Source organism: Gossypium raimondii, chromosome 1 (assembly GCF_025698545.1).
Source record: "Gossypium raimondii isolate GPD5lz chromosome 1, ASM2569854v1, whole genome shotgun sequence".
Taxonomy (NCBI): Eukaryota; Viridiplantae; Streptophyta; class Magnoliopsida; order Malvales; family Malvaceae; genus Gossypium; species Gossypium raimondii.
The window spans coordinates 31,971,087-32,043,175 of NC_068565.1; the positions used below are offsets into that span (position 1 = coordinate 31,971,087).

At 32.8% G+C, this 72,089-nt stretch overlaps 2 protein-coding genes across 2 annotated transcripts; one reads left to right on the top strand and one right to left on the bottom strand.

Moving 5' to 3' along the window:
- Positions 1-13,361: 13,361 nt before the first annotated feature.
- LOC105785593 (protein indeterminate-domain 5, chloroplastic) lies at positions 13,362-17,588 on the bottom strand. The gene is made up of 4 exons (XM_012611703.2): positions 16,687-17,588; positions 16,046-16,442; positions 13,921-15,130; positions 13,362-13,549 (listed from the first exon to the last, which is right to left on the bottom strand). The coding sequence occupies exons 1-3, from the start codon at positions 16,826-16,828 to the stop codon at positions 13,975-13,977; spliced, it is 1,695 nt and encodes a 564-aa protein (XP_012467157.1). The 5' UTR covers positions 16,829-17,588; the 3' UTR covers positions 13,362-13,549; positions 13,921-13,974.
- Positions 17,589-33,774: 16,186 nt separating this feature from the next.
- Positions 33,775-44,573, top strand: LOC105785594 (protein ACCUMULATION AND REPLICATION OF CHLOROPLASTS 3, chloroplastic). The gene is made up of 16 exons (XM_012611705.2): positions 33,775-34,205; positions 34,923-34,981; positions 35,976-36,040; positions 36,550-36,684; positions 37,864-37,912; positions 38,466-38,578; positions 38,662-38,733; positions 39,009-39,119; positions 39,351-39,532; positions 40,876-41,133; positions 41,223-41,311; positions 41,456-41,853; positions 42,480-42,584; positions 42,691-42,828; positions 43,776-43,942; positions 44,363-44,573. Exons 1-16 carry the CDS (start codon positions 33,874-33,876, stop codon positions 44,430-44,432), a joined length of 2,343 nt encoding a protein of 780 aa, XP_012467159.1. The 5' UTR covers positions 33,775-33,873; the 3' UTR covers positions 44,433-44,573.
- Positions 44,574-72,089: the final 27,516 nt, after the last annotated feature.

Genomic DNA, 72,089 nt, shown 5'->3' on the forward strand with positions numbered 1-72,089 from the left:
TAATAATATTTTTTATTATATAAATTGAATTTGGGTTGGTCAGCCTCAGGTGCAAAAATCCTTATCCAAGCTTGTCCAAGCCCGATCCAAAGATTGAAAGGAAAAAAATGTAATTTCGTAACACCCCTCACTCATTCCTATGATTGGTATGGGAAATGCTACCGGAGCATGAACAAACAAAAACCTTGGAATAATTTAATAATTTAAATTTTAAAAATTTTTTTTATAAAATCACTAATCCATGTTTAGAACAACTTGGAAGCTTTAGAAATAATTAAAAATTATTTTGAAGTGGTTCGAATGTGATCAGGACCCAAAACGGGCTTCCTAAAAGTCAAAACAACTTGACACAATACAATGGCTTGGGCCACGCATTTTGGTTGCGACATAAATCTCCAGTTGTGCCAATACAAGTCCCTAGAATTGTAGCAATTTTCAGCCTCTGACTCACTTGTATCAATACTATTGAGTTTGGTATCAAAACTTTGAACCAACTGACTCAAAAACCAAGTTTAAAACACCCTAAAAACCTCCAATATGCCTCCAAACATGGTAACACAAAACGATCTTATAAACAAATCTAACACTTGTGAAAATCAACCTTAAAACATGTACATCCATTTATCACATTTATAAAATCATTGAAATAATATTAAAAGAACATATCAAGACTTAGTGGACTCATTCAAAACGAATTTAACATCCCAACATCAATTCCACATACTCATGGCTTAATATAGCAAATTTTAAACTTACAAAATAAGTATAGGAGATACGAAATAAACTCTAGTACATTCTCTTCAACTTGTGAAGGTGATGGAATCTTTCGAAGCAAATGTGGCACATAATTTACAATTACTCTATGCGTAAGAAACAACAGCTCGTTAAGCATAAATTCTTAGTAAGTAATCAAGGAAAATACTCAACTTACCTTGATGGCTTATAAGGGGTTACTTTACATTATAAATAAAATTATAATGAGCATAGTTCATGTAACGACTCGGTTTTCAGAGGTACCAAAAAATACGGTTTCGGAACCCCATTTTCATAAATCGAGTCCATAAATACTAAATATGAATATTTACGGGGATAATATAAATATATATTGAATATTGGTTTGGTAATTTTTCTGAATTAATAGCTAATTAAAGCCTAGGGATTAAATCGTAAAGTTCAATCGCTATAGATTTCTAATTGACAAAAGGCTTGGAGATTAAAATAGCAATTAGCCAAAGGTATAAAATGGTAAATAAATCATTTTTCAATAAGAATTAGTGGATGATGATGACATTTTCCACTAAGTTTAGTGATTAACTTAAGTAAATTAAGTTATGTTTAAGTTAATTAACCAAATTAATAAAATATTAATACTATTATATAAGTTAAATTAGTGGATGAAAAGTCATCTTCTTCATCTATTCTCCATTTTCGTCTAAAAAGGGGGAAGAAAACCTAAGAATTTCTAAAACATTCAGTCATTAATTGGTAAGCAAATTCAAGTTCTTTTCTTGTAATTTTTATGGATTTGAGGTCATGGGAGCTTGATTTAGCTAGCTCATGTATCAATTTGAAAAATTGTTCACGTTTTAAAAAGTTTCCACTATTAATTTCTTAAATAATTAGGTTTGAAATAGATAGATTTTAAGCTTAGATTATGAAAAAGGATTAGTTTGTAAAGTTAATTTAGTTTGTTTGTCAACTTTGTTATATTAGGGATCAAATTGAATAAGTGTAAAATTAATCATGAAATTTTGTTAGAAATAGGAAATATAGGGTCCCTAATGAGAAAGTATGGAATCAGATGCTAAACCGAAGCTAGGATCGAAAGTTACGTTTATCCAGAGTTTAGTGACTAACTTGAACAAAATGTAAAATTTGGGGAAAATCAAAAAGTAAATTTCTATAGGATCATACATATCATAGCATAGTGTGGAAAAATTTGGTATTAATTGGTGATATAAAATGATTGTATAGATCAAGAATTGGATCGAAGTGAAGTTCCTAAAGTATCCTCTCTTTTCACATTTTAGTCCCTAAAGTATCCTCTCTTTTCACATTTTGAATAAGTAAGTTTATATAGAACTTACTATTGTATTTTATGTTGAGTTTGATTTCTCATATATATATATATATGTTTAGATATAATTTGTAATACCCCTTACCCGAACCGGTCGCCGAGTTCGAGTTACGATATGCTACAACCGTTGCCGGAGCAACTACAACCACACATTCACTATATGATATTTTTAAGATTAGACCATATAAAAATCTTATGATTAGTCATCAAGCCATTGAAACAGCAATACATCAGACCATATTTTTTGTTGACCACATAATATGATAAATCTTATAATTAGCCACCAAGAACTAGCAATTAGCTACCCAAGTTCCACATTATAAGCATTTAGAAGATCTCAGAAGAAGGCTTGTGAGGGAAACTGAAAGTTTGCTTCCAATGCGTACAAAGGCAAATAGAACCTAGGCCTACCTCCACCATAATTTGGCCCAAACACAACACTTAAATGGTGTATCCTGCTCGGAGCACTAAAATCATATTTAGGATGACTTTGAAGGAGCCCCAAACACCTCAATTCCCTCTGTGTTTGTTTTCTCAATAGTAGTACATTCATATTTACCACAATAACTATTTTATCCTTTACGCTCTTATTTTCTGGGTTTCCTCCTTTCAAGCTTGGAGCAGTCGTGACTGGCCTATTTTTTAAGGTGGAAGACCTACCCTTCAATGGTTGGTCCCTCATATCCAGTCTTCATCTTATATATCTAGATCTCTGAGCTCTATCCATAGTTGATCCTTATTGTAAGGCCCAATATTTGCCCGGCCCGTTTTATTAAACCAAATAAAATAAAATAAAAAACATAGTGTCCATTTACACGGCCCAATTACAACAAAAACTAAACAAAATTACAAGCCCAGAATCAAGCCCGAATACCCCTAGCCCAAAACTGAAACGAACAGAAACCCTAGGGTTTCTGAGATACCAGGCGCCGCAGCCGAGCTCTCCGCACGTGACGAGCCTCCATGCGTGCGTGCCTTCACCTCCGTACGTGCCACGCTTGCGCCTCCGTATGCGCCACGTCACACCGCTACATTAGCACCGTACCTGCAACAAATAGAGGTATACAAAGCAACAAAAGACGGACAAAAAGAAGAGGCAGATATCGACAGCAAATCAGAGAAAATAGGAGTAAATAAGAAAATGTAAAAAAGGGATTCGGGGGGTTATTTTTCATTTTTCGGCTATAAGAACAAACAAGAGAGCCTTTTGTTGATACGGGCACTAAATGTAAAGAAAAACAACAAGAAAAAGAAATAATAAAAAAACATCAGTTTTCAGGTGATTCTAAAAAGTTTTACTTTTTTTCTCTTTTGATCTATTTTGCATTTCTTTTGATATACATATCCGAAAAGGAAGGAAAAAAAAAAGAGAGAAACAGAAACAATTTTTTTTTATTTCTTTCTTTTAGGTTTATTCATCGTTTTTATATATTTTGTACATAAGATAAAGAAAATGAGGGATCTTACCTTGTCGTCGGCGCCGATGAAGCCTTCTTCCCCTCCGCGTGAATTGGGGGTTGGATGGGTGGAGGTCTGGTTTCTGGAACGGCAGAGGAGGGGCTTTTTATTTCTTTTTTCTTAACTGCTGAAAGTCCCTGGGAGGCTGCCAATTAGGGTTTTGTTTTGGCCTTTGCATGATGTACGAAACGACAGCGTTTGGAGTCTGATCAGTGGCTCCAAAACGGTGCCGTATTGGCCCGAATCCGTGTGGTGACCCGACCCGGGGAGGATCCACGCATTCTGACTTATTGGTTTATTTGCGCTGAGGGTCCCTTTATGTTTTGCTCAGTTTTAATCGGATTTCTTTCTTTTTAAAATTTGTATCGCATATTTAACCTTATTTTCTTTTAAATCCATTGTAGGACGGCGCCGTTTCCGTGGACGGGATTTAAGCACACAAATTCGTGTGTTTATTTACTATTTTAGTCCCCTAATTTTGAATCGATTGCAATTTTAATCCTTCAAATGTTTTAATTTTGATTTAATCGTTTTTAGTTATGTTTACTATTATTTTTATTGTTCTTTTTAATTTTTTTCCTCATTTTTTTGCTACTATTCTTACATTTTTTATTTGTTTATACCTTTTATTTATTTATTTATTTATTTATTTATTTATTTATTTATTTATTATAATTTATGATTTTAAATCTTTTGTAAATAATGATATTCAATTTTGCTTATGTATTTTTATTTGTGAATTAAATTCATTGTTTTAGTATTTTAGATTTATTATCATATATTTGTTTTAAAATTTGTCATATATTATTTTTAAAATGTTGTCTTATTACGATACATTAGTATTTCATCATGCATTTTTATTATTTAATGTTATTTATATAATAATTTATTTTGTGTAATCGGTCAATGATTTCAAATTATATTCTTTTATACCAATTTCTATATATTCTACTTATGCAAAATATTCCAATGTATATTATTATATATTATTATTTACAATATGCTTATGAAATATTCATTCTAAATCCATGCTTGTATGTCTTATAATATTCACTTCCAAATTCATTCAAATAAAGTTATTTTATTTAACATCATTCTTAATTTTCTTTTAAATCTACTTCCAAACTCAAATGTATCGTTGCTTTTTCAAAATCATTGTTGAGATGATATATTCCTTACCTTAATGTGTCATTTGAAATTGATTATTGATTCTTTTAATTTTCAATTGTTAATGTTGGTATTTGCTTAATGTGCTTAAAATTATTATTGTTATTTTTATTTGAATTTACCTATTGCTTGCTTAATGTTTTTGTGTACGATTGGATTGCAAGTTATTCTATTACATTGTACATTTTTGTTCAATTGTATCATATTCGTGTTAAAAATAATGTTTCATTAAAGCATTAGAATCATTTTATTTCACAAATTTTCAAAAAAGGCTCTGTGTTCGCGATTCTCGAGATAATTGTGTCCTAACTTATTGGGCTTCGATTCTTCTCGTAGAACTCAAATAGCTAAGTGTTTTTTAAACCCTATAACTTCTAAACAAAGCTCTTTGGGGATTTCAAAATGTTGGATCCTAACTTATTGAATCTGATGTTTTGCTACCTCGAATCAAGGATTTTTAAAATAAAGGCAATATTCGATATATTTAGGAATTTTGTGAAATCAAACCCTAACTTATTGGGTCTTGATTTTCTCATTTGACCCAATTAATCAAATACCCTTCTTAAAATGCATAGGTTTTGAAAATCAAAAAATAGACTTAATTTTGAGGATTTAAAATGTTGCACTCTAACTTACTGAGTGCGGCAATTCATTTCTTTGAAATAAGTAAGTCTCATCATCCAATTTATTTCATTCAAATTTTCATTTCAAGGGATCGTATTTTAAAATCTTTTCAAAATTTCGACATTAAGACATTAAACAATCAGTTCGGTACCAATTTTGGGCGTCACGAGGGTGCTAACCCTTCCTCGTGCGTAACCGACTCCCGAACCTATTTTCTCAAATCTCGCAGACCTAAAATTTATTTTTAATGGTGAACCGATCACACCTTAATAAAAGATCGGTGGCGACTCCCATTTTTGTTTTCAAAGTCGACAGCTAAATTTTTATTAATAAAAAAATGGTTTCGACACTTATGATGAAAATGGAAAAAAAAACAAACATTTATAGAAATTCCATCAACAAATACAAGAAAACACTTAACTCTAGCAATTGAAGAGAAGCTTGCAGCGATTGAAGAAATACACAGGAAAACCCTTGGAAATCAGATGAAGTAAAAGTGACTTTAGGGACAATCAAATTTTGGATTTATAAGTTTTCTCAAAAATACTTTACAAATACACCATTTCAGTCTTGAAGACCACGACTAATAGTGTCTTGCCACATACACCATGTCAGACTATTGGATCTGGTGCCCTAAGTGTAGTATTTTCATCAATATACACTTGTAATTCATTGATTATATTAATATACTTTTATAATTCTCCTCACATGGTTTTTGCACGCAAAGAAAAATGGAAGCAAATATTGCTCATTAGTTGTCTAATGTTTAACTAATACTAAGCAATATTACATGGTCGGATTGTTGTATGGAAAGACAGCTTGTATTAATAGACGAACCTAAACATGTCCTTAGTCTAATCGGGAATGAGCAAACGGATTGAAAGACTAATATGTCGTCTATCAAGTCCAATTGGGGAGATGCCTTGTCTTGGGTTTCAGAGCAGATGACTCCCAGAAGATAGAGACATAGATGTGACTGATTAAATTGACAGTACATCAGATAAGACCCAATAAGAATAGATCCTGAATTATTTTATGGATTTATTCACTTGTGACATTCATAGTGTGACATATCTAAATCCTGAGTGGATGGTGGACTATGTATGCTTGACTCGTACACTTTGATGTAAGTAAAATTCTGAGTTCAAATAGATAATGAACCGAAATCTGGTGCATTGGGTGTATGACTTCTGTAGTATGTAGCGTCATTCACAACAGTGGAATTCATAGCCCAAAACATGGGTAAATGATATCCTCTCATTGGCATTACACGGTTGATGAAAAGTAAATGTGGCCACAGGTCGTCTGTCTTTGTGATGGATGACTTGATCACTAATTAATAGTGATTGACTTTCATGAAGAAAGATGTAATGGTTACCATAAGATAAAATAGGGTCATATTGGGAGAATAGATATTATCCCAAAGAGATTAAGGATATCATATGAGGGTAACACACTAATAACAAGCTCATTGGACGAGCACTGAGTAATTGTTTTCGTAATAGTATGTCGTTGGGGAAGTTAAGTCACGATACTATAGTGGAATGACTTCATGACTAAATGAGTTTATAATTAATAGGCAAAAATTTGAAACTTAATTGTAAATCATTTGAGCCTCAACTTCATATGTCCAATCGGTCCCTCCGCTAGCTCATTGAAACCAAAATGAATTGTGTGTTTGAATAGAAATGAATGGAATCAATAGAAAAAGAGAAATGGGGCACATTCAAGAATGATTATGGTTTTCTCCGAAATGGAGAAATAGAATCATTTGGAAATGAATGTAGGTTTCAAAAAATAGAAATGGAAATGAAAATGGAAACTTGCAATCTTATATAGGATTACTTAAAAAATGATGGAAGAATAAGTTTATGTTTTTGGACTTTTTTAAATCCCGAAAATGAAAATAAATTATTCGTTCATAATGAACATGTTGAGTTGTGAAATATTGAACTAATTTTCTCGAAATTTTATTGGGGGCAAAATTGTTAAAATTTTATCGGGGTAAAATTGTCAAAAATTTTACTAGGGTAAATTTGGGATGAGAAATTTATTTAATATATAAATATTAAAGTTTATTTTGGGAAATAGAAAAACTAAATCGAGTTGGATTACATTATAGAGTGCTAGGTCAAAAAAGGCCTAGGAAGTACTCATAATTGGACTCGATGTAAGAGAGGCCCAAAAACCCCTCATGGACATGAAGGGGATGACAACCCTAGTAGGAATACTAGGTAAAAATGTCCACCCTTCCCCTACTCTAATTAGGATATTGTTTTTCTACTTGAAATAAACCACTACAACTCAACAAGAGTTCTACCTTCTCTTCCTATAAGTAGATGGCACTAGTAGAGTTTTACACAACTTTTTAGAGATTGTTATTCTGCTGAAATATAGAGAGAATTTATTCTCAACTTTTAAATATATTTTTCCAGAATAAAAATTTTACTGGTTTCTATTAAAGAATAGATCATTTCCATTTTCACCTTAAAATGAGAAAAAAACTTCTTCTAATTCTGTGTTTCAATTCAATTGGTTCGAGCCCACACTCGAAGTAGTTCGTGGTACGAGAATAGTGAAGAAGATCGTTTGGTTGAAAGCCAAAAAAATCAAGGATTCGATTATCTGAAAACACAGGTACGATTTTGGTCTAAGGTTTATTGTTATAAATATCACAAATCGAGTCGGTTTTAAAAATTTTAATTTTTCGCTGTGGAAGAAACCTGTTTTCAAACTAGATTTTTTTCAACATAGACACCCTTAATCATTGTTGTTTCCCAGGTACAGTTGAATTAAACATTGCATTTATGGAAAATCTTCTAAAAAAATTACAACTTTTCATTTTCCCTAACAAGGAGAAACATTTTTTTCGTCCTTAAGAATTTAGGCAAAGTAATGTCTCACAGAAGGCCATTTTGTAACCTATTGCTCAACTTGGAGGGCTATTGTTATACCTCTCCCCAACTTGTACATGTGTCAGAATGATAGATGACGTTGACCACCCCTTTGACTTCACCTGAAAAGGTGCCTTGCTCGACCATCCATCCTAGCTAAAGAAGTATCAACCTTTCGTGTTTTGGACTACCTGTAAGATAGGCCTTTCTAACCAGACTTTTTGCTCTTTTGAAATGAGACAAGCACTTACTTTTTAGATGTAAACACACCTTTGAGGCAACAAAGACCCACTTGGGCGTAACAACCTCATATTGACTAAAGGCATAATATAATGGGCCCCACGATGCACGTCTCTCACATATTGCATGATGACAACCTTCTTCATAACAACCTACCACGTCACGTTGGTGGATAATAGGACATTTTCTATAAATACACTCACAACGATGAAGAAGGGATCGACATTTAAGCCATCAAAGTTACTCTGAGCGAATATCTTCTCCTTCAACAATCAGCCTATCCTCTTATTTCTTTCTAGCTCTCCGTCTCTTTAGGTGACCAGCCTCCACACCACCTACTCCTCATTACCTCCTCTTAACGCTCTTCCCTTGTTGTACATTGTATTAACACTAATATAATCACTCTATCATGCTATTGTAATAAAAAACTTACATAATAATTTTTAAACTTTTTTATATCATCATCCCTAAACGTTACTATAGTTACGTTATAGGTTTGCTTATCTTTTTTTTTCCTAGAGTTTTCCACTTCTAACTTCGAACTTGAAAAAACAAAAAAATAAGTGTAAGCAATTTATTCCATAAAATTTCACAAATACCCCAAAATAATTAAAATTTTAATAAATTCAAATTAAAAAATATAATGAGAAAATAAATTGCTTATTTTAAAACTTTAGGGTTAAATTGATAAGTGATTTAGAGTTTTTGGAAAATAATTTTGTTTCTTTAGGGTTAAATTGTAGTGAACATCACAACTTTTTTTAACACCTAGGTTTTTTTTTCCAAACAAGGGCCCTACAAATTTGCGGGGTTTTTTTTATGGAGAAGAATAGGTGGGATCGTCCGAGATTTACTTGCCTAGTCATGTCAGGATTAAGGGGGCAAAGAATCTCTATAGTCTTGGGGCCTCAAAGCCCCAAATCGCCATCTTGCTAGTCGATTTCAGGGCTCGAGATAGCAAAGATTTTTTGCTCCATTGTCCCCAACATGACTTGGCATTGGGTTCCCAAATCCCCATGTTGGCGCCTAATTTGTGTTCCTAATGTGTTGGATTCCTCTGCCATTAGTCAAATTCTGACAGGGAGCCTCGTTTTCACCCCAAATCGCCATTTGGGCCTACGATTTCGAATTCCTTAGACAAAATCCATATTATTTTGATAAAAAAAAAAGAGTATTATTTAGATAAACGATTATTTTTTTCTATGTTATTAGGGTAAAAAACCCTTTAACCTATTATTAACTACTGGAAAATTTTGAAGATAAAAACTGTGTGTGATCAGATATCTGAACAAGGATTGAAATAATGAATGATGAGTTTCTCATTGTCTCTGACAGATGATTTGCAGAGATGTGGTGGTATATATGTTTGCAGATGATGAGAGAATAATTGTCTTGGATGCTAACACCAAACAGCTAGCTGTGGCTGTGCATGTTAGTGGCAGCCCCACTTGCTTTGCTTCCCATTCTTTCTCACACACTTGGGAACTGATGCCAAATTTGAATTCTATCAAGCATCGTAGCTGGATATGGAATCTGCTTCACTTAAAATGACTATCAACTCCCCCATCCTTTTCTCCCTCTAACACAAAAGTTTTGACCCGTTCTTCAATTCATCATCGTTTTATCAGATATTTCCACTGCCCCTCAATTTCTATTATGCCTCTCTTTTTCTTTTATGTGTAAATATTGAGCATAAATATGAGATGCTAATAGTGTGTAAATGAAAAGGAAATACTTACATTAACTTCTTTTCCCCAAGTTTACTTATTATTAATTAATTATAGGTAATTATAATGTAGAAAAACTACAAGACAAGTTGAAAAAAGAGACTTGAAATGCCTTTTGCTAGATACAGCAAAATTTTCTATGGATTTTGTGTTTAATTTCAACTTTGACGGGTAGGCTACATATTCACTATATATGGATATAGATTCCTTTCCAATGACTATGCAAATTTTGTTTTTATACTTTCTTGTGAAGATGCGATTTAGGAAAATTACAATCAATACCATTAATTAAAAATCAAATGTATTTGCTTGAGTTACCTCTTATGAACAAAGTTAAATTGTTGTAGGGTGCATATAATTAAACTAAGTACCCGTTTTTCTTCTGCTTGTGATTACCCCCTTGGGGAAATATTAGGTCAACTATGCTTGCACTTCCATATTTCTCCATTACTTTTTTTAAATGGATCCATGGCTCTATGTAAGCAGGGAATAAGATGTATTTATTAGCCCATTCGGAAAAGTTTCTCACAATGCCATACTTTTACCGAATTTAAGAAAAAGTGATACATTAATTATATTTACTTTAATAAAATCGGTTACGTAACTGGTTCGATCCACATGTCTAGTTTGATTAAATAAATTATTAATTTTTTTTAAAAAAACCTGTTCAATCGCCTAATTCAAACAATTCGTACTGATTCCCGATCCGACTGGCTGATCCAATCCGATTCAAACAACATTTACTTTAACTAATACAATTAGACACTAATTATAAAAGAAAGTAAAACCTAAACCAACAACTATTGTGTATAGTGATAAGACACATTTTTGAAAGGGCAATCACGAACCCCGAGAGAACTAATCTTCATTGATTGTAAAGCAGATACATTGATCATAAAAAAAAAGAGTAAAATCCGCAATTTTATTATGGGTAAACTACACCTAATGTTACTAAACTATTAATAAGTTTATGTTTTGATCACTCAATTTCAGAAAGTTACAAAATGAACATTGAATTATTCAAAAGTTCTCATTTAAATTACTGGGCTATTAAAATCATTGTTGTATGACTTTCTCTATTGGTATTGCCTGCACCAATTGAAAACTCTTCTTCCCCTTCTCTTTACCAATTCATTTTTTTCATGAAATAGTTTTAAATGTCAACGAATTTGTAAAACAAAATCTAAACAGTTTTCTTCTTCAATCTCTAGTATTGATTATCAAATCGGCTTAGATTCAAGGTATATTTTTCTACTCGTCAATAGGTAGTAATCCATCGTACTAATCGTCACTTGGAGTTCACTAAAAGAATTAATAATCTAACGACTTAAATAAAAAGTTACAAATAAGTCAACAAGTTAAATGAAAACTTTTAAATAACCTAATGATATTTTATAATTTTTTAAAATTGAGTGATTGAAATGTAATAATTTAGTTGTGCCTGGGTAGCAGCGCCATACAATTTTTTTTTTCTAATTTCCCCGGATTCACGTGTTGTGAAGTTATGGTGACAGGAATTTGTTGTCATGTGATGTGAGTTTTAATTGTATAGTTTGTTTTGTTATTGGATTTGCCTTTGACATTCAGCAACTACTTTCATTTCTTCCTTCGGGTGGAAATGCCAAAGCATGCTTCCGCCAACTTACGGCGTTCCGGATGGTGGTACCAACCACAATAATAACAAATAAACTTAGTCAATTCTCTCTTTCAAATTTTGAAGATTTTTCTTTTGAATTTAAACTTTAGATTTTGGTTATACATTTTTTAGTTCAACTTTGGCAACCTTATTATTGTAAAAATGTTGATAATAGTATTTCATTATATTAAATTTCTTCATGTTTTTTCTAGCAATACATAAATAGAATAATAATCAAATTTACTTCCATTAATTTTTATTATTATTTTAAATATAATGATTTATTTGGTCCTCTAATTTAAAAATAATAATTTAATCTTCCATTTAATTTTTCACTTCTTTTAGCCTTTAAATTTATATTTTTTGTTAAATCATCCCAAAATAGATAGAAAAATCATAGACATGAATTGTACGTAGATAACATATCAACATTTATAATTTTAATTTTTAAAACTAGTTTTTATAAAATTTTAAAAATTAATTAAATGTTGACGTATATCTACATGTATGTCATTTTTCATTAATTTCGAGGTAATTTGACAAAAGAAATAAATTTAAAAATGAAAATTAAATAAAACCTTTTATAAAATTAAAATTTAAATAATTCATTATGCCTTTCTTTTATTCCATCTAGTAGTAAGAGAAGAGACATTATTGTTTCAATATATTTATTGATTTGACCATCTAATACCTAATCCCAACACTAATAGTACCAGTTTGTTAATTAATTAATACCCAAAATATTCTTATTCGCTCAACTTTACATCGCACTCTACTCCATTTATTTTCATCTTTCTGGAAGTACGGATATTCACCAAATATTTTCATCCATTACTGATTAATTAATTAATTAATTATTATTTTAAAATTAAGGGTAAAAGTCATCTATAACTTCTTTTATAACAAGTTGTTTATATTAATAATTATTGAGTGTAATAGTAAAATATGTTGATTTAATCTGGGAGACAAAGTCAAAAGTTTTTTTGTGGGACTGAAATTAAATTGTATATTTTTACAATAATAAAATGTAATCCCATCAGATCATATTTTTATAATTTTGAAAAGATTAAACTAAATTCGAGGGAGTAATCTATAAATTTTAGTTAATACATTTCCAACGGTTTTAAAGATGTAATTGGAGGGACTCTTACTGATCTATCATAAAATTTTATGTCATTGATTTCAAAATTGGAATCTGAAATTTTCCAAATTTTAACTATAAGCAGCAGCAAGGTATTTTAGGTAGGAATATGTGAAATTAGAGGTGAGTGATAGAATTGGGTCAGAAGATTTCAGTAAATCAGGTGGCATCCCTCCAGAATTATTGTTGGTTATGGTAATTATCGGGTTACTCATCTGCCCTTTTCCTCCCCATTCTTGTCTTTTGTTTCTCACTTTCTGGATTTTAATGAGTCCGTGACTGCCACAGTGTATCAACACTTTATTCCAAATGTGAATTTGAGGGAAGACTAAAATTTTATAATCGCTTGTTAAATAAAAATTTGGAGTTTAAATTTAATGGATAGAACAACGAGAAATTAATTTTAAAAAGATTAAAGATTTTAGAGAGCATTCAAAGTATATATGAAAAAAGATTAATGTAGGTGAGGAAACTCATTCCCAATTAACAGTTGAAGAGAAGAAGTAAAGAAACAGAATACAGAGTTTAATCATGTATCCCCCTCCCCCCGTAGCCTTTACGACTTGCCATGGAACATTACCTGCACTGCAAAGATAAAAAGAGTTCAACAGATCATAGTTTTCCCATGTGTTTGTAGAAAACATAATAAGAGTGTGGATGAGCAACACTCGTGACACTGCTGGCCCATAATTCTTTTTAGAAAAAAAAAAAAAAAACTAGTAGACAAGAAAAGAAACAAAAGACATAAGCACTGTTACTACTGTGAAACAACTCATGACTGCCTCATGCAAGAAAACATGTCAGAGAATTCAAAGAACACACACAAAAATAAAATAAAATACCTCCAAACTCCAAACTCCAAAAGGCAAAAACAGTAACCAAAGACACATTTACCTATGGAATTGAAAAAGTAATAAGCTTTTAATCATATAATACGTCACTAATAATATACGTACCTTTGTACTTTCTTCATATTCCTACCCCTTTTCTTGTTTTTTCTTCTTTGATCTTCACTGAAAATTCCCATTTCCTCCTAAACATTGGTGATTTGTCGGCGCAGTAATATTACTTCTCTCTGAACCCAAGGCGCTTAACCCCATCGCTTCTTGTTGTTGCTGTTGCTCCCTTTGTGAAACCCCTCCCATACTCATGCTTCTAACTATTTGCCCTACTCCAAGGAAGTCCCTGGTCAATCTATCTGACCCACCACCACCACTAACATTCAAAATTTGCGGCTGCTGCTCTACATGCTTTTCTTGTTCTACGCTGCTTCTATTTGCATATGGGTTTTCTTGTCCATGTCCAAAGCTAAATGTATTGGACCCACCTCCGGCTATGGAATTCATTAGTTCATGTAGGTTGTTCCCGGTGCTATCTCCCAATGTGCCGCCAAAGTTTGAGTTACCAAAGCTTCTCATAAGAGAGGCGTTTTTGTAGCTTGAAGTTGAACCCATTTGAGCAGCCTTTTGGAGCAATGCGGTAGCTGACATTTGGACTGCAATGTTATTGCTTTGAGCAAAGACAGAAGGGATGTTAGTGGTGATTTGGTTTCCCATTACAGTGTTTGAGAAGGGATCTGAGGCTTCGCTCGTCCCACCACCACCGCCTCCAGTTTCATTGTCGAAATGTTCAGGGGTCAGCAAACCTGATGATGTTAGATTGGCGTCCGGGTTGGTACCGTTTCCACAATTTGAAAGGAAGCTAAGATTGAAGAAACTGGGTGGTGAAGGAGTGTTGGTTGTGTTGTTTTGGATATCTTCTGGAAACTGCATCATTAGTCCCTGGTGGTACTGTTTGTTGTTTCCCAAAATCCCTTGTTGAGGATGATGCTCTTGATTAGACTCAGGCATGAAGAAAGCAGCTGAAGAAACCATGGATTGTTGGGGTCGAAAAGATGATGATCCCATTGATGGAGAGAGCAAAAGATGATCAAATTGGGTACTCCTGGCAACACCGCCAAGTTTAAAAATGTCACGGCCACCACTGTTATTACTAGTCTGGTCTTGTACTGATGACATTTGAGTTCCCACTTGAGATAACCCTAAGCTCATATTGCTAGTACTTCCATATAAATGGTTGCCAATGGAGTTGAAGGAAGGAGGTTGCCTTGCATTTTCCTGAGCCAGTGCATCACAAAATGCCCTATGTGTGATGAAACTGTCACGCCTGCAACAGTTATAATAGGAGGAATCAATTACATAACCAGCTGATATACAGATAGTACAAGATAAACAAAACAAAGGGCACGGGTTGAGATTGGAGTTCAATACAAAGTTTAAATAGCAACTCATGTCTGCTATGTCCAATACATCAAATTTTAAGATTTTGAAAGTTAGTTTGTGGAAAGGATCTTAGGCACATATGACTAGCTACCTAAATGGACACCTTAAGTTGTCAGGTAATTTGATTAATTACATTTCATTTTTCCCCCTATTATTTTCTGTTTGTCTCGTATTGCTGAGATATTATTCTACCCCAAAAAATGCAAGGATAAGAAAATGGAGATATGTAACGTTGAAAAGCTGCCGTTTGCTACATTGGACCAACAAAGCTTTTAAATGAAGTGTCATAAGTCATACTTTGCCTTTGAAGTATTAGGGTTCAAAAGAAAATGTGTAGTGAACCCTAAACAAGTCAAAAGAATGTCAACAAAACTTGGACGAACTACCAAGAGAATGTATTCAACCAAGTGAAAGACGATAAATCAAGATGCCAAATTCCTAAATCAATCAGGCCTCTAAAGCTCAAGTGTTTTTTTTTTTTAAGAGTTTAGAGGCTAAATTATCATGAAACCAAAAACCTCAACAAGTCTAGCTAACCCACAACATAACAAAAATGGTAACAACAACACTGTAAACTCTACACATGGCATGGCAGCACGTGAATAAGAGGGAGAAATAAAATGTAAAACAAAGAAAGGGCGGTGGTTCCTAGGAAAAACAAAAGATGAAACTGTTTTTTTTTTTTTCACAGAAGCTATCGATACTTTGTAATGAACACAACATGAGAAAATGGTGAATGGATGATGATATGTAATAGAACATAGATAGTAAGTATTTTTTTTCTGTATTATTAACTAACCTTGAGAAGAGAGTACCACAGTCACATCTGTACTCTCGAGTTCCACAGGTCTTTGAATGAGCTTTCCAGTCAGATTGCACGGCATACCTCTTAGAACACTTCTCGCACTTCCATTTCTTCTCACCATGTTTCCTCGAGTAATGCTTTTTGATGCCTGTAAGATCACCAAGTGCCCTAGACGGGTCATGGTGGACGCAAGTGGGTTCAGGGCAGAGGTAAACCTTCCTCTTCACTTCTTTTGTAGTCTTCTGTCTAAGCTTCCAAGGGAGATTATGTCCTCTTCTGTGAAGCTGTAAGTTTTGCTCCCTTTGGAACCCTTTGTTGCATACCTCACAAATAAACCTGTTTGTTGCCATTAGGCTCTTGGGAGACAGTGCTATCACTTCCACATCTGGATCTGTTATCATATTCAAATTTGATTAATTGCAATAAGGATGAAGAAAGTTTTTGGATGATAATTGGAGAATCTTAAAAGAAAAAAAGAAACACATTCACCCCTTGTCATTCCACTAAAAAAAACTCTTGGAATTTAGGGTTTCATGTCCATATAAGGAACTTTGATCCTTCACTTGAATTATTTGTATACATCTAGCTGGGTTTATTAGTAGAATCTAATTATATATAAAAATGGGGATACTTGCTTGGTAGGACTGGTTGGTTTCTCTTTTTCCTCTGAGGCGGCGGTGGAGCTGGCCCCATAGCTGAAGTTGGTGCTGCTGTAGAATGCTGATGTTGGTCCTCTTCTCTAATTCCAAAAGGTCCTAACGAGGAAGATGCAGCCATCTCTAAGCAAAACCCCTTTTTTTTTCTTTACTTCTTTTGCTTCAAGTAACTAGTCCTCTTTATTTTTCTCAGCTATAAATCATCTACTATCTCCTCTCTTGAAAACCCATAATCTAACAACAACCCCACACTGAAATCTTATCTGAAAAAGCTGAGAAAAGGGCTTATTGAGATTTTTGAGTAGAATTGATTGATGAAAGCCCTAAAAAGGAAAAAAATATCTAAAAGACAAACTAAAATCAAGGTGAGTTGAAGTTTGAGAAGGAGGAGAAAGAAAAAGTAAGAAAAAAACTAACTCAGCTACTGTTTCTTTCTCTTGCTTTTAAATGCCAGATTGTGAACAAAGGTGTTCTTCTCTGATTTGGTGTCATGTAGTTATACTAACACATATACATAAAACATCCCTCAGCAGATTTCCCTTGTTTTCTGTTTATTAATTTTTTTTTTCTCTCAACCCTTTTTCTTTTTACCTGATTTTGTACATTTTTCTTTCAGTTTACAAAATCAAATTAACTTAGAGAGAGGGAGAGAGAGAGAGAAGCTTGCAGACAAACTTGCTACCATCACCCTTTCCCCCATTGGGCACTCACTGTAAATAATAATAAATAAAAAGAAAACAGGAAGTTTCAGTCTGGAAACAGAAAACCTAAAATGGATTTCTTTTTCTTTTTTGAAAATGAAAAAAAAATCAAAATTCAAAGAGAGTGTTGTTGTTTTACGTAGTAGTAATATTTTTTTTCTTGGGTTTTTCTCGAACATGCAAAGGGCAGGAAGAAAAGTAAGAAAAAGGAACTTACTACGAACTCAGCGCATAATCAGGTTGGGTCAATATATTTGTACTGAAGTAGGGGCCTGGATGTCACGTCGTGGAATGAAAATGGGTACTTCTGTCATTCTGTTAAGAAACTTTTTAATTGGAAAAAAAAGGAAAGACAAAAATCTCAGAAAAATACGTAATCCAACCACTGGGGAAATGATAAACGAAAAAGAAAGGTAAACTGCATAAATAGTCCTTCAATTATTAAAAACTTTAATTTTAGACACTTAAAATAAAAAAGTTTATAATTTAAGTACGCATGTTACACAGTTTATTCATTTTGGTCACCCTGATTGCAAACTTTAACAGAAATCTTATATGGAATTTTTTTTGACATGTGGACCAATCATTAGATGCCACAGGGCACAATTTACATTATCATAAATATTGCATACCACTTTAAAGGACTAAAATATAATTTATTCTATACTAATTATTAATCAAAATAAAAGAAAAAATAATAGTTAAAAAAAACTCAGAAATCCAAACCTCATATTCTTCTTCAAATTTGATTTTCGTGAAGGTTGTATTGCTATGATTACTTCAGCAACGAGTTCGCCTACTTTGGGATTGGATTATTTCCCATTTGGTAATTCACTGATTCCAATTTAATGAAAATTTCATATTTGACAATAATGGGTTCTTCCGTCATGGATCATATAAGATTTGTTAGTGCCGTTTCATTGCATGCATTTTGAGAAAATTAAGACTTTTTTTTCTTTAACAAACAAGGGTTGGATAATTGGATTTTAAGGTCTTAGAATTCATGTAGATTTCTTGTTTTATAGAAAATGAAGACTACTTCTTTCCGGTGTCATAATGTTTTTAATTTTTTAAGTATATGAACTTGTTCATGAATCGGGTTATTCGTTCAAGTTCGAATGTCCGTTCCAAATTTGAAAAGATTTGGGCAAAAATATTAGGCCTAAAAAATGGGTTTTGCCAAAAAAAATTAAGCTCATTTAAAATATGGGCCGGACTCAAGCTTGAAACTCAATGCCCGAGCCCGACCTGACCCGTTTTAAAGTTTATAATACTTTATATTATGTTATTTTTATATATTATGTAATTTAGAATACATTAAAAAATAAACCTATACTAAATATATAATACTACTCTAATTTAAACATTAAAATAATGTTAAGATGACTATATAAAAACTTTCGATAAATAAAAAAATATTAAATATTTTAATAATATAATATAAATATATTTATTAAAATTTTAGAAATAATCTAAAGTTAAATTGGGTTAGTCTTTTGTAAATATGAGAGGGTTTGGACAAAATTTTAGGCTCATATTCGGGTCGGACATGGGCAAGTGTAAAGTATGTTAATATCATACTTTACCCATGAATACCTCTACTGACAATGGAGAAGCCATGGGCTGATAGGGGCCCAGTCCCATTTAAAATGAATTTTTTTTCATTTAGACTCTTTTATAATTTATAAAATTTTAAATAAATAATGGTAAAAATTTGATTTAATCATTTAAAAATTATAAAGATAAACTATTAAAATAGTAAAATTATATTTTTACTATCGTAAAAATGTACAATTTAATTTCGTTCCAAAAATTTTTCTAACTTCACCCTAGTCTTGAAGCATTAATTACACAAATACATTATAAAAATGTCTTCTAATTTTTTAAACTGAAAATTAATAGTGAGATTAAGGTAGTTAAATGTTAATCAACATCCGCTGTAGTATTGTTTTCTTATTTTTCAAATTCTAAATTAAAATTTGAGAAGAGGAGGTTTGAATTTCTGGGGTTTTTCATATTGTCAAAATGAAAGCATGTGAAAATAAAAAGAAAATGAGGTAATATAATGAATGAATTTAACCAACAAATTGGTGGTTGAATTGATCATACCATCAATTTATCGATTCAATTAATTTAATTAAAATTATTAAAATTAAAAACTCAATTTAATTTAATTAATATATTTATTAAACTCCATCGATAATATATATTAAATATTTTTGTTTGAAGGGATAATTTCTGTTTAATTATTTATTTATTTTTATTTGATTGGAGTGGCAGTTTTTATTCCATGCCAGCTGCAATTTGTTTATTTATTTGTCAAAAATGGAATGAAATTAGCACCAAACGCCACAATGACAGCTTAACCGTAATCACAAACCTCATTGTTGAGTTATTCCGAATTAATCTCAATTAAAAAAATTAATATATATCATATTTTAAATTATAATTATTAGATGATATTTTTATCTTTTATCTTTTTATATAATTATATTAAAAAGCACATATTTATGGATCATTTAATAAGATTTTATATAAAGTTTTTATCACTTTACTTAGAACAATTTTTAAAAGAAAATACTTGTTTCGTAAACAATTGGATAAAACTTAAGGTAAATTACACATAAAAGCATTATTTTTTTAAAATTTACCGAAATAGACCCGGTATTTTATTATTTACCGGAATTGGCCATTTTCCCCGAAATCGCGTCCACGTCAGTGCGATGTCAGGGGATGTGTCAGCAAATCGCGTCCACGCCAGCGCGATTACTTACGTGGCAACAAATCGCATCCACGTAAGCGCGATTTGCTGACATGGAAGCAATAATTCATGAACAGTTTATGTTTTTTAGCTTGGAAAACTTTGAAAGGCTATAACTTTTGGCTCGGTTGTCCGATTGAGACGATTTTTTTTATTTCGAATAACTTTTCAAGATCTACGCGCTGACAAACAGCCGAAGGTGGTTTGCCGTAGTTTTCGTCGAAAAAGATCCTTTTTTTCCCTTGAATTTTGATTTTTTCGGTTTAAAATTGAATTTTGAAACATTCAAATCATTATTTTTATTTATTTGAAGTAAACACCGGATTTTTTTTTACATAATTGTTGTATTATTTTTTCTGATTTGACACGTGTATGGAATAGGTCCGATAAATCGTTAGATCGTAAGTAATATAATTAAGATAATAACAGTATTTCTATAATATGTTAATTAATTAGTTTAGCTTTGTCTTGGTTAAGATGCTTGCTCTTTTCTCTTAGTACCTTAGTTCGAATCTTCTTGCTAATAAATTTGAATCTTTTTGTACTTGTTGCATTTATTTTTTAATCAATTAACTCTTCAATATTACATTAATATATATTATTAGTACAATAGTATAGACGGATTGACAATTTGAACTACAATATTATGAATATTAACTACAATACATAATTTGAGCTACATATTACAGTAATACATTAATATGTATTATTAGGGGCAAAATACTAAAAAAGGGGGCAAATTACACATAAAAAGGGGGTATTTATACTTTTTTTTGACAGTTGGGTATTGTTCAAGCGCGGGCCGAAATCGCGTCCACGTCAGCAACTCGCGCTGACGTGGACGCGATTTCGCGGAAAATGGACCATTCCGGTAAATAATTAAATAATTGGCCCATTTTGGTAATTTTTTTAAAAAAAGGGCTTTTATTGGAAAATTGCCCTAAAACTTATTGAGACCAAATATATTTAAATATAAAATGTATATTTTTTAATAAAAAATTTAAGTTCATTTGTCTATATGTTGTGCATTTATTGGCGTGTTTCACTGGCGGAACGAGTTAAGCTATTCGCTTGAACCGACTAATCTAATTAAGGGCGGGTTTGGATGGACGATAGGGTGCAGTACGATTCATTTAATTTACTTTTTGTCTCACACTACAGTATCGTTACAGTATCTAATCTCACCACCACCACCACTATTTTTACACTAACTGTAGATAAACACACCGCTATCCAAATTCACCCTAATACGGTTTGAGAATTATTATTATTATTATTATTATTATTATTATTATTATTATTATTTCTTTTATTAATTTTCAATATTATCATTAAAACGTGTAAAAGTCTTCTATGAATTGTGAATCATAACTAAAAGAATATGATTAAACTTATATTAAATTTAGGATATCAATTAATATCACTTGGGTAAAATAAAAATATTGAAGGGTTTTACAATAAATATAAATAAATTTTATTTTAAAATAAATATTAATTATAATCAATAAATATAAATAAAATACAAATTTGATATAAAAGTTAAATGAGGTTTTGATTGAAATGATAAAATTGAGATAGTAAAATTATGAAATCTCAGGGTTCCAATTTTATGATTTTCACCATGTGTATACATTTTTCTAGAAATATCTTCAAAATGATATTTATTGCTTTGTAAAAGAAATGACTTTTGATTATTTTACAACCAAATTGATGGAGGACACTAACTCAGTCAAAGGCTCAATATATAGTATAAATAATAATAGGGATAATGCTAAATTTAGCTGTAATACCCCATACCCGTATTCGTCGCCGAAATAGAGTATGAGGCATTACCAGATTTTACCGAATAAATTTTTCGCAATATCCCAAAATTTTTTTTTTGAACTCAATATAACCCTTTTATAAATATCTAATCTTCCTTGCAATTTTAAACCAAGACTAATCCAACACAACCAATCCATTTCAACATATTTTTAAGATAAATTTAACATATTCATAAGATAACCTCATCACATACCAAAACCAAAATTTGTTAGCCATACCAATGGCTACCATACATTCATTTCACATTAACATTTACTTTACTAGCTTATACATGCCATTGATTTCCAAAATAAAGTTTCTTTATATACCGAAATATTGAGGTTGATAGTGTGATGCGTCTCCGACCAAATCCAACCTCCGAGCTCTTAACACTACAACATAGGGGAAAATGAATCAGGGTAAGCACTTTGTGCTTAGTAAGCTCATGTAACAAGAATTATACTTACCTAATATTTTCAATACAATGCAATAAACATTCATACATCCATTCAATGCATTATTCCCTTAACATGCACAAACTCAACATTCAAGTTAGTTCAATAATTTCCATGTATCAATAATATATACCATGATTGATGAGCTCATCAATTTCATGATTTCCATTCCCTTGTTATTTTTCCATATTTATCCCGTTGAACTATTTAGAATTTCGATGGATTTTCAGGGGTACACCTAAGTGTACAGATCCCGGTTCGTCAATTCATATTCATGTGCGCACATTTCCATTTCAGAGAGCACACTCCCGCGAACCTCATCCTTACAGCGGGATTACCAGTCCAAGCTGAATCCCCTGTAATATAAACTCATTGAGTATTGTCGGGATTACCAGTCCAGGCTAAATCCCCTGCAATGACAATTACTTTAATGAGCTTGGATCTAAATTACCAGTCCAGGCTAAATTCAGACCCTAATTTGGATTACCCGTCCGGGCTAAATCCATTTTCCACATATTCTTTGAGAGGGCTATATCAGTATAGGATCACTCGTCCGGGCTAGATCCTTTTTACCGTCAATTCCTTTTCAAAGATCCATCGGATTTTCCTTCCATTCAACCGGGATTTCTTCCCCTTTTTATCAAATATATTAATGTTTCATCAATTTTCATACAATTAAATTTCAAATCATATTCACATCAATAACAAACATTTCAAGCATTTAAGAATATAATTCAAGTTACACGAACTTACCTCGATACTTGTTCGTAAACAAAAATCTACTAATCCCGAACTTTTTCTTTTCCTCGATCTAGCTTCATATTTGAATTTTTTGGATCTAAATAAATAAATTTAATCATTAATCTAATACATTTCATGTTCATATGTAACATTCTCTATAATTCCATTATTATTTATAGTGCATTCAAAGCTGTCTCATTGAGCCATAGTCACTAAATTATTTATATCTTGAGCTACAGAACTCCAAATTAAGATACGCTAATTTTCCCAAAAACTAGACTCACATGTCTTCTTACCATAAAATTTTTAGAATTTTTGGTTTAGCCAATAAGTACAGTTTATTCTTTAAATCTTCCCCTATTTTAATGTTCGACAGTCCCGACCCCTCTTCACTAAAAATTAACTATCTCATTGTACAGAATTCAGATGATGTTCTCGTTTGTTTCTTTTGAAAATAGACTCATTAAGGATTTTAAAATATTAATTTAAGCCCCTAATTATTTTTTTCCAATTTTTTATGATTTTCCAAAGTCAGAACAGGGGAACCCGAATTCATTCTGACCTTGTCTCATAAAATCTATTATATCTCATTATTTACAATTCCATTGCTTACACCGTTTCTTCTATAAGAAACTAGACTCAATAAGATTTAATTCCATATTTTTTCATTCTCTAATTCAATTTACACAATTTATGGTGATTTTTCAAAGTTAACCTACTGCTGCTGTCCAAACTGTTTTAGTGCATGATATTAATTACCATTTCCCCCCTAAGCTTTCAATAAATGATAATTTCATCCCTACTCAATTAACCTCTCAATTGAGCTGATTTTTCTAAATTAACACTTTATTCCATCACTTTAAACTACTTTATAACCTTTGGAAATTAAAATTTTAGCACTAGACTTTAATTCCAAACTTTTTCACAATTAGGTCCTACAAATCAATTTCTATTGAAATTACCTAATAAAATCATCTCATAAACAAATTAAAGCTTAAATTTCATGCTATTTCATCATAAAATTACAGCACTCAACCATGGTGACTTTCAATTTTATTCATGAAATCAAAAACTAATGAATTTAGTAATAGGACCTAGTTGTAAAAGTCTTAGAAACACAAAAATTACAAGAAAAAGCCAAGGATTAACTCACTTGGTGCAAAAATTATGAATTACCAGCTTGAATAAACCGATATAACGTTTTTTGGCTGATGATAATGAAGAAAATATGAAGAGAATTCTAGATATTCCAATTTGGTCCTATTTTTATGTTAGTAAAATTTGTTATTTTCCCATTTTACCCTTATTTCACCAATTCTCCTGATTTTTCTCAGCTTATGCCGCCCAAAATATCTCCTTTTGGGTTTATTTTCAATTTATGTCCCTCCTCATTTAACAATTGAGATATTTAATCATTCTAGCAACTTTTACACCTTTTTCAATTTAGTCATTTTCACTTAATTGACTACCCAAACATTAAAATTTTCTAACGAAATTTTAATACAATATTACTAACATTTCATAAATATTTATAAAAATATTTTTGACTCGGTTTTATGAGATCGAGGTCTCGATACCTTATTTTTACCCAATTTCTTCAATAATTTCTTTTTCTAACTAACCACTAAATCGGTAAAATTCTTCTATCTATATTTTCATACGACTTTCCTATCATATCATTATTCATACAAAAATATTAAAATAAATTTATCTTTAAATTAGATTTGTGGCTCTGAAACCACTGTTTCAATAACCTTGAATTTAAGCCATTACATTAGCCTTCAATGTTTACAGATTTTGTCAATTTGACAATTGTTATTTATATATATATAGCTAATTTTGGGGGTTTTTTACTCCAATATTACATTTTATTATATTAAATTCAGAAATGGGCTGGATGGGGGATTATTTACGAGAATGGTATGAATTGGTTGGTGGAGGGTGGTGCATAGGCAGCACCAACCCTAAATTCTGACAACCATTTTAAAAAATTATATATTTTAATAGGTCATTGCTTAGGCGGCACCAAAGAAATACAGGTTTACCGATTTAGTATATACCTGCTTAGATATAAGGGAATGGTATACGGGGGTGGTGCCATATTTGATAGGTGGCACCAATGACCTCTATCTGATAGGCGGCATCGGTGAAGCAAATTTGGGGGTCCTTTTAATGGTCCTCGGTGAAGAAGAGAAGTAGTTTAACAAAAAAAAAAGATAGTAGAAGAGAAGAAAGAAGAAAGGGAGAACAAAGAAAGGTGAAAAAAAAGTTTTTAGTAGAGAAGATAGTAGAGAAAGAAAGATAGAAAGCAAAAAGAAAGAATAAGCAAAAAACAAAGGATAGTAGAGAAGAGGTAGGTGAATGTCTCTATGTTTTTTTTTGTTTTTTTAATAGAAAGGATTATAAATGTAATTTTATTGTGAAGGTATTTTGTTACTAATTTACATATTGATATAATGTTCGTTGTTTTTACAGTTTATTTTTATTAAAGTAATTTTTTGTTGTTCAAATTGTATTGATAATTTTAATTTATTTCTTAACAAATTTAGTCTTGAAGATGGATAATCAATTTTTCGTATGCATTTATTTCAATAGAGTAATTTTGACAACAACAGTTGGATGTATATTTGAGTGTCGCCAACAAATAGCAATGAGATTTAATAGAAATGTCTCATTGGATGGTATAAAGGAAAGAATTAGTGCAAAAATTGTTAAACATTGTGGGAGAAGGATCTCAAAACTTTTCTACAAGTTTCCAGTTCGACAGATCCCATCAAATTCACTGAGATGGAACTTGTAGATGATGAAGACGTGGAGACAATGGTTGCTCTTTATTGTGGGAATCGGAGCGACCAAAATGCACCGATTTAGTTATTTACTGAGTTAGCTGATGTTAGGGGTGTGCAAAATTCGGTTAACCGACAGAATTCGGTTTATCGATCGATTTACCGAATTTTTTCGATTGGGGATCGGTTAATTATTTTTTAATTTTTCGATTAACGGTTAATTTGGTTCGAAACCGTCGGTTAACCGAAAAATTAATAAATAAAATTATAATATATAAATAGGCCCACTATTCACCTAAACCCAATTCAAACCCAAGTGTCCAACCCAACCTAATTACCCAACATAACTCAATCATAAAAATTACAAATAATTTAATAAATAAAAAAATTTTAAAACTAAAACTAAAGTCTAAAAATAAAAAACATATAATTCGGGCAATTCGGGTAATTCGGTTAAGTCGGTTAATTCGGGTAATTCGGTTAATTTTTAACCAAAAATAAAAAACATATAATTTTCGGTTAATTCGGTTAACCGATCGAATTAACCGAATAAATTTTGGTTCGGTTAATTTTTTGAAAAAATTTCGGTTCGATTAACGGTTAAAAATTTTGAAAGGTCGGTTAATTCGGTTAATGTTATTTCGGGTAGGTTAACCGGTCGATTAACCGACTGAACACCCCTAGCTGATGTGGAGACAACTGAAGAACCCACTCCATTAGGTGAAGAACATGGAGCTCAAGAGTCGTGTATGGTAGTTACGATATCATACGTTGATAGTCAATCAACTGTACGCAGGAGCGACATTGATCTTAATGCTGCACCCGAGACTGATGCGGTTGGTGATGATAGAAGCGGTAGTAGTGATTCTTCTGATCACGAGGTCGATAGTGATAGTGATCCCAATGTGGACGAGATACCGGATGATATTGACAACGAAGGCGTGAATGACGATGGAAATGTTAACGCGTCTTCAGTCAGGAGCCAGATTCGACGTATTGTGATACACAATAATCCCGGGGCACACATGTCGCTCATAGACCCCGATGCGACGCATGCAGTTGAGTTTCTAGAGTGCTCTGATATACTACCTACTCATCGGTTGGCCGTAAATTTCAATCCTGAAGAGTTGTTAGTGGGCCAAATATTCGAAAGTAAGGAAGGGTGCGTATTTGCCATTAAGTGGTATAGCATGAATGTGTCAGTGGACTACAAAGTCACGTGTCTAAACCAACATTATATATTGAAGAGTGTTGGAGATTGATGGAAGGCTGCAATTGGCAGGTACAAGCTACATTTATCCAGAAGTCACAGATGTGGGAGATACAAAAATTTGTTGGGCATCACACATGCACTTCAACACGTATAACAAAAGATCACTGAAAACTTGATTCTAAAACTATTTGTACGTGCATCATGCAAATAGTGAAAGACATGTTGACCATTAAAGTTTCGATACTGATTACCAAAATGCAGGCACGATTCTAGTATCGAGTATCATACCAGAAGGCATGGATAGCTAAACAGATGATAATAGAGTAATTGTACGGAGATTTCAATGCGTCGTACAATGACTAACAGATGTGGATGGCTATTATACGAGAGTACTTGCCGGAGACTGTAATTGAGTTACAGGCACGACCTTATTATGGCCCGGATGACCAACTGTAATCGGGAAAAAGAATTTTTTCAACGGATGTTCTAGACGTTTGATCTATGCGTACGCATATTTCTACACTACAAACCGTTTATGTAAGTATATAGGACCTGGCTATACGGTAAATATACACAGATCCTGCTTCTTATGGTTGCTCAAGACAGGGACAAGAATCTGCTCCCGATAGCGTTTGCCATTGTGGATTAGGAGAACATGGAATAATGAGAATTCTTCCTTATGAACCTGCGGAGGTATGTTATTAGTAACGATAATATTTGCATAATCTCCGATAGAGGGAAATGATTAATTGTTGCCATTATGCGTTTCAGTGTACCATGGAGATCCGTTTACTACATCTGACACATTGTGGCTAACTTTCACTGAGATTATAAGAATGCAGACTAACAGTGACAAGTTGTGAGAATAGGCAAAAGATGACCTTATCTTTTCAATATACGTAAAATTTTTAGGGCGATACTGTAACACCACCTTTCTTAATACATACACAGCGTATAAGCTAGAGCCACACATTTTCTGTCAAAGGATGACTCGACTTGAGAGTGACATGGAGGGTGAAACAAACACAGCTTTTCGATAGTGGTTGGGTACTATGGAGCCGTGGCAACGAGCTCAAAATTTCGACGAGGGCTTTCGCTATGGTCATATGACCACCAACATGGCGAAGAGGGTTAACTCTGTGTTGATAAAAACATGACATCTTCCGATTTCATCTGTGTTCTCGACTATGTTCTACAGGTTGACTACCTTGATGCCAATAATAGGGCAGCAACAGGTAAACCAGATAGAGGCGAGACACGTATTTGTCGAAGATGTTAAGGGTGCAATCTGGTTGTCCCACACTGCAACATATTGTTGATGCACAAACACCCAATTATTTTCATGTTTTCCCTTCTTGTTAATCCTGTGGATCTTCCCCAATTGCATTGGCAAAGCCTGAATATACTATATGCAACCAAACTGTCGGAGTATTCGATCCCTGTTATACCACTCCACTATTTGGAAATTGATAATGCGTGCGTTAATGCATCATAGGTGTGAGAGAATGTAGGCAGACGAGGGAATAACAACCACAATTTTCGGTCTCCAATAGGGCATCTAGATGAACTGCACAATTAATAACATGGTTAAATTCTAACACGGTTTGGGTAAGATATACAAAGTAATTATATGTCACAAATATTGGAATAGCTTACCCCTTCTCCAGCATGTTGTTCAATCATCAAACGATATATCAGAACAGTGTATGACCTCCCGATTCCTAGATTGGTACTCCATCTATGAAAACAAATAACTTGTTAGAATAATATCATTCGAAAAAATGTCAAATAATTGCTATAACCGGTAAAAATTTGTCACCTATTCACTAGTGGAAATACATATACTTGGTGACTAATCAATGCCAAAAATGGCATCCGGTAAAGAGCCCAAGACTACAACAATATGAAGCATCTGTTTATATCGACGGTAGAAGGCTTTGTTGTCCGACAAAGCTCGCTATACAACATAGCTAGTACTATGAAACCCCAACTATACGAGCAGACATTATGCAAATCAGTTAATAGGGGTAAGTACATCAAATGAACCTTGTTGTTGTTTGCACTCGGCATGAGTACACCCTCTATAATGTGCATAATGTAGGCTTGAGCAACACACATCATATCCCGCTCAATGACATTAATTGATAAATGCTCAAAATTGGCCTTCAGCCATGAAAATCTTAAACCCGTAAATTTCGACTCAGCATCACCGGGCGAGACTCCTAGTAGGTTATCACAAAGAATAGCCGGCTCAGAGATCGTACTTATCCCCATTACCGTACTCCTGTCAATTGGGAGCCCAAGTTGCACTGCAACATCCTCCAGAGTGATAGTGCACTCCCCACACGGCAAATGAAAAGTGTGGGTCTCTGGGCACTAACGCTTTACCAAAGTAGATATTAAGTCGTACCGCAAATCAAATGCCCGGATCAATGCTGTTCACCCGAATCTGGCTAACTCCAAGTATGACATCAGTCGTTCATCAGTCCTAAACCATTCACATGACCCCTCAATGCGCGGTACGAGCCCTAACAGTATTAAATTACATAAAATATTTATTATAACATAATTTAATTTCTTAAATGACATGGAACTTTTTATAAGGGAACCCGTGAATAACAAATAACAATTTATTACCATCTTATTAACTGTGTTTGATATGTGATCATCGTTATTAATCAAAGAACCCATTTTGATATTTGCAATTTTAAAACAATTTCGATAATTAATTTCTAAGTTTGTTTCATTTTAAATATTTGTCAAAATACATAAATGTGATACAATAAATATAGTACAAAATTTCATTACTAAAATACTAAGCAGTTTTTTCCACATCATATTTTTGCTATACTATTACAAAGATATAATTAACAAAATAAAACATCTCATAAATTCCAACTAAATGGTCCCATCTTTTACCTACATAAAAAACAAAAAAATTATGTTAAAATAATAAAATTATCAAAAACAAAATAAACTTAATTAGACTATATATTGTTATGTGCATCTAATATTAAACCTAAAAAATGCCAATAAAAAATATAATGAAACATAACATAAACTATCTCAACATAATAAATCTAATAAATACTGAATGTTGTTGTTGTTGTTGTTGTTATTATTATTATTATTATTGAAATAAACATATTGGGTTTTGCTTATCATTAATCCAAAACAAAAACCTTAAAGACAGACATAAGTCCAAAAATACCAAACAAAAACCCAAACAAATCTAAAACACACATGACAAATAAATTACATAAAAAAATAAAACATAGAGGATTTTACATAAATACGAATATTGTTATTTAAATGTTGTTGACACCATTTTTTAGATGAAAAACGGAGTCGACTTGGGTTTTGGAAAATGAAAACGAAAATAGGAGTCGCCACCAATCCTTTTTGATGAGGTGTGATCGGATCACCTTGCAAAGCGGTTGTTTTTAATAAACGATTTAATTTTATTAAAACAACGATTTTGGTCCACGAAATTCAGAAAAATGGGTTCGGGAGTCAGTTACGCACGAGGAAGGCCCTCGATACGCCCAAAATTGGTACCTAGTTGATTACTTAATGTCTTAGTGTCGAAAAACTGAAAACTTTAAAGAAATTTAAAATACGATCCTAAAAAAAACTCGAATGGCATGGATTAAAATTCAAAAGGATATTTGGTAATTTGGATAAACGAGGAATCGAAACCCAGCACCTTAGGGCACGTTCCTCGAATTTCCAAACGCAAAACATTGCCTTATTTTGAAATTTTTGAAGAATGATATTAAGCCATTTGGTTGAACGAGAAAAATCGACACCCAGCACCTTAGGGCAGATTTTCTCGAATTTCCCAAGCGCAAAACATTGCCTTATTCTTAAAAGTTTTAAAAGGATATTAAGCCATTTGGTTGGACGAGAAAAATCAACACCCAGCACCTTAGGGCATGTTTTCTCGAATTTCCCAAACGCGAAATATTGCCTTATTTTAAAACATTTTCCTTTTTTGAAATATGGCATTTATATGCATAATGGAATAATAAATGTGATACTACTAAAAATATTATGAGCAAAAACAAATAATAAATAAATAAAATGAACCAAATTCATCATGTACATATAATGACAAATAAATAAACTAACACATAAAATGGACATATAAATAAATAGACCAATGAACATTAAATAAAACAAAATAATAAAAGGGAAATTCATCCAGATTATAAAATATAAAAAAATCATGCGTATATAAGAAAAATATTTATATATATATATATGCTTATAAAACATGAAAACATACATATATTTATGTCTTAAAGTCATTAAATATATATAATAATAAAAACTCATATAGGTATATACATATATGTATGTATGTGTATATAAAGGACAAAAGAAGAGATATTAATATATGTGTATTCGTAAGGAAAATATATAGATCTATATGCATATATAAATTATAAAATATAAAATATATATATAAATGGGTACATGCGTATATATATAAAAAATATGTACATATGTATATAAAGTTAAAGGATATGGATACATAAACCGTAGTAAAAAATAATAATAATAACAAAGATAACCATAATAATAATAATAGTTAGTTTAATGATAATGAAAGTCATAATAAAAGAGGATTACATTAACAAATAAACAAAATAGTAGGATGAAATCGAGAGCAAAATGAAATTACAAGGTAAAAACTACAATAAAACAAACAAGAAAGATTAAAATGCGACGCCCCACACACGGCGCTCAGGTAAGTTCAATTTGTTACTTTTTTAAGTTATATTTTAAACGTGAAGTAAAAGAAAAGGAAAAAAATAGAACCGAATCGAAAAACTTAAAAAAAATCACCTTTGAAACTGTCTTTTTCTTATTTCTCCAATGTTTTTTTTTGTTTTTCCTCCGAAAACTTTACAAAGATTTTTGGTGGCTTTATAGCCGATTTACAAGAGTTTTTAGTCTATTTTTACTTGCTATTGTTTCCTTTCTGTCATTGCAGGTATGGGCGCACGTGGGCAGAGGTGACTGTGGCAGTTGATGGTGGTTGTTAGCAGAGCAGGTGCTAGGGCGGCGGCTAGGGTTATGGAGGCTAGGTTTTTGTTTTGTTTTTTTTTTCTGATTTGGTTTAGGGTGTTTTGGGCTAGGGTTAGGTTATTGGGCTTGTGGGTATTGGGTTAGTGTTAGGTTTTGGGTCTGCTGGAAATTGGTTGGGTATTGGGTTCTTTTGGTTTTGTTATTGTTTTATTTGTTGGGCCCAGGCAAAATTTGGGTCTTACAAATGTAATAAAAAACATAAAAAAAACTTAAGAATGAAAATATAAAATAGAAAATACCTTACCAAAATAAAACCTATAAATTTTTTTTCCTTTTTTACCGAAATAATACCTTACAAAAATAAAAAAAATTAAAATCCGAAATAAATAAAAAACAACAAAAAAATTAACATTTATAAAAAAAACCACTAAATTAAAAAATACCTTTTATGATTTTTTTAAACATTAAACCCTTATAACCCCTAAATACAACCCCTTATTTTTTTTTCAAACTCTAAACACAACCCCAAATTAAATCCCTTTTTCCTTCTCCTTCTCCTCTCTTACCTATTCTACTTGTCTTTTTTTTTTTCTTTTTTCCCTTCTTTCCCTTCCCTTCAATTCCATTCCCTTCCTGTTCTCTTCTTCTTCTTCTTCTTCTTCTTCTTCTTCTTCTTTTAAACTGTTTTTTTTCTTTCAGATCAAAAAATGGGATTATGGACCATTATAATGTCCCCAAAACATAAGTCACGGGATCGGTGATGGTCCCATCCCATCGCTGCAGAAGAGACTGGTGCCGCCTGTCAGGTGGGCTTCACTAGCTTGGTGCCGCTTGTTAGGTGCCCTTCACCTTTAGTTGCCACAGGGTTGGGTTGGGTTTGGGTCGTATACGAGTCGTATTCGACCCGTATTTCTTTGGTACCGCCTATCAACAAGCCATGACCTATTAAAATATAAATTTTTTTAAATGGCTGCCAAAATTTAAGGGTGATGCCATCTATTCACCACCCTCTACCAACCAATTCAACCATTCTCGTAAATAATCTGCATCCAGCTCATTTTCAAATTTAATATAATAAAATGTAATATTGGGGTAAAAAAAGCCTAAATTTGGCATTAACCTTTAAAAAAGAATCAAATCATTTTTTAATAAAAATGTTGACTAAAACATCAATTTTTTTTAATAATGTTGGCATGACAACCAGTATGATGGTTCACGTGTATTTTATGCTGACATAATATTATTTGTCAAATAATAATAAAATAAAAAATTAGAATGAAATATATGAATTATCATATTTAAAATTTAATATTTTATCAATATTTTCGTTAAAAAAATTAAACTCCTCCTGAAAAGTTGAGGGCAGTTTTGATAAATTTAACTAAAAATAAAAATAAAAATAAGTTGATAGGTAGATTCCGCATTATGGTGTAATAATAAAACTTTATTTTATTTGCCTTCATAATTGGGCCTTAAATTAAGAAAAAGAAAACTAGTTGGGCTTTAATTGCATTCCTTAAAATTTTACTTGTTTTATTTTTATTTGCCATTTGCATTACATTATTATCCGGAATTCCGGATTGAAATCAGTTCGTACAAAAAAATATTTCTTTAAATCACTCTGCAGAAGCATTCCCTGCTGACAAAATTTTGCAACCAAAAGAAAAGGAAAATGCCTGCTTCTTCAATGGAGTTTCCAGTTCTCACGGGTTCTCATGTAGTTTCTCGCATTTCCTTATTGACCCGTTTCTCTTCGAAGCCTGTTTTCTTCAATTCATTCTTTGGTCCCAAAAGTTTGTGTTGTAAAAGATTGTGTTATAACCCTACGTCTGTTGTTAAAATTTCGATGAGTATGGAGAAACAGTCTAGCTCTTTAAATGGGTACGGCCAAAACATGGAGCGGAACAGTGGGGTGCTCGAAGTGATTGCCATTGGTAGTAGGAAAGATGCTCTACTTGAATTTTGCTTGGACTCGCCTTTCCAGTCGTCTTCTTTGAGATTTTGGTAATTTCCCTTTAATTTGATTTTTTTTTTTTTGTTTTGGTTTTTAAAGGTTTTCATTTGAATTAGGCATGCTTTTGGTAAATGGTTGACGGAATAATGGAAATGAAGCCAACAGGAAGTATCTTGTTGTCATGTTGATCTTGTTAAACTGCTGTTTTTCTTTACATGAGCATATTATTTGCTGCCTTTGGTTAAGATTGCATATATCAACACAAATCAACTACCAGGCTGCCTTTTTCTACTGAGGTTATCATACTTTATTTGTGGCATAGGCTAGTGGAGACGATTTTCCTATGGTTGTGTCTTAACATTACTAAGAAAACCTTCAAAAATCTGGATTGCAATAATGACTCTTATCTTGGGGCAAATCTTTGGTACTGAATATTTTTTTAATTAGTGTAAGATGCCTGCATTCCTTGGAGCTCAAAGTACAACTGCTGAGAGGTTTGTGATATAAGCTCAAAACATTTTCCCGTGCTGTGAAGTGCTAAAATTGCTTCAGATTTCTCTAATCTTGTTGCTTTATAAATTCTGACAGGTTGTTGTTATGAATGGATATATTCTCTTCAAATTCACTACTTTCAAGCAATCTTGTCATAATGTTATAGCAAAAGCTTTGGTTCAAGATCTAGTATTGGTTTCTAGCTTTTGGCATCACATCTTTTTCAATGATAATATATTTGAGATTCTCTTCTGTATCTTTCTTTTTCTTTCCAGGAATGTTCTCATGAAAGACTCATCAAATGTGCAGTTACATCAAAGGTTCCTAGGAAAAGGTTTTATCCTATCTTTAACTCTTTAGTTAGTATATCATGCTACATCAACCAAATATCAAATCCAAATTTGAAATTATATCTAGACTGTAAGATTCCATCGTAGTTATTTTACCTCGAAAATCATGTCTTATGGTTGACTGTTTTTGTGAAGATTCTTACTTTTACTTACAAATTTAATTTAAATCCTTTATGATATTTGGAATGAAGGTAATTTGTGTAACAGTGGTGAAATATTTCGGTTTGTTGCATATGAAGAAGCCAAAATTTTGTTGGTTATTTATATATCTATTATTTTGTGATTGACTGAAGTTGAGTATAGCTTGATAATTTTTGTGCCTGGTTTCTTTTCCTTGTAAATGATCACTATGAATGTGAAATAGGCATGAAAGTAACAGCTGATGTGAATTATGATTAAAAAGTTTTAATAACTTTCTCAATCACTATAAGTCTGGAGAACCTAAATTCCAAACGGTAAATAAAAGCAATAATCATTATATTAGCTCACTGTTTTTTGTATGTAAAATTCATATACAATTTTTAGCCTTTTTTTTTTAAATTGAAGATATTTAACCAATGGACTTTGCATAATATTTTGGCAGGTCCATTTATGAAAGCTAGGATTGATAGTATACCATAATGTTTGAAACTTATTTTGGTGTTAGCAAGTTTGCTTTTTGCTTTAAAACTTAGAAAGTTTAGGTAGAAGCTACTAGATAGTGTTTCTCATTCTTTATTTTCTTTCCATATGGATAAGAGAGAAATTGTGACTGGTTATATAAGGTGGTTGTTGACAGGTGAGGTGGATGGATGATTTTTAGCGATTTAGGTTAAGATTTTAGATTTACATTCATGATAATTAATTGTGAGTTTGTAACTGGAAGAACTTCTCTACATTAAGATCAAGTAATTTCATCAAGGTTTTTTTGTTGTTTTTTGTCACATTCTTGCAAATCCTTAAGCTGATTTTTTATATTCATTTTGTTTTCCATTCCAGATCTTACACCAAGGATTGTGGAAGCTGCTATTTTCATGCAGTCATGTCCAAAAACTATTATCCTTGTTTGTACATTCCTCACCTTGGATTCTTGCATCTATTTTATTATTTTCTCAAAAGAAAACATAAATGATCAATACTGATTATTTTTCATCGTCAAATGAAATATTGCGCAGAAACAGTTTGCAATGATGATAAAATAACCCTGCTACTGTAGACGACTTAAAAAGAAAGTCTAAAAGATTAGTATACTAGATACAATCAGAATGGTTATTATAGCAATATTGGTTCATTTATAAGTAGAATATTTACTCGTAGTAAGTTTTCTCATTTGTGTATTAGACTCCATAAACTCTTGAACATCCGCAATTTACTTGCCATGGTTCATTTGCGCCCCCTATATATTTGGTGCTTATTTACAAGCTTTCAAATATTGGAAATTGCAAATGCTGATGTATATAAAAGCAAGAGATTGTTCTATTTCATAGTGAACTTCCTTGTTGATCCAGTTAATTTTTGGTTGTAATGTGCTTGACCCATTCCTTTTGCTTCTCTTTTTTCTTCTATCAACCAGGTGGCTGGTGCTGGGTATGGCTCGGATCACATTGCAGTAATGGAAATTCTTAAAACAATAAGAGCTTCCAATGGATTTTCTGTTGCTATAATTTTAAAGCCTTTCACCTTTGAGGGGCAAAGACGACTTGATGAGGTCAGCAATGCTTCTAAGTTGTGATGTGATTTCCTTCTTTTCCATAAAGAACATATCATATAACAGTTAAAAACTATATTGTATATAATTCTTTGGCATACCTGTCCATAGTTTGAAGAAAGGAATTTTATGCTAGAAGGTTGAATTTTGAACAAGATTTTTACATGTCTGTCTGTCTGTCTCGTGGTCTATTGAGAATAAACAGGATTAAACCATGGCATTTTGATGCATATGTTTTGGACTCCAAACTTAGCATAGTTGAAAAATCAACTAACTCCCCAATACGTTGAATATAACCATTTGCTAAGTGATATCATTTTATAGGTGAAGTTCCATATTATTTTTGGGGTATTAGATGCATGGATCATAGCATGAAATTTTAAGTTTTACAAAGGTCTAATTATGAATTTCATCTCTCTACTTTTCAAAAATTGAGAAGTTAGGCCATCTACTCTAATTTGTCAGAAGTTATGCCCTATTTTACTAAAACTGAGAAGTTAGTCCAATTTGGTGTCACTGTTAAGCTTTTTTGTTAAATTACTGACTTGGAAATCAGCATTTCAACAATTTAATTAGCAAAAACCAACAATTCAACAATTTATATGCAACAAATTAACTAAAATCAGTAGTGCAAGTTCATGCGTTTACCAACAGTTGGATTAACTTTTCAATTTTCATAAAGTATGAGGATCAAATTTTGACAAATTAGAGGGACTAACTTCTTAGTCTCCATAAAGTAGAGGGATCAAATTCAGAATTAGACCTTTTACAAAATGTAATGGAGCATATAGCATGCAACCCAAAAGTAGTGGAGAGTTCATATGGTTTATGACAAAAGGCTGATAAACTGATAGAAAAGGACTGATTGGAGATGACCTCCTTAGTCTGAAACCATTTTGGGCTGAAGCTCAAAAACTAGAGTTGAATTTGCTTAAGAGCTGAAAGGAAATACCCAGAGTCTGGGTTTTGTTGCAGGAATCTCACTCAAGTTAAAATTCTAAGCGTTTGGAGGTCTAATGATAGCAACTAGGCATAAACTTATGTGGAGTTCCTTATGGAGTACCAATAGGGGAAAGTTTGAAAATTGAAGTTATTGGTTTGTATGGGTAACTATGAAAATAATTCAAGCAGATAATTATCATGTTACATTTTCATGACATATCATAACTTAATATGCAGGTCAAGGATTTGGCAGGAAAACTTCAAGAGCTTACAAATTTTTGTATTGGTAAGTATGGTGCAAAGATTTTGTTAGTTGAATATTTACTATTTCTTTAAAAGAATTACTTAATAATCTAATATATTTATGAACTCCCAAGCCTCCTTTATGGACATATAGGAGAATTTATTGTGTCACAACTAGGTTAGACCTCCCAAGGTTATCCTGATGTTGTTACCTGCCATTATCAAGAAGGTGCTTGAACTAAGCACTTTTTTTGCAAAATAGCTCTTAGCTGGGCACCAGGAGGTTTGCTGTGTCTCATGGTTTTATTCGAACTGCTTTGAAGGTGCTTGTGAAGCTAGGCTTTTTTTTAGGTTCCACTTTGATTGACTTAACAAACTAATTCTTTAATGATTATGATAGAAGCTAGGTAAGTTACTTGAAAGTACTTGTCTCTAAATTGAATAATAAGTCACTTTTAATACAAACAGTCCTTCCATCATGTCAATAGTTTTCACAGTTTTTCCTTTTTTCTCTTCTTTTTTATTTTTGGGGGGTTGGGTGGGGTTCTAGACTTGTTAGCCTTACAGTACATTAAGTAGTATCTTCTAATTTGCAGAAATTGACACTGACTCCTTGCTAAAAAACGAATTGGTGACTCTAGACGAGGCTTTGAAAACTGCCAATAATGCTGTTTTCCTTGCCATAAATGCTATATCAGTTGTCATAAGTGTAAGCATTTCTTTTTCCTTATTTGGTTTACTCTTAAATATATGCTATGATTGTATCATTGGTGAAATCTGGGAATTCTCCAGGAGGTGCAAATAAAACTTATTGATGCAGTTCATGATAATATGAAAGAACTAGGAGTTTCAGAAGTTATAAATGTAAGTTGACCTAACGTTGCATTTTTTGCTAGTTAATTACCTATATGAATTTATTATTACACGGACTTTTATATTTTGTTCTTAAACTATGTTGTTTCTTTTATTTGTTTTTTCTTTTGTTTTTGCATCTGCTACTGACACCTTTCTCTTTACCTTGTTTCACTGATGAGGAACTTAGAAATGCATACTTTCTAGTTCCAAAATTATAAGATTGCATTGCTTATGCCTTATTTGTTTTTCCTTAACCTTTCTAAAAAAAATGCAAAATTTCTCAGATTCTTGGAAAGTACAAAGAAGCAAAACTTGGATTTGGAGCTGGTTACAACATCAGAACTTCAATTTTGCAAGCTATGTATGACTGCCCTTTTATTGGTGCAGGGGTAAAGGTATGATTAAGGAAATTTTTTAATACGTATCTAATATGAGTTTCATTTGAACTGTTGAGATATATGTGCATGCATGACTTTTGTATTTTATGTTGTTTAAGTGCTCCTTCACCCTTTCCTCATCTGGTCAAATATAATTGTTTTTCCTATTTTCTTTGTATGAACAACCTACCCTTTTTCTCCATTGCATCTCTTATATTAAAACTTTGACCATTTCATTTTTGAACATAGGACCTCGACGGCATGGTTATATGTGTTGTTGCAAGTTCTAATGTTATCAACAACAATGATGTGCAAGCCTTTTTGCATACATTCCGTCAAACTACAGAGTACACTAAAGATATCATTATATCTGTGGTTCATGAACCTAAGCTCGAGCCCAACCTTCTAGTCACAACAGTTGTTATCTTGGGGTAAGACTTCTAACTTTTAGGATGGCCACCAGTATATTATTAATTTTATCTTAGTTAATACAATTGTCAACTTGGTATCCCTTTCCATTTTTCCTGCAATTCTGATGTGTAAGCATTTGTCAGCTGTTTATTTTAGGGTTTATCAAATTTATTTTTCTGGCTTTCCCCCTCGCTGCCGTGGTTGGAGGTCTTGGCACCTAAAAGTTGAAAACTCCTTATAGGCCATTACATTGCAAAGAATCATTCTTCTGTTAATTATTTGTGTAAACTGTGTGTTCGCAAAAACTATTTGTTTTTTCCTTGTTTATTACTTGTATTCAGAAGTTTCTAAATGACTAAACCACAAAGAGTAGTTAAAGTTCCTAACAGTGGTTAGCAGTTTTAGCTATGTTCTTGATCAATGAAAATTTCCCCTTTCAATTTTCTTTTGATCGATTGGAGATAGTAACCTTCTTGTTAACATATCTATCAGAACTATATCCTGGGCATTCTCTGTGCAAACATAAAATTATGCACCTGGACAGAATTGCAATTGCAAATTTGGTCTTTAAAACAATTATTCATTGCGTGGTTAAGTCTTGTGAGTTGTGACATTATTTTGTTTAACTAGCTCCTCAGGTTCTACATGTTGGTTGATCGGGTCAAATTGATTCAAACAATCTGTTGAGTTTACTGACTATGTCTAGTTGCTTATCAATTAAAAAGCCAGAAGGATTCCAGCCAAAGCTCAAACTGTGCCCAAGTTTACTATAGTTGAAGTCTAGAAGATAAATTTCATTTTTATAAAAAGAGAAGAGAAAACATGGCGAGGATCATGAAATTGTTTTAGGAATATATGCCTAAGTAAAAGCATCCTTTCCAAAATCATGGAGAAATGTTCTGCAAAGCAAGCCTATAAATTGCAGGTCTTAATGCTAGATGGAAACTTACAAGAAAAATAGGCATGACAGTGAGTTCCATTTAAATCTTACCAAACAGCTTTCTCACTTTGCTGTCTTGAACACTGCATAGATAGATAAATAGTTATGATAGCTTCTGTTGCTTGATGGTTAGGTGGTGGATATTTGATTGAAGTTCCACATGTAATTTACTGACTTCCTTAGGCTTCTCTGTAGCATGAGCTCATGGTAGCTAGATAAGCACAAGCCTGATGTAGTTTTATCTTGATGATGACATATTTTACATGCCGTGTAGAATATATTTTAGTTTTCATGGTTCCCATTTTTTCTGTTTGTTGCAACCTCCTTTGCCTGCTCCTGATTACTCGTATATAGATTATGAATCCAAGTTTTGTTGGTTGTTTCCTGTTCTTCTTAGTCTCATCTAAATTTTTGTAATTGTAGTCATCTTGAAGAACAAGCTTCAAAGAAAAGCAGCATCTTCACTAGACTGGCACAGCATTTCCCGTTTGTTTTTAATCTATTGAGGAGACATCCTTCACGGTCAAATGATACAAATGATGTCAAGGTGATGAATAGGACTGATTCTGATGAAATGGGAAAAGAAGTAGCTTTAGAAGGCATATCTGGAGGCTTTGATGATCGCCATGGTGAAATTCAGGATACACTGAACGACAAATCCAGTGATATCTACTCTTTGAGGTTATGTATTTTCATTTGCTCTTTAATTTCTTTTAAGGTTCTCTTGCCATAAAATGCTTATAAAATTATTAAATGTTTTCCTAGTGTAGAAATTATGACAGTGGATCTGATCAAAACGAGATTGCTTTACTGGATGGAAAAACCGACTTTTCCAGCTATTATGATGATATTACTGAAGGTAGGAATGGCAAATTTTCTTTTTTAGATTGGATTAACAATTAACAATTTGATGAGTGATGACTGTCTATGTAACCTCTAAAGAACTTGGAGATATTTATATTAGAAAAGTGTATCAGCTCATTTCTTTTCCTAAGTTATCCAGGTATTCCTACTTTCTCTCGGGAACCACTGAGCCACTGGAATTTGGGGCCTGGGAATCAGCTTGCAAAGGAGTGGGCCAAAGAAAGAGCAGCTGACTCAGAAGCTACGCCAGTTCTTGATAATCTCAGAATTTTCTGCCTTCCTGTTGGGGTAAGGTCTTCGGAAGAGCCAGAAGAGGGTATTAGTACATTGAATGCCATGGAATTTTCAGAATCAAAATCTGAAAATGTTGTCAAAGCCCCAGCACTTCCCAGTTCAAGTAGGTCTTTGGGTGCATTTTCTGATGCAAGTTTTGAAGCAATGAAGGAATTTTATAACAGTGGATCTACGCTATTAAAGGGAAAGACTGGTGTTCCTAAGAAGCAGGGAGTACTTTCTGCTCGTGCAGCTTCTATGCTGGTAATCTGCATTTTATTTAAGTGGTTTTTAATGTGCAATATTTTTTATTTTGTTCAGCTTTAAGGCATTTTAATTTTCTGGAATTCTTTCTCATGTATTGTAAGATCAGTTTTAAGGCATAACGAATATTCTTTGTCAATTTCTGCTTCTACTTATCATTGTCTCAGTACACTACAGTGTCTTCAGTCATAAACCTCTTTATTTATTATTCACTTACCATAAGCATTTTGATTTTGTGTCAGCTTAAAGTTATGATCACAGTATCAAATTTTACAATAATTTAAGTAATCGTTAATGTTTATCTGAAACTGCATTTTGCAAAAGAGACATCTACAGTCCAAACTTTCTGCATCTAAAAGTAATACTATTTGTCATGTTGCAACATTGCCAAGAAGGTCATTGGTAGAAAAATTTATTGAAGAGTCATTATTCAAAGTTGATTCACTTTTTCCTATCTGTTCATTCTATGACTTTTTACTGAGTTCAATTGCATGGTTCAAAAATTATATCATATTCGTTCTTGGAGTTTAAAACTTAATATTTTATCATTTGGCATGTAACTCAACTTTATTTTTTCCTTGGAATTTCTTGTTACATTAAGACTTTGGTCATAAATAATGACACAGGAAGCTGAGCGAGACTCACCAAAGAAGTGGAGTCCTATTGTGGAGATGCATTATAGAGGAGGAGTCTACAGAGGACGATGCCAAGGAGGTCTTCCTGAAGGAAAGGTACTGGAATGTAGCCCTGATTTATTTGACAAAACTCCTTTTTTCAAGGATATATACTATTTCATTGAGAGATGAAATCAGATGACATTTGAGTAATTTTATTTAGGGTCGTCTTATTCTTGGTGATGGAAACATTTATGATGGTATGTGGCGCTATGGTAAGAGATCAGGTGTGGGTACATTCTATTTCAGTAATGGGGATGTTTTCCAGGGATCCTGGAGAGATGATCTGATGCATGGCAAGGTTAGGCCCTTTCCCCCTTTTCTTTTCAAACATGAAGCTACTATTTTTTATGTGTGAATCTTTTATGCACCTAATATTATATATATATATATATATATATTTGTTCTTCGTTCAACCATATCTGGTTCTTATTATTGAATTCACGGCAAATTTTGATACTTTATGCTAGGCATTGAACCTCAAAACCCAATTGGTAGCAAATGGAGAGGCTAAACTTGAATCTAAGACCACAGGAAACTTAAGGCTTACCAATCTGGGATAACACCTTCGACAGTCACTCTTGCATGTAGGCCCAATACAAACAACTAAAACAAAGGGGCATACATTTGGCAAGCTCATAACCGTCAACAAGAATACAATCTTGATAGGTGTTAAACGCCCAATCTTAAAATCTGACAATAGATGGAGAGGCCTGGGAAACTCAAGACTTGACCAATTTGGATAACAGCACTCAACACTTAATTTTCAATTTGCTTTTACTGCTTGAGATTAGTACCAAATTCAGGAAAAAGAAAAAGAAATTTAAGGTAGCAAGACTAGTTTTTAGATATATATGTGAACTTATAGATGGGAGACTGAGAGAATATCTATGTTGATGCAAAGGGAAACTTCTCATTAACATTGGATAGTAAAACTGCTGAACTGGAAAATAGCCGCAATGATTTTAAAAGCTAGCAGCTGTTATTCTGGAACTGGAAAGGGGAAAAAAAGGGTTGTTTTTGGGGGCATTTATATACTTTCAATGCATTTAAGCATTATATAGAAAGATACTATATAACATGTTAACGTGGATACTCAATAACGCAATAAGACCATCAGTGCTCTAATAGCTACCAAGCAAAGCCCAAAAATCCAACACTTTTACAAACTAATCACATACCTGTTGGCATTTGATGGACAATATACGTACTAATCAGCTTGATGTCTTGATTTTACATGTTCATTAGGGTTGGTTTTATTTTCACACTGGAGATCGGTGGTTTGCGAACTTTTGGAAGGGAAAAGCCAATGGTGAAGGTCGCTTCTATTCAAAATCTGGTGATGTCTTCTTTGGCCATTTTGAAGATGGTTGGCGGCATGGCCACTTCCTCTGTATTACCGTTGATGGAACAAGGTGTGTGTCCATGTCTCTTAGAACTGCATGAACATCTGACCATTAATCAATTCTGGTTTTCCGTGTTACACTAATCAATGGACTGTTAAACATGTACTAAAAGTTACAACTTCAATAGTTTATGAAGCAAGCTTCTTGCATACAAGCATGTGATATTATCTTTTATGCCAGCTATAGAATTCACTTACCCTAGGTTAAACTAATAAGTTGAGTTCAGCATATCATGTGTGGAAATGTGCATGCTCTTCATAGCACATTTTCTTTATATTCTGGTAGCCAACCTAGAATACTCTACCATGAGAATAAATGGTTGTGTTGTATGGATTCTTCTCTCACAAACCGTGAATAATGCCCTGGTTTCTCTTGATATTTTTTAGGGGACTCTTTATTTACATTGTTACACGATTTATATATTCACAGGTGCATTGAGATCTGGAACGAGGGTGTGCTCATGAGCCGACAGCAATTGGATGCCGATGCTGTTCTTTGATAAAATCTCTAAAAATGTTCTAAATTATGTGGCGTATATATTAACCTATTTTGTATAGCCAATTTACATAATTTCTTCATACCACACATGACACATTATATTCGGAAACCTTATAATAAAATTTTCTTGTATTTTTGTTCATATGTAAGATTATATTTCCTCTACTGGAAGCTGACTGGAGCAGACATTTCAACGGTTTATTTTTTATGGGGTTTGGGGAAAGATCTTTAGAGGCCAGGGATCTACCCTGAAAACTCCTTAGTAATAGATGCTGCCTCCATTTGATATATAAATTTAAGGTCTTATGGGAAAACAAGGGGGCTGGCAAACGGATGGGTTCCAATTGGGGTGTTTTTGGGTTCAAATCAGTTCAGGCACGCTTGAATTTTTCAGGATCCGATTTTCTTGAGGTTGGATTCTTTCAGATTTGAATTGGTTCAGGTTGGGCAGGTTCTGACAGATTCAAATAATTTAAATTTTTTAAATTATAAATATTTTAATTTTGAATGTAATAATTCATTTTATTTATATTTGATAACACAATTCAAAACCGTCTAATAAAAAACATAATTGTATATTTAATAGAGATCATGATAGTCGATAAGATGCCAAGTAATTGATTGTTTTGATGTATTTCGACTTGTTTCGTCCAATACTGGTTTTATTGGTACATATTAGCTCGTATCGGTTGGTAAAAATTTTGATATTTTAAGTCTAATTTTTATTTTTATCTTAAACATTTTTTGAGGAATATCTTAAAAGTTTAAAGTTATTGAACCTAATTAATAATTCTGAAACTAATATTTGCACATAAGTATATTTACATTAATGTAATTTATTAAGAAACTAAAAAATAAAAATTGAGATATATTTGCATGTATGTATTATTATCATTTATGAAGAAATTAAAAATTAGACTATAAATATATACATATATATGAAAATAAAAAAATTGATAAACCCAAAATGATGCTCTGAAACACATTGATAGTAGTACGTGTTAATATCGGGATAAATATAGTATGTTCAATGATATGGTATCTGGCTACCTTGACAGAGAATATTTTATATAAAATAATTAATTTGCTTATTATATGTAAAATATATGATTTTATGAATTTTATAAACATAATTAATATCATTATATGATATGCATAAATTTTGTTTTTAAATTGATGAAAATATATTGTATTGTTTATTATATCAACGTATTGAAATTTGAATAACTTTTATTTATTTTTATTAAATTTATAAACTTAATGTCGATGTTCTAAAATATTTATTCCAAAACCTAAATACCACACCAATTATTATCCAAACTCAAATTAAACTAATTATATCCCAAATCTCAAGTTAGAAAAAAAAAAAACCTCAATACTCAAATAGAATTTGTAAAAGTTAAAACTCAATTCAAAATCTAATGTAATAAAAATAATATTTTATTAGGATATTAAAATTTTAATAATAGTTTTTTTGTGTAATTGTGAATTGAATCTAATCTAATCCCAAAGAAAGTGAACATCCGACTAATAAGTCACAACTTGGAATTCTTTAATACTATTTTATATATTACTAGTTATATACATTTATTGTAATATACTAAGTTACACAACTATTGATACTATAATGTTTATTATTATATTATGTGATATTAGATTGAGGATACTATAATTGATCATATATATGATTTATAATTAATAAAATGTAAGTTAAAAAAAGTAATAAAATGCATATCATTAAATCAATTTCATAAAATATTATAGATATTAACATTATAAGCATAATTAACAATTTAACTGAATTTAGGTAAAATTTTAATAATTTATAATGTATATATTAAAAGTTATATTATATTATGTAATATTATATCCATATCATATAATATAATATATTAAGAGTTATAGAAATACTATATGTATATCTTATAATACTATATTTATATATGTATTAATAGTTATGTAATACTAATTTTATATATAGATAATATTTTAACAATTTGACCGTTAAATTTCATGTTCTATTCACTTAAATCATTGATGTCAAGTTTTGAATAAATTAAAAGTGTCTAAACAATTGGTTTAATATAAAACTTCCAACTGTTGAATATATATATATATATATATATATATATATATATATATATATATATATTAATAAAGACGGTATTCTCGATTGATATGATAATGAATCAAATTCATTTGAAACTTATATACAAGACAAATATTACTATATTGATAAATTCAATGGTCTTATATTATTACAATATTAATAGAAGAGTTATATATATATATATATGTAGTATAATAGTTTTAGTAATAGTTATGTACTATATTGTTATATTACATAATCTATTATAGTTAATGATTAAAATCAATTTAAAACAACCGAATTAAACAAATTCAATCAAATTGGCTTGGTTAAGTCCATTTTGAACTGATTAATAGTCATATATATGATTGTATTAATAAATATAAAATATATTATTATATTATGTAATAATACTATATCATATGCTATACTAAGAATACATAATATATATTATTATAATTTGTAATATTATATCAAATCATATAATATATAATATATTAAAAGTTTATATATGTGGTATTACCATATCTTTTAGTACAATCTATAATATATTAATATATATACATATGCATTGATAGTTTTAGTAATAATTATATACTATATTGCCATATTATGTAGTAGTACATAATCTATTAAAATTAATTTAATTGACCAAATCGAGTCATCAAATTGATTTAAATAAAAGGTTTTAATTTTGGTTCGATTAAAATTTTATATCTGAACCCAATTCTACACATATCATATTTAAGTCTAAATTTATTCTCCAAAATTAAAGCTAAATGGAAACAACACATTATTTAAAACCTAAACCCAAAATATAATTTTACCCAACTCAAATCCATAAATATCAAAAATTAAATTTATAAAATTAATCTAAATCCCAAAGAAAAAGAAAAAAGAGAGGAGGGTTACTAGTTTCTAGATGATATTCTACTTTCTAAATATATATATATTTTAATTTTTGATACAGTTTTTAAAAACTATATACAAACATTAATTATAACTTTTCATTGTGTTGCTGTTACTTGCAACTTAGGATGGATTGATTTTATATAATTTTATTTAGAGATTAAATTATATAATTTTAAAGGAATTGAATTCAAAATTTTCATCTTTAGAAGGGGTCAAATGTATTTTTACCATTAAAATAATTTATAATTTTAAAATTTCAAGATACTGATTTTAATAAGAATCGAATTTATATATTTATAGAATATATTTTATTTGGATCCTCTTACTTTATTTGTTAAACAACTTTTAACATTTCCACTTTATATTGTTTTAGATAATTTTTATTAAAAGGAATATAATTTACAATAACATTATTACTATTACATAATAAATCATGTTTAGTTATTTGCGATAAACATAATAATATTTTTATCGTATTATTAAATTATATCATTATATATTATTATTCTATTCTATTCAATTTATTAATTATTTTTTATTGTAAATTTTTAACATAAATATTTAATGGTTATTAATACATTCCATCAAATAAATAATTATATCATATTAATTATTAATGTTTGTTCTAGATGTTCAATATAAATTCTAGTTTTTATGGGCTTTGATTAAGATTTATTTCAAATTCAGATCAGATCGATCTAAGCCCGAGCTTGTAACGGACTTTCAGGCTTAGGCTTGTTTTGTCACCTCTAGGAGGTTGGTTGATTGAAAAATATCCAATTTTACTTTTTTTTTTATTTTTTTCAACATGCAATATTTTTTGGCTAAAATAGGTTCCAAGTCCCTATACTTTTTGTAAATTTAAACTTTAGTCCCTTTACTTTTATTTCATAGAATTTAGTCCTTAAAAATTTTTAAATTTCAAAATTCAAGTTCAATTATTAATGGCACCTTTAAATTCATCTGTCAAATTTGCTTGTGTGATATTTAGAAACTAAAATAATCACTTCATAGCCATGTAACAAAAATAACAGAGTAGTGAACCTAAATTGAACAGAAAAACTTTAACAATGTTAACAAGCGAACTTGCATTTTTGAACTTGAAAAAGTAGAGATACTAAATTCCTTAAAATAAAAATAGAGGAATCAAATTCCAAATATATGAAGAATTAGGGGCTTAGAGCATATTTCATGTATAAGGTAAAATGAAACGGCATCAATGAGGAGCATGGTTTTGATTTTTGTTTCACTTATTCCGATTTAAAATTAAGAAGAAGAAACTCTTAAATCCAAATAAGGAGTCAGTCTCCTACAAAAATGCTTCAAACAAAGATTAATCGTGTATCTTGATTGTAGCTTTGGCGAAAGAAAATTAAAAAATCTAAAAATAACAAAATAAAAGATTTTCTTGGTTTGTACCAACAATCTTTCAATCAAGACTTTATTATTACGTACAAATTATTGGCTAGTCACAAGTTTATTAGACCGATCAAAAGTTTGTTCTCTTGTCCATTTGCTAAACCTGAATATTTAAGAGTTCCTCAAATCCTAAATTTCACATCACCAATCAAGATATTTCCAAATCTTGTTGAAGTTAGATATTAGATTCCATATTTACATTTTAATTGGTTTTACTCTATCCGTACAAGTCAAGTGTGATTGCATATGTATATAATAAGAAATTTTAAAACGAGGTAGTGATTATTTTGATGTATATAATTTCCATTTCATATCAGAATTCGACTTTTGAAATATACCTAAGAGAGAGATGTGTCAACATTTCACTGATGAGAAAGACTCGAGTCTCAGCCCTCAATTATCACAAAAGTTAATGTATAATAACATTTTCCAATCTTGCCCAACATCATCCATATATCTCCAGCCTCGGTGGTGTTATAACCTGCAAAACACAGAAACCCTTTTTCGGTATAAAGTTAGCGAGATCATATTTCCATCAAACTTTGCTTTTAGTCATTGCATTTACATATACTCTAATTTGCTTGATTTTTGACCAATATGGCAGTGGTTAAATTCGTTAGAACAAATTCTCCTGTTTGTTATCATTTATGTGTAAGTTATACATTTCATCATTATTATCTAATTTATATTTTTAAAATTTGAAATTCCATTCGTCACTTAAATGGAAGCTATTAATTCTTTTAATTAAAATGATGTGGAATTTTTGTGAGTATCATGTAGAAATAGTAAATTGATCGAAATTTTTTAGGGGTTTGAATTAAATCGTATATTTTTACGATGGCAAAATACAATTTCACCATTTTAATAGCCTATATCTTTATAATTTTTAGAGGATTAAATAAATTCTTTTATCATTTTTTGGGGGCCAAAGTACAAATTTACCATTACTAATTTAAAATTTTATAAATTATAAAAGGCCAAAAATGGAAACTTATGTATTTTTTAGGGACTGAGGCCCCTACCAGCCCCCTGGATCCGCCTCTGGACATAGCATGTGATAATATGTTTACAATATAAGATTTTGTAAATAATAGAATTTAAAGTAGCTAATTTAACAACTACAATTTGAGTCAATACTAAAACTTTAGAAAAAGAGATTAACAATGATCAAACTAGAGTAAAAGGACTAAATCCATGACTTACGTATAATACAAGAACCAACAATAGAATTTAACCAAAACAGAAACCTTTTTAGTACAAAGTTGGAGAAGAACCTTGGTGCTTGGTTAAATTATTCAATCTAAGCATTTTCAAAACAAAATTTTAAACATTAATTTAAAAATTTAAAAATTTTATTTTCGTCCCAGCACTAAATTTTTGGGTTTGGACATGGTTGAATATGGCCAAGGGAGATTATATCATGTTTAATTCCTACTGAATAATAAAAAATAGATAAAATGCATATGCACATGTCACAGGGCTAGAACTTTAGACTTGCAAACCGCATGGCCTTAGGTGATTTATTTGCTCCAAATCTGCCTAAGTCAGCTTAACTCTCGCAAAAGTGAGAATTATCGCAGAAATTCTGTAAGGCACAAAAAATATAGCGGGAGCACACTTGAAACAAAAGAGCAACGAAGAATAGAAAAGCCAAAAAAAAATAGCACGCCAAGTGTTTGAGTAAATGCTCTCAAATATATTCACAATTATGAATGGAATGATTACAAATGAGGGGGAAGACCTCAATTTATAGTTGAGCTCCCCCAAAACCAACGGTACAGATTAAGTTACATTGACGGTCAAAATTAGAGCCTATCTACAATTAAGGGTCCTAAGGGATTTAAAATTTATACAATCTTATCCCTTTAGGATTTACACTATTTACCCAGGTAACTCCAGTTTACTAGAGTGTTTCACTGGGCCACCAAGGCTTCATGTAGATAAGATTCTCCATAGGTTATATGAGTCAGGCTAGTTCCATCGAGTTAAATGAGCTCTATTTCATTAGTTGACCTTTATGGGACACTTTTTGCGTAATCGTCACGGGCTTTGATCTGCAGCCTGTGACATTTTCTACCACTCATTCTCGCAATGCCCTCGTTGCATCCTCGGAATGACACTGGTTTAACTTGCCTTGGAACTTTCTCGATGACTCGACCGATTCTTGACTAGCTTATTTGTTAGGTAGTCCCGACCTTTAGAGCACTTTCCTCGGCTTCCATCGTCTCCTAACTCAAACAATTTCTCTATTTTTTTATACATTTTGTTCGCAAGAGCCTGCCGCTCTCACTTCTCACATTGTGACTTGTCTCGGTCTAGATCCCCTTGATCCGTACAAATAGGCTCTAGCGTGCCCACATTGAGCACTGAGTTAACCTTGAGTATTCCCTCTAACTCTAGATTGTAAGCCCCTCGGCTTACCCGTTTTAGAACTCTGCAAGGGCCCTTGTGTCCTTGCTAAACCAACAAGCCAAAATTAAAAACACTACTAAAGTGTTTAAGATGTACCTCACTCATTGCATTTACTCATCTCAACTGCCCAGTTTGTATCACCAGTTTTCTTCCAAGTCTGATGCACGACCCACCTCTCACTTAGGTGGTACTGACTACCTCAAGATGTACCAATGTCCAGAGTAAAAATCCTGCACAAAATATGTTAAATAGGCAGTGTCCGCAAGTATACAGTTCAGGTTATAATATAGTTACAACGAAGTAGGTGAGTACTCTGAGGATCGTACCTAAGGGAGATGAGTACTAAATTAATCCTAACCTAAGCACAAATAAAGCTGATTAGTACTTGAAATAAATTATATTACGACTCAACATAAAGAAAGATTTTTGATATTTTTATAAATAAAGAATAAAATAATATAAAGAAAAAGACTTTGTTAAATTTGATATGGGAATTGAATCAGATCTGAGCACAGGTGATTAGCTCGCTTCGGTAATCATAACTAACTGTTGCTTCGGGTTCCTTGTTTAATCAACTAGACATTAACCTAGCAGGATCTCTCAATCTTCCACTAAAATAACAAGTCGGCAAGAACTACTTATCTCTCAACCTCACAGTCTAGACCAGTTCGGGGTTAATGTAACATCTTATTTTTTAGTGGTGTCAGGAACAATAGTTTTGGGACCTTGATTTTGACTAGTAAGTCAATATTTTATTGTTTATTTAATATTTATCAGGAATTTATGATGTAGTATTCTACTTTGATTAAGAAATTTTAAGGTTTAGTTAGGTAATTAAGAAAAAAAAGACTAAATAATAAAAGTTGTAAAAGTTAGTGGTTATTAGTTAAAAGAACTATATAGCTTAAACTACTTGAATTGTTGGCCTTATATGGTAATTAAACCATTATTAATTATAGTGGATGGTCATGGTGGTTTATTGATGAAATTTTGGGTAATTTTTAAGGGAAAAAGGTAATTAAGTTAAAAGTAAATTAAACAAAAGAAAGAACTATCATCTTTCTCTTCTCGTTGCCGAAATTGAAGGAGTAAGAACACTATTGAATTAGCTTGATTCGACTAGGTTGTCTTCATTGCATGGTAGGTTTTTGACTTCCGATTTGAGTGTTTTTTACATTTTTAAGATCGTTGCATCTAGGTCATGCTAACTCGGGTGTTAATTCATTAAATTATTGAATATTTTGACTTGTGCTATTGTTGAATTTATGAGATTTTTGAAGTTTTATAATGGTTTTGTGAGCTTCATATTTGAACAATATTAATTTGGGAAGAAGTTGGTGATTTTGATGATTAGGATTTAAATGTTAAATTTGTAAAAGTTCATGGGATCTTGTGAAATTGTGAATATTATGAGTTGCTATAGAATTATAATAATTTTGATTAGATGGGAATTTGGCTTAAGGATGTTAATTGATTAAATTTTGAGAAAATGATTAAATTGTATAAAATATAATTGTTAAAGGTAAATAAGTAAAAATAAAATTTTAGGGTGAAAGGTTTGAATTTAAGTAATGTATGGTGTTTGAATTAGTTAATTGAATTAATTTATTATGTTTAGATCAAGAAATGAGTGGATCAGTTGTTAATTGTGGGAAAGAGAAGGTCGTTGAGTAGTCGTCTTCGGTTCTTGGTAGTTATCGCAATTCGATAAGTTTTTATAGTTATTTTGGTTATAGTTAGATAATAAATGTTTTTGTTGATGTGTAAATATATTTTTCAAGATTGTTGAAACAAAGTGATCTATGTAATTTATATTGAATTTCGGAAAGAAATTTCGATAGATTGAGTAAAAGTTTCTTACATGAGATTTTTGACTGAAATTTTGATTTGGACCGAGTTCCTGCATGTGTTGCGGACTCAAATGTACATATGACTCGGATTTAGCCTGGACAGGTAATCCGTTGTTGTTTTACATGTATACCTAGCCTTGGCCAGGCTAGTTTATCTGTGTTGTCATTGGTTTAGCCCGTATGGATGATCTGACATATTTAATTTGTATCTGATTAGCTCTTATGAGCATTATCTATTTCTAGACTGATGCATTTGAATACTTTTACAAAGATCCATCGAATGAAGAAAGACTAATTGATACAAATTTATTTCAAAGAAACAAGTGAGTTACGAATTCTGATTATCCGTACATTTAAGTGTTATTGACATGAAATTGTTGGATTGTGTGTAATAAGGTTGAGGATTATTTGTTATATGCAAATAACATTTAAATGAATTTGGTAAGTTAATAAGTAATTGTGAAGACTTACTAAGTAATACATATACTTATTTTGTTATTATTTTTTGTAGATTTTGAACTTTTGGAGTGGGTTGATCGGATCATCGGAGCTTACACATATCATCGACTATCATCAGTAGATTTTGAAGTCTTGGTTGGTGGTTATATGTGGCATGTATATAGGATGCTTATTATGTGAATGTTTGGATATGTTTTGTATTAGCTTGCAAATGCTTGTGTATATGTTGTTGATATATGTTTTATAAGTTTAGTTCTTTTGAAAGTGTATGTTATAAGTCATGTTGAATTAGGTTGATATATGGCATGATGTTGTAAAGATAATGTTGGTTGTTCTTGACGTTTGAATGAATGAAATGTATGGTTTGGTTAAGGTTGAATGCAAATTGAAATGATGATTGAATTGTGGTGTCAATGAAGGCACATTAGTGAGGCACATAGTTTGTATATATTTGACATGCTTTTGACTTGTTTGAAGGTGTTTTTTGTGGTATATAAAGGTTGGTTTTAGGCTTGGCTTGGTGATAACTCTTGAAAAGAGTTATATTTCATGCCTTTAGATCTAGCTAATTGCCTGTACTTAGGATGAGGAATAAGAAGTAAAGGAGTAAAGGTTTGCGGGGGCAAAGGGTTGGACAATTTGTCAACACGAATGCTGTGGCAATACCGAAAAGATGTCCAGTCAGCACTCAAAGCATACCAATCTTAGGCCCAGTTGAACTTGTATCAGATATGTCTACCTGAAAAAGAGGAAAGAAAATCATGGGTTGTTTCATTTAACCTAGGGAAAATGATTATAAAATCCAAAAGAGGAAACCCTAAAGGGGCCAAAATTGTTTGGGGCATAGAATATCGTAGTGAGAGATTGAAGTGGACAGAGCAAAAATAGAAGTAATAGAAAAATTGACTCCTCCCACTAGTGTCAAGGGTATTAGAAGTTTTTTAGGTCATGCGGGATTTTATAAGGATTTCTTGAAGATATCTAAACCTTTGTGCACCTTGCTGGAGCAAAATAGACCTTTCAATTTTGATGAACATTGCTTGGTAGCTTTCGAGAAATTGAAGAAACGGCTAGTAGTAGCACCAATTGTAATAGCTCTGGAATGGACGCTGCCTTTTGAACTCATATGTGACGCCAGCGATTATGCTGTGGGAGCAGTGTTGGGGTAAAGAAAATACAAAGTATGTGCAATATATTATGCGAGCAAAACCCTGTCGAAAGTGCAACTTAACTATACCACCACAGAAAAAGAGTTATTAATTGTGGTGTCCGCATTTGATAAATTTCGCTCTTTTCTAGTTGGTACTAAGGTCACAGTCTACACTGATCACTCTACTATTAAGCATTTGGTGAGCAAGAAAGATGCAAAGCCAAGATTGATTAGGTGGATACTATTGTTACAAGAGTTCGACTTGGAAATTAGAGATCAAAAGGGGACTGAAATTCAAGTGGCTGATTGTTTGTCAAGGTTAGAATTTGGAAATGAAGATGGCAATGACAAACTTATTAAAGAAGGCTTTCCAAATGAGCACCTGTTAGTTGCCATGGCATTACCTTGGTATGCCGATATAGTGAACTTTTTAGTAAGTAGCGTGATGCCACCTGATCTCAATAGTCAAAGAAGACAGAAATTCCTTTATGATGCCAAACATTGTTATTGGGATGAACCTTTCCTATTTAAGCATTATGCTGATCAAATAATCAGGATGTGTGTCCCTGATGACAAAATACATAACATTTTGCAACATTGTTATTCAGCTTCTTACGGAGGACACTTTGAAGGAATGTGAACTATTGCCAAAGTACTTCAGTCAGGATTTTATTGGGTGAGTCTGTTCAAAGATGCTCATGAATTTTATCAGTCATGTGAACATTTTCAGAGGATAGAAAATCTATCTAGGAGACACTAAATGCCACTGCAAAATATTCTTGAGATTGAGTTGTTTGATGTATGGGGAATAGACTTTATCGATCCATTTCCACCGTCAGTGGGCAACCTGTACATACTGTTGGTAGTGGACTATGTCTCTAAATGGGTTGAAGCTGTTGTGCTTCCTACTAATGAAGCAAAGTTAGTAATGAAGTTCTTGCATAAGAACATTTTCACAAGATTCGGTACGCCTAGAGCCATTATTAGTGATGAAGGATCTCATTTTGATTGCAAGCTAGTGGCTAATGCCTTGCATCGATATAGGGTGAAACATAAGATTTCTACGACATATCATCCCTAAACAAATGGACAGGCTGATATTTCTAACAGAGAAATTAAAAAGATTCTAGAAAAAATGGTGAATCCAACTTGTAAGGATTGATCATTCAGACTAGATGAAGCTTTGTGGGCCTATCGTACTGAATTTAAAACACCGTTGGGAATGTCACCTTTTAAGCTTATTTATGGAAAGCCATGTCACCTACTTGGTGAGCTTGAGCAAAAAACATTTTGGGCTAGTAAAAAGCTGAACATGGATTGGGTCACAACTGGCCAAAAAAGGTTGTCAGAATTGAATGAAATGGAAGAATTCAGGGCACAAACATTTGAAAATGCTAAACTATACAAGGAGAAGACCAAACGTTGTCATAATAATAGAATTATGCCAAGGCAATTTGAATTAGAGCAACAGGTGTTGTTGTTCAACTCTAGGCTCAAATTGTTACCTGGTAAATTAAAATTTTTCTGGCCAGGTCCCTTTGAAGTAGCTCAAGTATACCTGCATGGAGTTGTTAGTATCAAAGACCTAAAAATGGGGGTCACATTCAAAGTTAATGGACAATGCTTGAAGCATTACTAGGGTGCTCATGTGGATCGTGACAAGTAATCTATTGACCTCCGAGATGTTTGAGTTAGTGGTTTAGTTTTTATTTTTCCTTTCTTTAATTGCTTTACTTTCATTTCGTTTTTATTATCTGTTATCATTAAATATTTAATGTTGTTTCATTTTTGTTTTTATCTTTGATTAATGAGCAGTTTTTCTAGATTTCTGGAGATAGAATAAAAGTGTGGGATTATCAGTTGGGATACTAAGAGGACTTTGTTGTAGCATCTCAGAAGGAAATTATACTGAGACAAACTGGGTGAATGAACTTCGAGGTACAAGGTAACATGGGTTAATCGAATAGAAAAGTCCAAGGAAGAGATTTTTGGATACCTGTGCCCATTCTGTTACTTGGGTAGCCCAATGAGGAAAAGGCAAAAAATTTATCTTAGGGCTAGGTCACCTCACATTTCCCCCGAAAAATTCCCTTAGTTTTCCCTCCTCCACGCCACAAAGATTACTCTGTATGTTTTATTTTTTTGAATTGTCAACATTATCTCCTCTACTCACCTCTTTTCAACTGCTCACGTCTCTTATGTTTCCCACAAACTTTCTATCTTTATCGTTTCTTTCTCTTCAACTTCTCCTAAATTTCCTCTGACCATATTTTCTGAGATTTCTTTCTATCCTCCTTTAATAACATGAGTAAAGACTGCTTCAAAGGCTGCTGAATCGTCGTGGGCTAGTGCTACCCGACCTAAAACATTTTTCAATAGTGTCGCGGCCAAAAAATACAACAATAACATTTCAAAGAGCCTTTTTTTTGTTTCGAACAAGGGTTTTTGTTCAAGGATGAACCACACATGGGCTATGACGAGTCCGTGTCCTCCACCGTAGAGAAGCATGGGTGGAGTATTTTCTATTTGCACCTTGAGGACATTTTCAGAAAGGTTGTTCGTGAATGTTATGCACATGTTAATTCACCTGATTCTCTTTTTATCTATGTTCGTGGTACTTCAATTCCATTCGATGAAGATGATATTAACACCCAATTTGGGATCGCTAATGTGCAAGATAAAAACACACCCTTCACTGAAAATGTCACTATTGATGGGTTGACTCGAGTCTTGAATCATTTGTGTCAAGGCACGCGTTGGACTGTTTCCAATCAAGATTGCTATACCGTTGAAAGGGTTTCTTTAAAGCCTATTGGGAAAGTGTGGTACCATTTTTTGAAGAGTCGCCTCATGCCATCAGCTCACAATTTGACTGTTTCAAAGGAGAGGATGCTCTTATTACACTCCATCATCATAGGGAGAAGAATCAATATTGGCCAGATCATATTTTAGGAGGTGCACCGGTGTGCTGAGAAAAATGCTGGTAGCCTAAACTTCCCCTCCCTCATTACTGCTTTGTGTTGCACTGCTAGAGTCCCTCTCAATGTTGATGAGGATGTCACCCCTAACAAGGGTGGACTGTCCCAAGCCATTTTTGTCAAAGTCCAAGGCATTGATGCTGCAAAATCAACTCAGCATAGTCAGGCTACCACTTCTACTACTGCACATTTTCCCACGACAGCACCCTCAGCATCTCGTAACTCCTTCAAATAGCAAGTGTTGCACTCAAAGCAACTGGAGAAAAGGATTTCCCTCTTTGAGATTCAGCAGTTTCAACTAGCTGAAGAGATGGTCAAGGCCCAGAAGCAGCAGGTTCAATATTGAACTTATGTGAGGCAGAGATTTTGCTCTTAAAAGATCCCTACAGAAGAAATTTACAAAGCCAATGCCAGAATTCCCTACCTTCCCCACCTCTTTGCTCCCAATTCCTGAAGCTACAGAGGAGCCAGCTCAAACCCCTACTGCTAGAGCCGAATCCCGAATTTAGGAACCACTGCTGATGAAGGGGAAGCTGTTGCTAAGGATCCTGAAAAGATGACATCATTAAATCTTCAGACAGAATAAGAAGAAGAGAAAGATAAAACTGCCACTGCCACTGCTGCCACCATAAAAGGTAAGGACCCTGTTCCACGCACCCCACCAGCTTCCATGACTGCAGAAGACCGTGACATCGATCATCTTATTGATGAGCTCACAAAAACTGATAAGGAGGGGGACAAAATGAGCCCTATAAAGAGGAAGCTGCGGTATAAAGACAGTGCTCGTAAATCCACTCGTAGGGCCAAATGAAGTAACTACACTCCAGTCTAAGCTAGAGAAGTTTTTTCCCTACCTCATGCATTTTATTTCTTTTTCCATGACATTTTCTGTACATATCTATATTTTTTCTATTACATATCTGTACATGTATTGAGGACAATACATCCCTTAGGTTTGGGGGTGTATTGTGCATTTAGGCTACATTATATATCTAGTATGTCTACTCATTCTAGTCTTGTTAAATTTGTTTTGCCACTGCCACGTAACTAGTAAGTGCTGTTTTGCCTATGCGGAGTACAATCTTTACTTATGATGTTTGATGATGAGCTTAAATTCTTTAATACACTTAAAACATGTGACAAGGGATTAGGTGAATTTAGATGAGGTTAGGTTGCTTGAAGATTACCTCCTAAAAATGAGATGTCCTAACCTCAGCTATTTTTTGACTATAGCAAGTATCTTTTAATGAACTTAGAGACTTTTGAAGTCAAATGCAATCACATTGCCACAACATTAATTAAATACAGGACAATAGACACTTTAATGCTTAGAATTTCCAAGTAAGTCAGCACCACTTTGTTTGCTCCATCGTGCTGTTGACTAGAAAAGTGAGTCCAAGTAAGAGTGTTAATAAAGAAAACAAAATTAGGGGCACTCTACTGTAGTAACAAGCTGAGTAGCTAAGGAGGTGGTTGTTTGCTCCATCCATCTTCTAAGTTAAAAGCCTTAGCTTCAAAAGTGATTTTTATTTAAATCGTGACATGATTGAGTACAAGGTAATTCAATGTATGCTCCATTGTGATTATTAAGTAAAAGACTTTTGTGACATGCTAAATCCCCTGATATGTTTTAGGAAAAGAAGAAGGAAAAAATAAAAAAAGAGAAAAAAAATACAAATAAATATTTTGAGTAGGCTTAGAGCAAGGGTTACAAAGTAACTTGAGTTTAGGTAACAAATGAATTGAGTAAATTAGGAGATGTTTGCTATGGCCAAAAAGCACACATGGGTACTTAGGAAATTTTGTTTTTAGGGAGCAATTTTTTGTACTACCTTTATTGAGCAAACCTTTGAAACTTGAACAAGTTTTTAGAGATATAAGATTTCTGAGAATTGAAATATATATTATTCTTTGAATGGAATGGCAGTACAAGGTGGTTATGTGCATAGGGAAAAATTGTTGCATCCATGTACATTTTGCCTGAGGACAAGCAATAACTCAGGTTGGGGGTGTGATAACTCTTGAAAAGAGTTATATTTCATGCCTTTAGATCTAGCTAATTTCCTGTACTTAGGTACATTAATTGCATTTTAGGATATTCCATTAGCATTACATTAGAAGTTTGGACTGTATTTACATTTTAGTTATTTTTAATTGCTTGTGGAAGGGTTGTGTGTGGTGGTGGATTTGCAGGTGCAAGATGAGGAACAAGAAGTAAAGGAGTGAAGGTTTGGCAGGGTAAAAGTTTGGACAATTTGTCAACACGAATGCCATGGCAATGCCAGGAAGATGTCCAGTCAGCACTCAAAGCGTATCGGTCTTAGGCCCAGTTGAAATTGTCCCAGGTATATCTACCTAAAAAAGAGGAAGAAAATCACGGGCTGTTGGATTTACCCTAGGGAAAACTATTATAAAAGCCAAAGGAGGAAACCCTAAAGGGGCCGAAAAACAAAAAAAGAAAAAGATGAGATCTTTAGGTAAGAAAATAGAGGGTAGCGGCTGAGTAGAGACAGAAAGAGGAAGAGAAAGAAAGTTCCTCTCGGACACCACAGGACATTGCACCGCTGAAGTGTGGGCTGAATAAGCGGAAGCTATCCTCCTGAAGTTCTTCCATTATTTCTTGATTACTCTTTGTGAATTGAGTTGATGAAAACGACGTTGAATGATACTTTGGATTTGAATTTTAATTGCCAAACCATGAGTTAAATCTCACAGGGTTTGGATTACTTGATAAAACTATTATTTTCTTTAATGACTGAAGCATAGATCTAATTTAATACACTATTTTATTCGATGGTTTTTTTACAACTTTGCATGTCTGCAAACTCTAGACATAGATGGATGTACAACATGTTCATTAAATTAATCTAATTCTGACAAGGTTAGGTTAATAAGATTGAAATTGAATGATATGAACAAGTGTTTGATCGAATACTTATAACAGCGTCTAGACATTGAGCAACATTCATACAAAAAAAAAAAACAAATAGTGAAGGGTACCATGCTAAAGGCCTATAGACATATATCGCTTAAGGCAAGGTAACTTAAGGTCTTGTTCTTGAAAGAAGCAGAAAATTTTAGAACTTTTCTGAGCGGTAGATTGAGTATGGTTTTGCCGAGGCATTACTGTCAGTAAGGGCAGATTCTTAGTAATCCTGACCTTCTAAATCAATATCATAAATCCTCTATCCTTTGCTGTAGTATCTTCACCATATCATTTTTAGTTGTTTTCTTGTTCGTTTGCATATTATTCACGTAATTATTCTCAAATTTGCCATTGCATTCTTACTCTTGTCTTGTCATAGCATTTTCCATTATTTATCAGTTATACATATTGTACACATCATTATTCCTTCAAATTACCACTACATTCTTATCATTATTTTTGTCATAACATTAATCATACTCATTATAATAACTCGACCATTTTATACCTAACTGATCCTTGTGGAGACAATCTTACTTATCACATTATTACTTGATTCGATGTCGCATATCATTTCACATGCAACACTTGGTACCCAAGATATATGTGAAATTTACCTTCTTTTAGAAGCACATTTTGGTGTACACGGTTTGGGACATAGGCTATCACATGACCGTGTGCTGTAGATGGTCTCTTCATAAGGTTGTATGTATTTGACATGTTTTGACTTGTTTGAAGGTGTTTTTGGTGGTATATAAAGATTTGTTTTAGACTTGGCTTGGTACCCAAGATAGGTGTGAAATTTGCCTTGTTTTAGAAGCAAATTTTGGTGCACTCGGCCTGAGACATGGGCTGTCTCACGGCTGTATATTGTAGATGGTCTCTTCACAAGGCCGTGTGTTCTAAAATAGTTTGTCACACGATTAGGGACATGACTTACGACATGACTTTGTGATCCAACATCAAATCGAACACACTCTAACACAAGGCCCGTAACTCGACTGTGTGAGAATATTTCAAATGTTACATAGTTTAGCACACGGCCGTGTGAAATCATTTTGAAAGTTACATGGTCTATTAGACAGTTGACCACACGACCATGTACCTATGACACACGTCCTGGCCACACGGCCGTGTGACCCTTGTTTTCAAAATTTTTCAAATTTTTAAAAATTTTCTATTTTGTTTCAAATCAGTCTCGGAATGTTCCCAAACTATTTTTAAGGCCCCGTAGACTCGGTTTAAGGCATGTAAATATATTTATGCTATAAAAGAAATGTGTATTTGTATTTTAGTAATTAATTTGAATAATTGTTTCTTTTTGAAGTTAAATGTTTTTAAATGTGCTATAATGCTCTGAAACCCTAATCTGGTGATAGAGATGGGTCAGGGGTGTTACATTTAGTGGTATCAGAGCTACAGTTTAGTCGATTCTAGGACTAACATAACGTGTTTTGAGTCTAGAAGTACATGCCACATTAACTTGTAAACTGTGTGATGCTTATGATCCGATCTAGCAATGTTTTCTTTTATAGATTTTTGAATGGAAGACAAACAATTCTGCCAATAATGACGAGGGTGAAAGTCTTGCTTCGGCCTCCACTGAGGGAGCAAGTTAGGATATGTTTAGATGTCAATTACCAGGAAGTGGAGATCATACTACTTTCTTTCAAATGATGAATGAGTGGTTTGCGCAATTAGTACAAAATAATCCAATGCTTTCAGAAGCTCCACCCCCTCCTGTACCTCCCTCAGTATTTGTTCGTCGATTTTCGTGGGTTGTATAATAAAGATCTGACAAATGTCGAGTTTTGGTTAGAAAATATTCACTATGTTTTTGATGAATTGAACTATTCGCCTGATGATAGTCTGAAATGTGCTATTTCACTTCTGAAAGAAGATGCTTATCAGTAGTGGGTTGCTTTAACTTCTATGGTTCCAAAAGATCGAGTGACATGGGAATTTTCCTAGACTGAGTTTAGAAAGAAGTATGCTAGTCAACTATATTTGGAAGAAAAGAAACGCAAGATTTTGGATATGAAGCAGGGAAGGATGTCTGTTGTGGAATACGAGCGTAAGTTTGTGAATCTGAGTAATTACGCTCAGGAATAACTAATTTTTAAAGTCAAAATGTATGCTAGGGTTGGAAAAGGATTGAATGAAAACATACGAGCAATGGTAGGAATGCTTGGAATTAAAGAATTCGTAGTATTATTTGAATGTTCCTAGCAAATGGAAGCAATCTGGAAAGATAAGAAATGAGCTAAAGGTAAGAAGGAAACCTCGAGCAAGCGGAACGAATTCAAAAATTCTTCAGTACCTCTACCCAAAAAACTGAGAGATTCTAGTAGCCAATATGTTGCTACTGCTGGGAATACAAGAAAAAGTACGTTCAAATAGTTTCCTTCAAAGACTCATGCTACCTCGATGGCAAGTGCTGGTAGTGTTTGAAATACTGATATACCTGTCTGCAAACACTGTGGCAAGATTCATCTGGGTGAGTGTATATTCAAATCAGGGGCATGTTTTCGCTGTGGGTCACATGAGCATCTGAAGAAATTAGAGATGAATACTCTAACATATTGAGGAAAAAATCACTCAAAAGTATTTATTTCTTTGAAATATGTATAACTATATTTACATGAAGATTGAATCAACTTAAGGAAAGAATATCTCTTAATTTGAATCCCTAAAAACTAAGTTATAATCTCTAAAGATACTAATTAATGCTATCAAATAATCAAAAGATTCTTAACACTCCCCTGGAAGTTGGTTTATAGATGTTTCGCATGCCCAACTTGTAAAGAAGATTATGATAAGTCTTATAGTTAAGCCCTTTAGTAAAAACATCCGCCAACTATTTTTTGGATGCTAGATAAGATAGACTTAAGGCACAACTGGCTACTTTTTCCTTGATAAAATGTTGATCTATTTTGATATGCTTAGTTTTATCGTACTACACTGGATTTTGAGCTATGCTGATGGCCGCTTTGTTGTAAGAGTACAAGGTTGATCCATTTTTGTTCAATAACTTTAGCTGTTCCATTATCTTTTACAACCATAAAAGTTGACAAACACATTGAGCCATGGCCTATATGCAGCCTCTGCACTTGAGTGAGCCACAACACTTTGTTTCTTTCTCCTTCAAGTGACAAGTTTCCTCCCACAAGAGTACAATAACTCGTTGTAGACTTTTTGTCATCAAGAGAGCCAACCCAATCTGCATCTATAAATACTTCTATCTTGAGATGAATTTTTTTGGAGAAGAGAATACCTTTGCTCGGTGCAGAATTTAAATAGCAGAAAATTCTTAATATTGCTTGCATATGAGTTTCACGAGAATCATGCATAAACTAGCTTACCAAACTAATTGCATAGGCTATATCAGGTCGAGTTTGTGAGAGATAAATGAATCGTTCAAAAATTTTTTGATACTCCCTTTATCCACCATTTCACTGATCCGTGCTTGTAACTTGTGATACTCTCAATAGGTGATTTTGTTAGTTTGCAACCTAATAGTCTAGCCTCTGTCAGAAGATCTAAGACATACTTTCTTTGAGAAATAAAGATTCCCTCTTTTGATCTGGCCACTTCTACTCCGAGGAAATATTGTAACTTTTCCAAGTCTTTGATTTCAAATTCCTGAGCCAATTGTTACTTAAGTCGGGCCATTTCTTCCTTGTCATCTCCTATCATAATTATGTCATTAACGTAAGCTATAAGGAGAGTAATCTTGCCCTTGTGATGTTTATAAAGAGAGTATGATCAACATTACTTTGTCGATAGCCAAACGACACTATGGCCTTACTAAATCTATCAAACCAGGCTTTGAGAGAGTTTTTTAGTCCACATAGGGCCATTTTTAGTCTACATACCTTCCCTTGAGTGTTTTATCCTCGAATCCTAGAGGAACTCTTATATACAGTTCTTTTTCTAGGTCTTAATATACTAAGACATCCTTTACATCAAGCTGCTGTAAGTCCCAGTCGAGATTTACTGCACATGATAAAAGGATCCTAATCATGTTCAATTTAGCAATTGGAGCAAATATTTCTTGATAATCCACTCCCTATGTCTGAGTGAATCCTGGTGCTACTAATCTGGCTTTGAGTCTTTCAGTTGAACAATCAACCTTATACTTGATAGTAAACACCCATTTGCAGCCAACCATTTTCTGCCTCTCAACCTCTCAAGGGGATTAACCAGTTCCCACGTTTTATTTTTTGCTAAAGCCGTCATTTCTTCAATCACAGCCTTCTTTCATCTTGGATCAGTGATAGCATCTCTCCAATCCTGTGGAATAGACATAGAGAACATAGACAAAACAAAAGCTCCATAGGATAGGGATAATGAATCATAAGAGACAAAGTTAGAGATAGGATGTAAAGTGCAAGTTCTAACACCTTTTTTTGGGTTATTGGTAATTTTAAATTAGTAGCAAACTTAGGTAAAGAACACTCACCTGATAGTGAAGAGTCAGGGCATAAAGTAGATTGTCTAATGGCATCTTCTGTCTTTCCTTTTCTAGTGTATGTTCTTAAATCAGGCCTATCCAACAACCGTCCACTAGTCTTCTTTTGAGCCAAAATCTCTATTAGAACTAAATTCTGCCTCAGAAGAGTAGCAGAACAAGGCGCCATCTCTTCATTTTCAATAACCTCCCCTGAAGAGATGGCTGTGATGAAGAAAAGTAGGGTTCATCCTCACGAAATGTTACATCCATCCATACATAATACTTTCTAAATGGTGGATGATAACATTTTTAACCCTTCTGTGTGGGGGAGTATCCGATAAAAACATATTTAACTGCTCGAGGATCCAGTTTGTTCCTATGTCGAAGATGAACGAAGTAAACACAACTGAAGACCTTCAGTGAAACTGCGTAATCCGTCTTGCCCTATAAGGTTTCAATGGGAATTTTAAAGTCAAGAACCCGAATAGGCATCCAATTAATAAGATAAGTAGCAACCAAGACCACATCCCCCCAATATGGCTTTGGGAGGTTCATAGTGAACATAAGTGATCTAGCAACCTTTAAAAGATGCTAATTTTTTCTTTCGACAACACCATTATTAGCACTTGTACCCGAATAATTGGTTTGATGCAAAATCCCATATGAATCTAAATAATCATTAAAGTTGTACTTGGTTCTATTATCAGTTCACAAAATCTTAACCTTAGCATCAAACTGAGTAGTAATCAATTTATGAAAAGAAGGGAAACATGAGAAAACATCAATTTTGGACCTTAATAAAAATACCCATGTCATTTGAGTACAATAGTCAATAAATGTAACAACTCGATGATTACTGGATAAAGAAGTAAGGCAATTAAGGCCCTAAACATCCGAATGAATAATCTCAAAAGGAATAGTACTTCTATTATTACGTAAAGGATGATAGTTTCTTGTATGCTTAGCGAACTCACAGGCATCACAAACTAAAGAGTCTAATTGAGTTCTTGAAAACAATGCAGGAAACATCTTGGCAAGAACATTAAATGATGGATGTCCTAATCGCCTATGCCACTGAATTATTTCCCGATTAACATCTTTATTGTCTCCAAATAAGGCTTGAGACATACTGGGCGATCGATCCAGAAGAGATAAGCCATCACACAATCTACCACTGCCAATCGTCTTTCCTGTTTGGAGGTCCTGAAAGACATAATGACTGTGAAAGAATTCAAGTTTACAATGTAAGGCTTTAGTGATAGTACTAACAGATAAAATGTTAGCTAGAAATTTAGGGGCATCGAGGGTAGAGGATAAAGTGATATTGAGAGTACAAACAACAGAACCTATTCTAGAGACGGAGGTAAGGGAACCATCGACTATTCGTACATTATCTTTATATGGAAAAGTAGTATAGTTAATTAACCTTTTGTTTGACCCTGTCATATGTGTATTCGCACCCGAATCAATAATCCAAGATTTAGAAGTTGATGGAGCATTTAAAATAGTACCTGATTTCATATGATTAGACTTAGCAATCGAGGTGGAGCTTATTTGAGACAAGAGGCGTTAGAGATGTTGAATCTCATTTGAGGTAAAACTCCTAGTAGAAGTGAACTTGTCCTCTTTTGTCATAGAGGCTGAGAAATTTGCTTGAGACGGAGAATTAACCCCTCGTTTTCCTCGACTACCTCGAGTAGGGTGACCATGCAACTTCCAACATGAGTCTTTAGTGTGTCGAGGCTTACCACAATAGTCACACGTCAAGTGATCCTTGTCAGACTTACCACCTGACGGACCATCCTAGTTAGCAAAGAGGCCAGCTTTCTCAAGAGATGGATTATAAAGCATAACAACATGACGAATCTCCCCCTGTTGTACAGAGGAGTATGCCTCATAAAAAAAAAGAAATGAAAGAAAGGAACAGAGTCTTGCCAAGAACTTGAACCCAAATTTGATTATACTCAGTATACAACCCAGCTAAGAAATAAAAAAACACGCTCATTTTCCACCATTTACTGAAATTTTTTAGATTCATTGGTACAACTTGCCTGAAAATATTGATAATAATCAAGTTCTTACCACAACCCACTTAATTCAGCAAAATATTGAGAAACTGTTAGCTCCTCTTATTTTGTACCATAGACCTTATTACGAATTTAAAAAAATTTGCACATCATTCCCAACACGAGAGTAGGTGAGAGCAGCAAGTTTCCAAATCTTATCTACAGTATCAAGTAGCAAATAAGTTTTGGAAATACTGGGTTGCATAGAGTTGATAAGCCATGCCATAACAAGAGTGTTCGCTGAATCCCTTTAACTAAGAGTTGAATCAATGAGTTCAAGTTTCATCGTTTTACCGATGATGCATCCTTGCAAGCCATAAGTTTTGATAAACAATGAGCAGAACCTTGACCAAGCAAGGTAATTATGTCCATCAAGCTTCACAGGGCTAATTTGCAACGAGGGATTATCGGTTGGAATCACGAGCTTCTCGTCCTTAGACATAATGTTGGAAAAAAACAACTAATAGCCCTAAAAATTTGCTTGGAAAATTAGAGAAAAAAACCCCAAAAAAGAACATAAAAGAGATCCCACAAAAAAAACTTAGCCAAAAAACATTATCACTAAAAGGAGAATGACCAGAAGGGAGCAAAGAGCACAACAACAATGTTAGAAAAAACACGGCAACATGAGGGGAAGCTCACGTGCAGCGTGTGAAACAAAGTTGTAGCAGCTTGTGACGACACGTGAGGCCCACGCGTGAGGCTGCTGGTCACCAGAGTCTGGGGTTTCACCAGTAAATGGATGCTGACTCCAATGGTAGGAGCGGTGAGAGAAAAAAAATAAGGCTAAGGTAGACAGTACCAATTTTGAGTTTTTAGGGTTTTTGGAAAAAATCATACAAAATCCCAAATTTGGATAAGAAATCTGATACCATGATGAAATTAGAGATTAATACTCTAATTTATTGAGGAAAAACTCATTCAAAAGTATACATTTATTGGAAATACGTACAACTTTATATACATGAACACTGAATCAACTTAATGAATGAATATCTCTTAATTAGAATCTCTAAAAAATCGATTATAATAACTAAAGATAATAATTAATGCTATCAAATAATCAAAAGATTCTCAACATCGTCTAATATGGAAATGTCCAAATAAGGTTGAATCTAGTTCAGAGCAAGTTGCCAAGTTTGCAACTGCATTTAAGAGGGGTAGAAAATTGAGACCTGAAAATACTTTTGGAGGAAGCTGCAATGAATCATACGATACAAATTTTTGTTTTGAAGGTCGACAACAAGCCAGAACTTATGTGATTTGAGCTAAAGAAGAAGCTACAAAACCTGATGCCATTGCTAATACTTTCAATCTTTTTTATGTTCCTGTTATTGCATTAATTGATCCTGGATCCACACTTTCTTATATATGCACAACATTAGCTTTAGAATAGAAAATACCAGTAGATTCCACTGAAATTGATGTTAGACTGTCAAATATGACAGGTCAGAGTGTGATAGTTAATAAAGTCTGTAAAAATTGTCCACTGAAAATTTGGGGTTACAAATTTTCTACTGGTTTGATGTTATTTCCCTTTGATGAATTCGATGTTATTCTAGGAATAGATTGATTAAAAGTTCATGATGCAGTTGTTAGTTGCAAGCAGAAATGAATTGTTTAAAAATGCTCAAGTGGAGATTTGGTTAGCATTGAAACAGAAAGATTTGATCGTGCATCTGGTATAATATTAGCTTGAACTACTTAGAAATTGATCCAAAAAGGTGCTGAAGTTTTTTTTGGCTTATATTCTAGACACTCGGACACATGAATAAAAAATAGATCTAGTTCCAACTGTATGTCAGTTTGTGGATGTTTTTTCGGAAGAATTACCGGGATTACCACCAGAAAGAGAAGTTGAATTTGTAATTGATGTTGTATTGGGAACTGCTCTGATATCTATAGCACTGTACAGAATGGCAGAACAAATAAAATTAAAGGAATTTAAGTCTTAGCTATAAGAATTACTAGATCATGCGTTTATTAGACCGAGTGTATCACCTTGGGGAGCTCCTTTTTTATTCGTCAAAAAGAAAGACGACACTTTGAGATTGTGTATTGATTATCGACAATTGAACAAATTGAAGATAAGGAATAAATATCCGTTACCATGAATCGATGATTTGTTTGATTAGCTGAAAAGAGCAACTGTATTTTTGAATATTGATTTACGATCGGGATATTATTAGTTGCGTGTTAAAGAACCACACGTTCCAAAAACAAAATCCAGAACCCAATATGACTCTTATGAGTTTCTTGTTATGCCATTTAGTTTGACGAATGCCCCTGTCGCGTTCATGGATTTGATGAATAGAGTGTTTTAGCCATTTTTAGATTGATTCGTGGTAGTGTTTATTGATGACATTTTAATTTATTTGAAGAACAAAGTCGAACATGATTAGCATTTAAGAGTTGTGTTACAAACTCTGCGTGAAAAGCAGCTTTACCCAAAATTCAGCAAATATGAATTTTGGTTAGCTAAAGTTGGATTTTTTAGGTATGTGATATTTGTAGGTGTTATTTATGTCGATCTGAACAATATTTCAACAATTGTAAACTGGAAACCACTGTGAAATATTACTAAGGTACGTAGTTTCTTGGGTTTGGCAGGTTATTAGCGACTCTTTATGAAAGGATTTTCAACCATTACTTTACCGATGATGAAATTACTATTGGAAGATGTTTGATTTATTTGGACCGAAAAATGCCAACAAAGTTTTGAGCAGTTGGAAAAGATGTTAACTGAAACTCCAATGTTAGCTTAACCTGAATCCGGGAAAGAGTTTACTGTTTACAGCGATGGGTTGTTAAATGGACTGGGTTGTGTACTCATGCATGAAGGAAAAGCGGTAGGTTATGCCTCTCGCCAATTGAAAACTCATGAAAGAAACTATCTGACTCATGATCTGAAGTTAGCTGCGGTAGTGTTTGCCCTAAAAATTTAACGACATTATCTTTACGGTGAAAAATGTCATATTTTCTCGGATCAGAAAAGTTTAAAATATTTGATGACTCATAAGGAATTGAATCTTCGTCAGTCCAGCTGGCTTGAATTATTGAAAGATTACAATTTGATTATAGATTATCATCCTGGTAAATCAAATGTGGTTGTTGATGCTTTGAGCCAAAAATCTTTATTTTCTTTGAGAGAATTAAATACTTGGTTGACTTTGGCAGATGATGGTACGATTCTGGTTGAATTGCATGTTAGACCGACATTTATTCAACGAATTTCTAAGTTGTAGAAAAATGACCTTGAGTTGAAATTAAAACGTGAGTCGGTCAAAAATGGTCAGACTACATAATTCGGTATTGGTGATGATAGTAATTTGTATTTTAGAGGTCGATTGTGTATTCCAGACAATATGGTATTGAAACAAAACATTTTGAGTGAAGCTCACAACAATACCTATTCTATTCATTCGGGTAGTACAAAAATGTATAATGACTTGAAGCAAATGTTCTGGTGGTGAAGTATGAAATGTGAAATATCTAATTTTGTGACTAAATGTTTAGGTTGCCAGGAGGTGAAAGCCGATCATCAAGTTCCGTCAAGTTTGTTACAACATGTGAAAATTCCACAATAGAAGTGGGAGTGTGTCATAAGGGATTTTGTTTTGAGATTACCTCTAATTCTGAAAAAGAAAGATACTATTTGGGTTGTTGTTGATAGATTGATGAAATCAGAGCACTTTATTCCCGTCAGAACAAATTATTCGCTCGAAAGACTAGTTTAGTTCTATATTTTTGAGACCATTCAATTACATTATGCATCATTACCGATTATTTCTAATCGAGATCAATCATTCACCTCTAGGTTTTGGAATAAATTACACAAATTTCGGGGTAGTAAATTGACTTTTACCATGATATTTCATTCTCAGACAGACAATCAGCCAGAACAAGTAATCCAGATTCTTGAAGATTTGCTAAGGTGTTGTATTATTGAGTTTGAAGGTAGCTGGGAGAAGTTCCTACCGTTAACTGAATTTGCTTACAATAATAACTATCCCTGATTGTTTAAAGGCCGCATCTGATCGGCAGAAATCATTTGTTGATTTGAAAAGAAAGGATATCAAATTCCAAGTCAGGAATAAAGTATTCTTGAAAGTTTCGCCTTGGAGGAAAGTGTTACGATTTGGAAAAAAGGGAAAGCTTAGTTCGAGGTTTATTGGCCAGTACGAAATTTTAGAGAGAATCGAACTTGTAGCATATCGATTACCTTTACCACCAGTGCTGGAGGAAATTCATAACATTTTCCATGTTTCGATGCTCCGTCGTTATCAGTCAGATCCATAACACGTGCTATCTACAGATGAAATTGATTTATAGCCTGACCTAACTGATAATGAGGAATCGATTAAAATTATAGCTCGAGAGGTGAATAAATTACAAAATAAACGTGTTCCATTGGTTAAAGTATAATGGCGTCGACATGGAAATGAGGAAGCTACGTTTGAAACTGAAGAATCGATGAAATCTCAATACTCGAATTTATTCTCCGGTAATATTTTCGAGGACGAAAATTCTTTAAGGGGGAGAGTTCTAACATCTTGTATTTCAGTGGTGTTAGGAACAATGGTTTCGAGGCCATGATTCTGACTAGTAAGTCAATGTTTTATTGTTTATTTAATATTTATAGGGAATTTATGATGTAGTATTCAAGTTTGATTAAGAAATTTTAGGGTTTAGTTAGGTAATTAAGTAAAAAGGACTAAATAATAAAATTTGTAAAAGTTAGTGGTTATTAGTTAAAAGAAGTATATAGCTTAAAACACTTGAATTGTTGGCCTTATATGGAAATTAAACTATTATTAATTATAGTGGATGGTAATGGTGGTTTATTTATGAAATTTTGGGTAATTTTTAATGGCAAAAAGTTAATTAAGTTAAAAGTAAATTAAACAAAAGAAAGAACTATCATCTTTATTTTCTTATTGCTGA

Coding starts and splice junctions, on each gene's coding strand:
- LOC105785593 (XM_012611703.2), bottom strand. CDS start 16,828: ATGGCTGCATCTTCCTCGTTAGGACCTTTTGGAATTAGAGAAGAGGAC. Junction 16,443..16,686: donor AAACCAACCAGTCCTACCAA/GCAAGTATCCCC, acceptor ATATGATAACAG/ATCCAGATGTGGAAGTGATA. Junction 15,131..16,045: donor TGTGGTACTCTCTTCTCAAG/GTTAGTTAATAA, acceptor TAACTGTTGCAG/GCGTGACAGTTTCATCACAC.
- LOC105785594 (XM_012611705.2), top strand. CDS start 33,874: ATGCCTGCTTCTTCAATGGAGTTTCCAGTTCTCACGGGTTCTCATGTA. Junction 34,206..34,922: donor TCGTCTTCTTTGAGATTTTG/GTAATTTCCCTT, acceptor TTTTCTTTCCAG/GAATGTTCTCATGAAAGACT. Junction 41,134..41,222: donor AGTGATATCTACTCTTTGAG/GTTATGTATTTT, acceptor TTCCTAGTGTAG/AAATTATGACAGTGGATCTG.